Below are 70728 nucleotides of genomic sequence, written 5' to 3'. Positions count from 1 at the left end.
TAACCTGGTGTCACCGGGCAACTCTGACCTAGAGCCTCTGGGACCAACAGTCTTGTCATCTGAAGGGTCCATCAACCATCTGGTCCTTCAGTGGCTTGCTTCTGTTCAGCCAATTCCTTCTGGCTGCAGTTGGTAACCCTCTTTCCTCTGTGGATGGCACAGTGTCTCCATCAAAGGGCCTGGATTAAGGCCAAAAGTTCTGGAACTGTGCCCAAATAGTGTGGTCCAAGGTGACTACCACTGCCCCTGCATATCAGGTCCCATCCTGAACGTAACTGCTCCCATCCGTGAACAGTACCTTATTGTCTGTTACCTCTATGCAGTCATGAATGGGTTCCCTCATCATCATCTGGAAGCAGGCTGACAGGGTTGATGGTCAGAGTCTTATGAATCCAGACACAGGGCTGGTCCAGGAGAAAAGCCTGACCCATCCAGGTTAGCTCCTGATCCAGAGTCCGCTTATCTGCCTCCTTCCTTCACCAGCAATGCTGTGGTGGCCACTGCCTGGGAGCACGCTGGCCACCCTGCTGCCACAGGGTCCAATCTCTTAGACAGATAGGCAACAGGTCTCTTCCAGGGGCCTAGAGTCTGAATGAGAACCCCTTTGGCAATGCCTCTTACCTCACTCACGTAGAGGTGGAAGGGCTCCACGTCGTCCGGCAAGGCTAGGGCAGCTGCTGAGATGAGAGCCTTTTTTAGCTCCTCAAAGATCCGTTGTTCCACTTTGGACCAGTTCAACAGCTGCATTCCCCCAGTACGTGTTCCTTCCGAGGACCACAGTCCTTCTTGATGTCCAAGGAAAACAGGCAATTTGTCCGGTGGCTTCCTGGGCTGATGTACGGGTCCTATTGGCTCTCTCAAGACTAAATAGGGTGCCCCAATGCCCATCAGGAAACTAACAGGCTTGCCTCGCCTAGCTAACCTGCCAGGACATAATCTTTATAATTTTTATAAAAATCTTATCTTCCAAAAATACATAACCATGCCTCAAATTTTAAAGAAAAGACAAGGGAGGAGGGAGCAGGTCCAGTACCTGTTCCCAGGCCTCTCGAAATTTAAAATGCCACATTTTTCCTACAGATACAGATCTATCAGCATTTCTAAGCCTCTCTACTCCCCCCACGCAGAACATCGGTGAAAATTGTCCGAGCAGTCTTGGGGGGTTAAATCATACAAATAATTGTTTTCACATTGTTTTAACACAATTCTAAATAAATTATAAACCTTTGTGATGAAGTCTACTTAAACCTATAAAGTAGATACACATGACTGAAAGTAAAAATGATTCCCAAAGTTTAAACAAAATACAAGATGCAGGTACAAGCCCAAATTCAACAGCAATGGCATATGAGAAAAGCAAAACAAAACAAATCAAATATAAAATTTCATGTTACATTAAACATTACTTCAGAAAAACTGACTTAAAATAATTTTTTAAGTGTAAGCATTACATACTTTTTCATCTGACAAATGAGAATAAATCAACCCTTGAGATTTTCGATCATTACTGCTTATTCTTAACACATATAATACAGTTTAGTCTGCCATATTCTAGGCATCTAGTTACTGCAATTAACTTTTCCTAATTCAATTTATACTTTGAGCTTTTAAAGCTGGCAAGTCAAATATATTTGGCATTTTTTTAGATTAATAACATTACATTTCTAATACATCCTGCTTATTTAAAGTTTCAGCAACAAATCTAATCATACAGTTTTTTCAGATCTCAAATTTTTTTTCTGAAGTTCAAACAAAGCACTAATAATCTCTTTGTAGGAGAGCTAATAGTCTTGCGCTCTCCGGCCTCCCCTAGACCTCTCCACACCAGAGGCAGTTTACTAGGATTTAAGACAATGTCAGTAAGTCATAGGTCAATCACAATTCATACTTAAGTAGCTATATGACTCTGCTTAGTTGATACCAATGACAAGGAAGACTAACCATTGTGGGCTGCTTCACCACCAATCACCTGCTGCTGGAGCAGCATTTCAAATGCAAATGAACACATTCTTTACCTGAAGCCTCTCAGCCATCTGCCTCAAGGCTGGGAATTTCAAAAGCTGCTTACAATGACTTGGGAAACTAGTTTTAATTTATCTCCCGGTTATCTTCACCATTTTTAAATCTCATTCTGGCTCATTCTGTACACAGAAAAGTTTTAAGCACAGCCCAAAACTATGCGCACTCGTTTTGAACTGGCCTTTTCACTTTACTGAGCACAGAGATTCGCCCTTGAGCTCTTCTCCAGTACCCCATGTAGCCAGGGACCAGATGCCTCCATGCCGGCCCAGGCCACCAGAGCCCAGGCCCCCGGAGCGAGGCTGCTGCCACTGCAGCCCCAGCCACGCTACTCAGGCGGCCCCCAGAGAGAAAGCGCGGGTCGCCCCAGCAGCTTCCCAGCTCCACTTCCCCTTCTCCGGGCAGCCAGCAAATTAACCAGGTGCCTGCTCCCCGAGCCAGGCCACCACTGCCCAGCCACGCTCCAGTGCGCAGACTGAGCCCCACGGGAGCACCCCCTCCGACCCAACGCCGGCAGGGGGCCCCCCACCACCACGCCGGCCACACTTCACCGGCTCCATCCTGGGGCGCCATGTCGCCCACAGATACCAAACTCAGACCTGGGAAAGGCTCACTTTCCACAGGTGAGGCAACGGCTCACGCTGCTCACCTCGTCCTGGAGAGGATTCATTCCTCTCCCCATGAGGGTCCCTCTAGGGCCCTCCAGGGAGGTCAGAACGTCTTCTGATCCTCCTGCCCGTGGCCTTCATGGTGCGTCCACCAGGCGTTTTTGGGCACCAATTCCATGAGGGGTTTTACGTCCCTCCAGAGCGCTCACACACCTACCGCGGCCAGTCAGACTCTCCGGATTGGGGTCCCTCATGGTCCTGGGTGGGGATCCCGGACGAGTTCCCCCATATGTTATGCCCAGACTTCGTGATCCCCAAGGACCACCAGGGAGCCAAGTCCGATGCAATAAACAAAAGAGCCTTCACCATGCTAGCATGTGCTCCTCCCACCCACGCCGGCAGCATGGCGGAAGAGAGCGAATTTCTCCCAGTCCAGGGGTTTTGAGGGCTAGGGATAACTCCGCCCTGCGGGGTGGAGTCGGGAGCTCATCCTTGCCCCGCCCTGCCCTCTCACTAAGCATCTCAGATCTGGCTTCCTGGGCAAAGAGGCAAGGCTCCAGGGCACAGTCCGCAGCCACCCCCTGAGTTCAGCTTCATTCTTCTTCACAGGACCCTGTGTAGGTTTCTTTGTTAGTGCTTCCAATCCAAGCTTCTCTCACGGACCTGTGGTGTGGCCAGGCTGGTTCTGGCAAAGGGAGCCATCGAACCTAGGCCAGTTTGCAATCTTAACAGAAGAAAAGGAAATTATACAGGGGTGGGCAAAAATAGGTTTATAGGTTTGAGTATGGGAAACAGAGTTTATTCTGGTATTCTTGTAATAATAATGTATTACAGTAATAAATTATTGTATTATTTTCCATGGGAACAACTGTAAGCCTACTTTTGCCCACCCCTGTAGAGTGTCATTATCTTGTGTATAACTGAAAAGCACCCACACACATATCTAAATGAACGGATGAAGGATAAACTGGTAGTGGAGATGGAAGATAAAGAGGGGAAAAAAGGATAAAATACAACAGAGGCTTGCACAAACAAATGGTGACAATGTTTTATTAGGAGATAGTGTGATGCAATTGGTTAAGTAATGAGTCAATTATAAATGCATTTATCCTTTATGCAACTCCACTTCAGAAAATCTACACTAATATAAGAGAAACATTCAAATTGACCATACCTCCATGATGCCCATTGGCCAATGAGGAGTGGGTATGCAAATTAACCCAACAAAGATGGTGGGTTATTTTGCATACATGGGCACAAGCACGGAGCAGCCAGGCTGGGTGGGACACCTACTATGAGGGGGAGGGCAGAGTGAGCTACAGGAGCAATGCTCCAGTTGGGAGCAACGACTTGCAGTCTCCCAGGTGGCCAGGAGTGAAGCCATGGAAAGGAAAGCCTATTCTTACACAAATCTTTGTGCAAAGGGCCTCTAGTCTATATATATAAAAGCCCAAGTGTCTGGCCAGCTATCCAACCAATAGCTATGATGTGCACCGACCACCAGAGGACAGATGCTCATTGTAGGAGCTGCCATGATGTACACTGGCCATATAAAAAGAAATGGCACTACAGACTGGTGCTGACAAACCAACACTCAGCTTACCCCAAGTGGGACACATGCCCTATCACCACCCCAGAGTGACACCCCACCAAATCATAGCCAATGTTGCCGAAACCCCTTGGTGCAAAATGCAGCCCACAGCCCAGCCCACCCTGGAAAGTGTCACTGTGGGCACTGGGTAATGACATCACATAGCAATGCCTGGCTTCCTTTCCCTAGTGACTAGCCTCCTTGCAGTTTCTTCAGCCCAGTCTCACGATTTGCTTTATAGGCAGGTGCAAACATTTTACACTTTGACCAAATATCTGTGAAGCGTTTTCCCCTGCCTTATCTCATTTGATCCTCACAGAAGTCCTGGAGTAGGCAGATAGGAGACTCGGTAGAATCCTATTTTCTTTTCCTTAGCTGGATAATGGAGATTTATTTATTTATTTATTTATTTATTTATTTATTTATTTATTTTTAAATCAATCTTTACTGTTCATATTATTACAAAGGTTCCTCATTTCTTCCTCCCTCCACTAGGTTCCCACCCCACCTTCTGCCCTTTCCCCACCCCCCATTGTTCTCATCCATAGGTGCACAGTTTATGTTCAGTCTCTTCCTGCATCCACCACTCCGCCCCCTCCCCCCCCCAGTCCCCAGAGAATTGTCAGTCCACTCCCCTCCCGTATCTCTGATTCTATTATAATCAACAGTTAATATTATTCATCAGGTTTTTTAATTTCCTTGGTTTTTTTTAATTAATAAACTTTTATATTTTTAAGAATAAATTTTAAGCCGAAACCGGTTTGGCTCAGTGGATAGAGTGTCGGCCTGCAGACTGAAAGGTCCCGGGTTCGATTCCGGTCAAGGGCATGTACCTTGGTTGTAGGCACATCCTCAGTAGGGGGTGTGCAAGAGGCAGCTGATCGATGATTCTCTCTCATCGATGTATCTAAGTTTCTATCTCTCTCTCTTCCTCTCTCTGTAAAAAATCAATAAAATATATTAAAAAAGAAAAAGAAAAGAATAGATTTTAAAATCTAATAATTTTAAACCTTGTTTTTTCTGCCCTGGGAACTGAGAAGCAAGCTTGTTTACATGTAAACTTGCCCTTAGGCTATCAAAAGGCATAGCCATTCAAATGTAAATAGACACATTGTTTAAAGATAGCTGCTGGCTGCAATTGGATTACCTGTTCTGGGTGGGAAGGGCTTGTCCTCCCCTTTCTCCATTGAAATTAGGGTGTTAGCTTTAAAACTTCTTTTTGGCAAGAGACCTTAAACTTTCAGAACTTTAAATTTTTCAGGTAGTGAATCAATTACTTAGTATTTTCTCAAATCAATAATACCTCCACATGCCCAAGGATACACTTCACACAAAGACACTTCAAAATAGATCAACCAGCCTCATCCAGAACCCACACAAGGCACTCATAGATCAACACCCCAGCGCTATAATAACTCAATACATCCAGATCTAAGCCTTCATCACTTGGTTCAGCAGACCCTCAAGTTTCCCCCAAAGTTTCCAGCCATGTCTGAGAAGCAGCCCTGGGGCATGGGCAGGCAAGGAGAGAACTGTTCCGGGCCTGGCTGCACCGGGCCTGGCCTCTGTTGCTCTGGTCCGTTACACAATCAGCTGCTCCGGGTCTGGCTGCTGCCGCTCCGGGCCTGGATGCTGCTGCTCTGGGCCCGGCTGCTCCATGGCTGGCCGCTCCCAGCCTGGCCACTCTGGGCTTGACTGCTGCTGCACCAGGCCTGGCTGCTCTGGGCCTGGCCGCCCTGGGCTTGGCCACCTGTGCCCCAGGCCTGGATGCCACTGCCCCAGGCCTGGCTGCTCTGGGTCTGGCTGCTGCTGCTCCGGGGCCTGGCTGCTGCTGCTCCGGGGCCTGGCTGCCACTGCCCTGTGCCTGGCCACTCTGGGCCTTGCAGCCGCTGCTCCAACATTCTGTCTTTTTTTTTTTTTTTTTTTTTTTTTTTTTTTTTTTTTTTTTTTTTTCAAACGCATTTATGTTGCAATGCTGGCTGCTGAGTTGAGTTCTGTCTTAATATTCAATTTTTCAAGATCTTCTTTTTATTCTTTCTTAAGTAATTTTACTATCTTTTGCTATAACTTGATTTCTTCACATTCAAAACTTCTTCGGTTTCTTCCTCCTCGTCCTGGAAGCTCAGCAGGCTGGCCTGCGGCGCCCCTTTGTTCTCCACGGCCTTCTGCACGGCTTCAGCCTGCTGCTGGGGTCAGCGCCGCCCAGGAAGCAGCCCCTGGCCTCGGCTCCATGGCCCGCGATCAGCAGTCGAGGGGCCAGTGGCACCTCCCCCCCAGGGGCCCTGTCGCCTGGCTCCTTGCTGGCGCCCAGCTTGCTGGTGCCCGGCAGCAGCTTCCGCTCCTCATCGTGTTCTTCCCAGACTGTAGCTTTTGTCTTCTTCCCACTAGGGCAGTCTAGCATCAGAGTCAACAGACTGTCCCCTGCGCGCAATGTGCGTGACTCCGGGGGCTCTGCCTTTCGCCACTCCCCTGGGAGTCCGCCTCACAGCCCCATCTCCCTGTGTTTGAGCCTGGGTCCCCAGGGTCTGACCTAGAACTGGGGTTCAGCGCTGTCGGTTCTGGGGTTCATCCAAGTCGGGGGCTTTTATTTCCTTCCTGCTAGGGAAAGCCAGCAAGGAATTCAGCCTCCCCCTCCTCTCTGTGCACACGCAGCATGTCTCCATACTTTAGGCTTTTACAGCCTCTCTGATTTTCTTTCTGGTTTTATCTTTCCCTCTTGTTGTAGAATTTTCAGTCAGTCAACGTCCTGTAGCTCTGGGCAATGTCCATTTTATATTTTAGTTGTATTTTATTGAAATTGTTGTGTGCGGCTGTGGTTAGGTGTTTACCTGTGCAGCCATCTTGGATCCTCCTGAAAATGGAGATTTAGAAAGTTTAGGAACTTGATCCAACTGAAAAGAAGGAATGGTAGAACTTGAAAATGACTTCAGATTTTCTCACTGTGCAGAATATAGTCAAACACTGCTGCAGTTAAATATTTTATCCTTTGTTCTCCCTGAGTGATCTACAATAATAATCTGCTTCATGTTGATATTTACTACTGTGTAGCTAATAATTACTTGAAAGAGAAGTTGATGTGCTTCATTGGGCTGGAAAAAGTTTAGCTACATCAGAAAGCTGGTCTAATTAAGCAAGTTTATTCTCTATATATACAAGGCTAAGTTGACTCAAGCATAGGTAATACATATATATTTCTCCCTAGTGCCAACCGCACATGTGTGTTTTGATCTGTCATTGTCGATCCTAAATTTGTTTGACACTGGGACACTAGTTTACTCTATAAATGTGTGTATGTGTGCACACATACACATACACCCCCACTAATGCATGAGCAGTATGTAATTCACAGAGTGAGAATCCAAACCCAGAGCTGTCTTAACCCAAAGTCTGATTATTTCTCTCACGCATGACCTTAGGTAGCTTGACTGGGATGCCAGTCAGGGTGAATGCTACCTGCTGTGGCAGCCAGCTGAGCCTCTGGGTCCTAGTGTGCACCATCTGACAGAATGAAGTACCCATTTCTCCATGATTGTTGTTTCTGGGCTATAGTAACAGAGATCATACATATTCCAAGCATCTTTTCTATTTTGTCCTCAGTTTCAGGATGGAGTTAAACTGGCATCCTGCCTGATAGCAAGGAGAACAAGTAAGGTCAAGTTCACACTGAGTGGCGGAAGGATGACCATCCTAGACGGAAAGTCTTCAATAGCTGATGTAATGGGATGTGAATTAATTAACAAAATAAGTGAATGGTGGGCTGGGAGCAACTCAAAGTTGGAAACCACACCTGGTTCACTGTTAGCTTGGGGTCTGGCTCCGATGCAGCAAATGCTGAGGGTCAAGAACACAGGAGAGGCTGCAAGAATCTGGGGAGGCACTTAATGGTACCGAACTGGCTCACCCCTTGAGTCACTCGCACCCACCATGTCCTCCCGTTATGCCCAGCTTCCACCGGACATCACAGGGCCTTGTTACCTTGTGATTGATAATAACATGCCCTCTTTGCTACACTGAAAGGGAGGTTCAAGGCCAACGGGTCACAGAGCCCTCTTCGAGAGTCATACCAGACTTCCGAAAAGACTGTAATCAATAAGTCCCTGTAGTTTCAGCGGCTTCCAAGTTCTTAACTGAATTCATCATCTCCTTCCTCTCACACCCATTTCTGATCTCCTTCATTTGCAGCCAGCACCTCGGCTTATTTCTTGTTCATGTGGCATCATATGTCACCATGCAAGAGGGAGAACGCGGGCAAACGACCTACATGGGCTCTGGAGGTGACTCAGCTGTTTGGACGAGGAAACTGCAGAGCACGGTCTAGAAGGGAACCACCAGCTCCACAGGCACATCCCTCGGTCTTCGAGGCCCCACCCAGAGCAGGGCCCTGGAGACTCAGGTCTAAGGATGGTACTGCACTTGTCTTAGCTCAAGAAACTCCGGGAATGGACTCTTGGAGAAAAGGATTCTCTCAAAGAAAAAGCTCTTTCAGAAAATCTGAATTTTTAAGAGAGAAAAACCCAGCCTTTTTGCCTATCACCTTCCCTCTCTGATTTCTGGTGCTTTCATTTGGCCAGTGAAGTGATGAGGCTTTTGCTAGTCTCTGAAGACCTGGAAAACCAAATCCAGACCATCTGAGCTCCTCACGTTTAGGTCAAACCTCACCCAGGAGACTTTTCAAGGACAAAGCTACCCATGAGCACCGTTCCCCGAGGGAATAAATGACGTAACCCACTTTCCGCAGCACAGAGGCAATGAAAGGGCCAGCGGGTGGGCCCAGGGACTTCCCCACTTTTCAACTGGGTCCTGGCCTGGGAGTCATTTCCACCCGAGTGACAGCGGGACAGAGAAAGGCACTCAGAGGCCAGGACAGCAGCAACAAGAGCAGAAGCAGTGTCTCAACGCCTCCCACTCACTGGCACTCACTTAGTGGCAAGTGCCAGGCCAAGCATCTCAAATGGATTTTCTCATTCAGTTTTATTAGTGGTCCCATGAGGTAGGTGATTCTGTTTTTCCCATTTTCCATTCATTAATTCATTCCACAGGACATTCATTGAGCAATTTTAATGTTCCAGGCACAGAATCCAGCCTTGAGGACCCAGCAAAAGCCAGACAGGCAAGGTCCTGCCTCTTGGCACTTATAAGCCACTGGGAGGAAACAGATGCAGCCAATAAAAAAATTACAAGAGGGAAAAGATAGCCATAAGTAATGTAAGGAAAATGGAACAGGAAAGTAGGAGAGGGGAAGGAAAGGCAGGGTATGTGGTTGAGGTGGAGTGGCCAGGGGAGCTGCTGCATAGAAGAAGGCGCTTGAGGTGATATGAAGTCAGCCCTAGGTGGCAAGGGAAAGTCAACGCCAGCAGAGGGAGCTGCTGAGGTAAGGCACTGAGGCTGAATGGAGCTTGCCTTGCTGGACAGAAAGAAGGAAGCCATAGAGTACAACAAAAAAAGAAAAAGCCAAAAGAAGGTGCGGTTAGCTGGCAGGAGAACAGAGGAAATGCAATCTGCTTACTCTTACCCAGGTGTGAAATCTCCTCTCAAGTAGATAAGCACGGAAATCAAAAAGAAAAAATTAGAACAAAAGTCCTAGGTGAGGAGGAGGAGGTGGATTAGGAGGAGGAGGAGGAGGTGGATTAGGAGGAGGAGGAGGAGGAGGCGGAGGAGGAGGAGGAGGAGGAGGAGGAGGAGAAGAGGTGGAGCAGGAGGAGGAGGATGGGATTGAGGAGCATAAGGAGAAGAGGAAGAGGAGAAGAAGCAGGAGGAGGAGGAGGAGCAGGAGCAGGAGCAGGAGAAGGAGGAGAAGATGGGGGAGGAGGAGGATAAGAGGAAGAGGCAGCAGCAGCTTGTGCCTCTGGATCAGACCATACTTGAAAACCCCTAGTCTTGTCCTTTCTATCAATAGATTTTTTTATACATGAACATAGTATATGTTGCAGCAACATAACTTTCTTTTTCCAAATATTTTTTGATCTACAATTGCTTAGATATAGCAGGCTAACTGTAAAGTCTGAAAATTACCCTAATTTATTTATCCTGCAATGCACAGCTTTTACCTGCCACCTTAATGCATCCATATTAGATGTTATCTGAACGTATCTTAAAATTGATGTCATTTTACAATTGTCTGACTGGTGGCATTCTTAAGCTGGGTGTGTAAAAAGCTTCCATCATCCATTCTGATAAGATCACAGAAGAGCCAGCGTCCAAGCATATGAGATTAAAGAGAACTTGGCTTTACTTTGGTCAAAGTGTAAAATGTTTGCACCTGCCTATAAAGCAAATCGTGAGCCTGGGCTGAAGAAACTGCAAGGAGGCTAGTCACTTGGAAAAGGAAGTCAGGCACTGCTATGTGATGTCATTACCCAGTGCCCACCGTGACCCTTTCCAGGGTGGGCTGGGCTGTGGGCTACATTTTGCACTATGGGGTTTCGGCAACATTGGCTGTGATTTGGTGGGGTGTCATTCTGGGGTGGTGATAGGGCCTGTGTCCCACCTGGGGGAAGCTGAGTGTTGGTTTGTCAGCACCAGGTCTGTAGTGCCATTTCTTTTTATATGGCCATTGTGCATCATGGCAGCTCCTACAATGAGCATCTGCCCTCTGGTGGTCAGTGCACATCATAGCTATTGGTTGGATAGCTGGCCAGACACTTAGGCTTATATATAGAGAGACTAGAGGCCTGTTGCACAAAGATTTGTGTACGAATAGGTCTTCCTTTCCATGGCTTCACTCCTGGCCTCCTGGGAGCCTGTAAGTCCTTGCTCCCAACTGGAGCATTGCTCCTGTAGCTCCCTCTGCCCTCCCCCTCATAGTAGGTGTCCCACCCCGCCTGGCTGCTCCGTGCCTGTGCCCATGTATCCAAAATAACCCACCATCTTTGTTGGGTTAATTTGCATACCCACTCCTGATTGGCCAATGGTCGTCATGGAGGTATGGTCAATTTGAATGTTTCTCTTATATTAATGTAGATTTTCTGAAGTGGAGTTGCTGAGTCAAAGGATAAATGCATTTATAATTGACTCATTAATTAACCAATTGCACCACACTTTCTCCTCATAAAACACTGTCACCATTTGTTTGTGCAAGCCTCTGTTGCATTTTATCCCTTTCCCCCCCTTTATCTTCCTTCTCCACTACCAGTTTATCCTTCATCTGTTCATTTAGATATATGTGTGCGTGCTTTTAAATTATACACAAGATAATGACACTCTACAGGGGTGGGCAAAAGTAGGTTTACAGTTGTTCCCATGGAAAATAATATAACAATTAATAAGTAATAATACAAAAATAAACTCTGTTTCCCATACTCACAACTAACCTATTTTTGCCCACCCCTGTATAATTTCCTTTTCTTCTGTTGAGATTGCAAACTGGCCTACGTTCGATGCCTCCCTTTGGCAGAACCAGCCTGGCCACACCACAAGTCCGTGAGAGAAGCTTGGATTGGAAGCACTAACAAAGGAACCGACACAGGGTCCTGTGAGGAAGAATGAAGCTTAACTTCGTGGGTGGCTGCGGCCTGTGCCCTGCAGCCTTGCCTCTTTGCTCAGGAAGCCAGAGCTGAGATGCCCAAGTCCAGATACCTTGCCAGGCGAGGAATTGGTAAAGACAATATTACCGTGTTTCCCCGAAAATAAGACATCCTCTGAAAATAAAACCTAGCACATGGAAAGATAAGACATCCCCTGATATATAGCGCAACTTTGGGAGAAAAAATTAATATAAGATACTGTTATTTTCGGGGAAACAGGGTAGTACTGGCTGCTCATCCATTCTTTTATTACTTCCTCCTCCACCGCACCCCAAAATCCCAGGGGTGGCTGATTTCAACCTCAGGATGCTTCTTCCTGCTGGTGTGGCTGCTTTCTGGGTGTTTTATGAGGAAATCCTGACCAGAGCATCTGCCGGGCAGGGTGAGGGGAGAGGGGAGATGCCAAATGGCAATCTTCCAATCTAGGGCTCACCCCTTCTCCTCCGTGCAAATTATTTACCTGCGTGCACACAACCACACCCACCAAAGGAAAGGAAATGTAGTTGATAACATACACCACCTGAAACAGAATTGTCAGAATATCCTCCTTCTTTTGATTCCTCCCCCCACCCCCCAATGTAAAATGCAAATAGCATTCTTAGTGTATAAGCTGTGCAAAACCAGGCAACACAGAGACTTGGCGAACAGGCCATAGTTTGCTCATTCCCGGGTGAGACTATATGGTCTAACATTTGGCAGCTGTCTTAGGCAGAGGAATGCGTTTACTGATGCTCACTTTCTTTTGAATAGGAAATACCATCACGGGACTAAAAATCACATACGAGGAATCTTCCTCTCACGTATCTGTGCCCGCCCCGTTCCCATGCTCGCCCTGCTTTCCCTCCCTAGGCAACCGTTTCAATGAACTTCTTGCGTGTCCTTTAAGGTTTATGGCAATAGCAGCAAATACATGTTCACACTTTCACCCTTTCCTACATAAATGCAACCCCTCTCTCCCCTCCTGCGCTGCCCTTCACCTTGTCCCTTTCCCTCGTTGCCCTCATGGAGATTTCCTGTCTGCCACAGAGACAGAGAGAAGGCCTCCCTCCCAAAACAGACGTATTCCATTTGGAGGTGTCATTGCTAGTTTCAAGCGTCCGCTCTACACGGCTACTTTGGTTATTTCTAATCCAATTCAGAATAATGTGGCAATAAAACAATTTCCCAGGAATTGCTCTGGGTGTGCCTGTGTGCCTTCACAGAGCACATTTCTAGAAGAGGGGTCGCTGAGCCAAAGGACAAACACATTCATGATGTGATGGACACACCGATTGGCCCTCTGTGGGCATTTTGCCCTCCACAGCACCCGTACCCCTCCCCCCACAGCCTTGCCAACAGGGCAGGCTGTCTGGCTTTTGGATTTTTATCTATTCTGATACATACAAATGATATTTCAGTGGAGTTTTATTTTTTTAAATTTTTTATTTATTTATTTTTAAATATATTTTATTGATTTTCCACAGAGAGGAAGGGAGAGGGATAGAGAGCTAGAAACGTCGATAAGAGAGACCAGCTGCCTCTTGCACACCCCCTACTGGGGATGTGCCTGCAACCAATGTACATGCCCTTGACAGGAATCGAACCTGGGACCCTTCAGTCCACAGACTGACGCTGTATCCACTGAGCCAAACTGGTTTAGGCTCAGTGGAGTTTTAATTTGCATTTCTCTTATTGTGAGTGCCCGTGGACACCAGCAGGGCTCCCGCCAGCAAAGGAAGCGTCTTTATGCCGAATTAGAAAAAGGCAGCCCTTCCTGGAGGTGAGTGACAGAGGCACCCACTCTGGGCATGCCTGGGTTAAGGCCCAGCTCCCACCTGCGCCCCCAAGCAGGGACCCACGCCAGCTGTCCTGATGGTGATGGCCTGGGTGGGACTATCCCAGCGGAACCTGGGTGACAGGAGGGCAAGTCCCAAGCCACTCCGCCATTTTTGGGTCTCAGTGCAGAATAAACAGCGCGGGCCTAGGTTATGCTGAATTTCCAGATGGCCGGGACACAGCATGCAACAAGGTGCAACACCCTTCTGGACAGGGCCTGCGGGACTCGCAGCCCGGGAAGCCGCCCAGGGAGGGGGTAATGCCCTGGGTCCACTGCTGGCCAGCAATCCCTGCCCGCCTCCCCCGCTGGCATCGCAGGAGAATATGGCGCGTGGAGATGTGAATGCTGTTCCCTCAGGAGGCCAGCAGGAGCGGCTCTGGCCCCGGGAAGGTGCTGGCACCTTCTCCAATGGCCCAAAGCGGTTGCCAGTGAGACGAGGGGGAAAGGCTCAGGGACGTGGTGCTGGTGGATTTGACTCAGCCCGTCTGACCTGAGTCTGTGTTTATAACCCCAACACTACATTGCCTGTAGTGTTCCCACACCACGGCAGGCACACACACACACACACACACACACACACTCACATGCACACATACGCGTGCACACACACTCACACCCATACTCTTTCTCTCTCTCTCTCTCTCTCTCTCACACACACACACACATACACACTCACATGCACATATACGCGCGCACACACACTCACACCCATACTCTTTCTCTCTCTCTCTCTCTCACACACACACACACACACACACACTCCCATACAGATTCTCACACACATACAAGGCAGGCAGACACACGCACACGCATACACCCACTCACACATATGCACACATACTCACACATACACACATTCACATCCACACTCACATGCACACATTCACACACAAACACTCACACACATTCGCACACACACTCACTCACACACACACACACACACACACACTCACATAGTCACCCATACACACACACACACATACAGATTCTCACACAAGGCATGCAGACACACGCGCACACACATACATACAAACTCACAGATACACACACACAGAACACATGCACACACGCGTGTGCATGCACACATACACTACACACACACACATACACACACACACACACAGTTTGCCAATGAACTAATTGCTTTATTTAGAAGAAACCTGGGCGTGTGGTCGCCACGCTAAGCAGGAAGAGGGACACGGAGGACAGTGGGGATGGGGACACCTCCTGCCCCCAAGGAAGAGGGGAAAGGCACAGGCCACAGGCCTGGGGCTTCCCATTCTGGAAGGAAGGCTTCTCTCTGGGGGTCGAGGGGCTCCTTGGTGGAGGGGTGTTTCCTGAGTTTCTGAGAACTAGCGGGGGGGGGGGGGGGGAGGGGTGAGAGGGAAACTCCGTGTGGGCAGCGAGGCTTCCAGGGTGCGGGACCCTCAGCACCGGTGGTCCTTTCCACTGCAATGCTTGTTGGAATAGAACTGGTACTGTTTCTTGTAGGTTTTCCGGTTTCTCGCAAAACAGGTGGCAGCGGCTTTATCACATTCACACAGCTGCCTGCGACAGGAATCCTGCTTTGCTGAAATCACAAGAAAATAGAGCTGGCTGAGGGTTTGGTAATACCTGATGGCGCCTGTGGGAAAGACACCGCCCCTGTCCTCCAGAGGCGCCTAGTCCGAGGCAAGGAAGACAGAGCTCCTGTCCTCGGAAGCTAGCGCCCAGTCTGAATGGGACACAGCCCCCAGCACTGGGAGACTCCTCCTGACAGCCATTGTCTCTTTCTTCTTCCCAACAGCTGTGTCCAGGTGCTAAGCCACAGCCCCTAGGGCCTAGGAATGGCTTGTGATTGGTGTAAAGCAGTCATGCTCGTCCCCTTTTCCTTTCAGTGATTGGTCTCTGGGAGCACGTGACCTTGTTCTGGCCAATGAGCCCCGGGGGAAGTGTCTCCTGAGGGCTGTGGGAAGGATTAATTTCCTCCCCCAGATAGAGATGCCCAAGGAGGAAAGCCTCATCTGTAGGGAAAGGCCATGATGTTGGAGTGGCACCAGGCATCTTGGCATTTGACTGGTCTGGCAGAGGGCAGTGCCAAGGTCGGGGAGCAGAAGGTGGGGAAAAGGCTGGGTCTCTGACCACACGGTTGAGAAGCTGCCCCACCCTGGCACTGCCCTCTGCCAGACCAGTCAGACTTCCCCATTATCCAAGCCTCTTGGAGTTGGGCATGTCACTTCTCACAACCCAAAGCCTAAAATACATGGCCCTATGGAGAGGTCATGACAGGGAGACATCATTTCTGAGTTGGGGAGAGGCAATACTTTCTCAAAATCTCACCAGTGGGTCTGCTGTCTGGGGGCACTGGGCAAACCCTTTCATTGACCACCCAGCTCTCTCCTCCCCTTCAGAGCCAAACATGCTCCGGATGTCTTGGATTCATGTCCTGCTCGCTTCCGCGCCCCCCTCCCCCCCCCCCCCCCCAAAATCTGGATTTGCTTTCAGACTCCATGGCAACAGCCCAGTGAGGTCCTCAGTGGTCTTCCTGCCTCTAAATCTGAGGAGCCTTGTCAGCCCTTATCCTGGAGACTTGCTTTTAAGTGGCTGCTGTCCATTACTTGACCTTCTCTCTCAGCTTTCCTCTCCTTCTCTAACAAGCCCTCCTCTCTTCTTTCCTGGCCTTTGGACATCAAATGGGTGAGCACATCCCACTCTCAGCTCTCTGCTGTGACTCCTGAACCCATGGCCCGTCCAGACCCTTCCCTGGAGCTGCCCATCCCTACATCCAGCCACCTGCTTCGCTGCTCCCTGGGTGTTCTGGAAGCCTCTTAAACCTGTCTACATAGAAGTCCTCCTCCCTTCATCCACCTGGACCACCTCCGACCGTACACCCACCCAACAGCTCCCTATCCCTCTACCCAATCAGCTCTGCTGATTCCACCTGATAGGTCACTCTCCGCTCTTCCCATCAAGACTGCCATTGTCATATGTCCAATGACAATGGTCTTCTCACTGTTGCCCCGCCCCCATTCCATAGGTCTCCAGTGAACAGCTTCATGCCACTCCTTTGCTCAAAAGCTCCCTACTGCTCTATGACAAAATCTAAATACAGTATGGCCTGGGCTTGGCCTGGCCCCTCCCTGTCCCTTCAGCCTCATCTCTCCTTCAGGCTCACAGAAATGTTCCGGCTCCCTTGGAGCCCTTTGACCGTGCTGTGGGAAGGCCCCCAGCCCTCCTCTCCCCTGGTGCCGGCACAGCCTTAAAGACTCAGCTTGGAGGTCAGGAGCCTTCCTGGACCACAGCCTGTGCTCAGGGCCCTGCCCTTTGGCTAACTTCCTATTGGAGTCTCCCAACTAGTGTTTTCCTTTTCTTTACTTCCCACTCACCCACAAGCTCCCAGAGGCAGGGACACTGTCCCTTTGTATTTCTTCCTCTCTGTTTTTTTATTTATTTATTTTTTTAATCCTCACCTGAGGATATTTTCCCATTGATTTTTAGAGAGAGTGGAAGGGAAGGGGAGAGACACACAGAGAGAGACACGTCAATGTGAAAGAGACACACGGATTGGTTGCCTCCTGTACACACCCAACTGGGGGATGGGGATCCAGCCTGCAACAGAGGTAGGTGCTGCTGGAATTGAACCCACAGCTGGTGCTCTACCCACTGAGCCAAACGGGCCAGGGCATCCCTTTGTATTTCTATCTCTGGTGCTCGGCTCAGTGCCTGGCACAGCAGACACTCAATAAGAGAGACCAAGGAGACAGGGTGAAGTTGTAGGACATTCTTACCGCAGACGATTTGGCCCTTTCGGTAATCAAAGTTGTACTTCAGAAACTTGGTGCCACATTTCTGCCTAATCAGGCGTCTGTAGCAACAGTCATGTGCAGCGCAGCACCTGCGGGAGGAGAGGTGATTGGGGAGGAGAGCTTCCCCACAGCTCCAGGGAGCCCGGTCCCCCGTGGTCTAGCCCCTTGGCCCTGGGCAGAGACCCAATGACCTTGCAATGGTCTAGAGCAGAGTTTCCAACATGCTGGCTGCTTTTCCAGCTGGGGCCTTCTGGGGTTCTGTGACAATGGGCACCAACCCTGCCCTGGCAGCTCCTAGCCCTGCGGGGGCCACGGATGGGCAGAGGGAGGGGAGGGCTGGGATGGCCTCACCGATCCGTTGCATCCTTTGGGGATCCTCGGCCACCGTAGCCACAGTAGCAGCCATAGAAGGCATAATCGGACACAGCATTCTTTCCTGTGGCCAACTGGATCATTTTCTGGAAATCCAGCAAGTTCCCGTGGGTCTGCAGCGGGCCTGGAAGGACATCGCCTGGTGATGGGGCCGGGGGCCCTTTGTCCTCCTTCTCTGTCCCTCCCTGCTCCTCACCCTCCCACTGGGGCCTCTCTCCCACCCACTGAGAGAGAGGACCTGTGGAAATGGAAAGGAAAGCTGGGTCAGTGTTTGCTCTTACCAAAGGCCATGGTCAAGGCCAACAACAGAAGGGTCTTCATGGTGACAGTTTCCTGCATGAGAAATGCAGATGGATTGGCCTAGACTCCTCTCCCAGGTGGTCCCAGCTTTTGCCCTGGCCCTGCTCAGTATCCCTGGAGAAAGGAACTTTCAAGGAAACACACAGACCTGCCCCTCGATCCAGGATGACTACCTTCTCACATATGAGCACACAAGGAGTATGCACACAGGGCCTCCTGACCCTTGCCAGCTCTGTTTGACTGTTTTCACACACATGCAGGCCTCAGACCCAAGGAGACCCCCACAAGGTACGCTCAGATGTCCATGCTCCCCATCAGATTGAGAGTTCCTGGAGGTTGCAACCAGGTCATCCCAACCAACTCGGAGATTCCCAAGGTCATAGGTTGTGCCCCTCTCCCCACCACCCATTATACATAGCTTACTTGTTCCAACCGGATCCAGGGCTTGGGACTTCCATTTATGAAGTCCAGTCTCTAATTTTCTCCCAAAAAAACTAAAGCATAGCACCTTCTCCTTGCAAGACTTTCCAACCCCTTACACATATACACATGCGCAAATGCAGATACAGTCATGCACATATGCATGCATATACACACTCCTGGGCTCACCTGCTAATGCAGACCTTTCATACAATCACTGACATACCCACACAGCACATTTGTGCACATCCCCCCAAATCATGTGCATGAGTGTATGTTCACGTAATCAACATACACATGCATAAATACTCATGGACACATATACACAGCACTCCACTCTTAAAGGCAGCCACTGAGCAGGACACATACCTTTGACAGGGCATGAATTTTGGGGTGTTACCTCTCAGAGAACGCCCGGCGTTGATAGCTCCAAGTGCTGGTCTTGTGTACTCTGAACTCCAGCTCCCCTTAAATAGCTGCCCCCTTGGGAAGGATGGGAGTTGGGTATGCAAACAGGGTGGGAGTGCCTCCAGGAGTGGACTTGAAGTTTGGCATGCCTATAGCCCTGGGCGATCCCCTTTTCTTCCCCTCTTTCGTAAGCAGGACAGAGCTGAGGATGGAAAAACCTTACTTGCTGCTAGCGGATGCCAAATTCTAAACAAATTGTAGAATACTTTGTAATCTTCCCCATGGGCCTCATTCCTGTAACTGGTGCTGGGTGTGAGCACCAGTTGCCTCCCTGGAATCCGGTCAGGGGAGGGCAGGGGCGTCCCTGCTGCAGTTTGCGGCTCATTGCCCGGGAGAATTGCTCCTTTCTTCAACTGAATGTGGCATTTGGCATAGTAATGGGGGCATTTAAAAAGGGGGGGCATTTATTGTTATTTATTCATTCCATCAAATCATTCATTCACCAATCTCTATAAATGCCAGGATCCATGTGAGCTTCTGTGGGGGGTGGGGGTGGAGGGATGAGGACTTGTCTTGCTCCTCTCCTTCCCCACCCCCACCACCCGGGGCCCCAGCAGAGAAAGGGGTGCAGTGAAGCAGATGGTCCCTTCCTATTGATTTGGGCCAGAGCCTCCACCTTCTCCTCTTGCTCCTCCTCCTCCTCCTCCTCCTCCTCCTCCTCCTTCTCCTTTTTCTCCTCTCCTCCCCTCCTGGAAAAAGCCAGAGCCTGCCCTGGAGTTCACCCTAAAGCGCTGCCTCCACCATATCCCAGTCCTCACCTGCTCCGTGACTGCTTCCCAGGTCTATTGTTCTTTCTTCTTCAACTGTCAGGGACAAGTGTGGCTTAAACAGGCAGTATGTATTGCTTTAATTCCTAAAGCAAATATCTTCTTTATTGGCTCCAAGGCATGGGCCTTCGGTAAACACTCCCTGACAGCAGCCCCAAAACAGCCAGCGGCAGAGGTCAGTGCTTATAAACACTCCACCTGGCCTGTTTCCGGTTAGAGCATACGAACAGTGGTACCGAGGGACCTTTCCCAGTCCCTGGTGCTGGGACCAGAGGAGGCAGCAGGTTGGATCCCTGAGTCAGGGCAGGAGAAAACCTGCCCGGGGGAGACCCATAGACCCTCCTGGGACTGAGGGAGAAGAACGTGTTGTTTTCAGTCACTGGTCACTGAGGTTGCTGGTGACTGCAGCAGAGCCTCATCTGTGCTAACAGCCTTCGAGGCAGCGTTCACCTTGGAGATGCAATTTAGTGCAAATGCTAGACCTGTGTGAGGGTGCACTGAGCCCCCCTGGCCAAGTCCTATGTGGAAGCCCTAACTTCCAGTATCTTGGAGGGTAATCTTATTGGAAAACAGGGCCTTTGAAGATGTGTTTGGTTAAGATAAAGCTATTAGGCCGAGTCCACTAGTACTGGTGTCTTTACAAATAGGGGAGATTTGGGCTCAGACACAGGCAGCGAGGACACCATGTGAGGATGGAGGCTGAGATTGGCACACTTCTATAAGCCAAGAAGCGCTGAAGGTGGCGAGAAACCCTGGCGGCCACGGGAGAGGATGGATCAGATTCTCTCTCAGAGCCCTCAGAGGAACCGGCCATGCCTGCACCTTGATCTCAGACTTCTGGCCTCAAGAATGATGAAGCAACACATCCAGCCATTTAAGCCACTCAGTTGGTAGGATTGTGCCTACCAGCCCCATCACCCTCTGGGCAACTCTGTCCACCTGGGATTTTCACTCTCAAAGCTGTTTGCTTTAACCTAAGTCCAGGGCTAGGATAGACCTTCGTCTTTTGTGGAGTACTGCTGTTTTGCAATATGGTCATGTCTACAATAGGCAAACTGCCTCCCCGACAGCCCCAATCCTGGGGGGCCCTGGCACTGCATCCAGGCCACAGCACTCTCAGACTCTGCTTTCAGTCCACCTGGCCGCTCTTGTCACAACCTTTCAGGGTTTCCCCCACAAGAATTCAAAGTCCATGATTTGGTCTCTTGACAGCATCCTTCACCCAAGGACTAATCTAAGCACTTGGAATACACCAGTGGACAAAACAAACACCTGTATTCAAGGTTTGCCTTTTTAGTGGAGAAGGACAAAGAATAAACAAAACACACAAAAATTAAATTATATAGCCAGTCTGTTCGGTTGGGGATAATGTAATGAACAGAAGCAATAGAGATGGAGAAGGAGTGGCAAGAGAGAGTGGGTGCTGGGATTCTTGTCCCAACATTATGAAGGGTTCAGCATTCTGGAGAAAGGAGCTGATGCATAGATGATTAAAAAGGAGTCCAAAAAAACCTAAGATAATTTTGAAAGGCATTGGGTGTGGGGGCCTGAGTCCAGCGCCAGAAGAGAGATGAAATAGGTTCTTGGTAGAGGCTGCCTGGGATTGAGAAATATATGAAATAAAGAGAGCCGACACAGAAATGGATTCAAAGCTGGGTTCCAGGTGGGCCGCTGCCCTTTTCTGCTGGAGAGACAGACAATGACAGAGCCACGCAGCACATTTATTTACTTCCAAAAGAATAAAGGGGGGTTTCCCTGAAAAGCTTAGGATCAAAGGCATTTTGGGTGTGCCCAGGTCCTATTCATTCCCTCATTCCCAGCACACCAATAAAGATTAGAAGTCAGTACTGATAAGTGTCCAGCATTTGGAAGTCCTTTTCATCTATGGAGTGAGAGTCAATACCAGGAATCTGTCGTGCCAATCACCTCCGACTAGCTGACATCAATGTAAAGAATATCCATGTGCATTCCCAGGGGGCCCTCTACAATTGGGGACCAGAGGAGCTTCAGCTAAAGGAACTGAACACTACTCCTTATCTAAAGACCCCATGGTATTTATTAACACAATATGTGCTAAGGCAAGTTGGAGACATACAAAGGGTAAGGTTTCAAAGGGTAAGGTACAGAAGTATTGTCAGTTTGGGGAATAGCCTACAGCTGTTCATGTGTTTGGCCAAAGGAGGCAATAATTTGCAGATTTAAGATACTCTGAGCTGTCTGGCAGCAAGCAATCCTATTCAGGTTTGGAGGAAGTGCCATTTAGCTGGTCCAACAGGTAAAACTATATATGTGGCTCAGCCCTTGTTGAGCCTCCCAAGTTCCATCAACCTTTTGATGGAACTCTTGTAATTATTACATGCTGGAATTGGTTTTGGGCAAGTGGGTGAAGGTGGGTTCAATTTTACATAGGATGGATGTTCTCAGACAAAAAGTGCTTTCAGCATCATCGGTGTTCAGAAACAATTTTTAAACATCATTCATACTTAAAGACTCAGCCTTTTGGCGGTGGTTCTTTTCCATCTCAGGATTATGGCTGAAATTTTTCTATTATTTCTTATTTTATGTATGAGGAAAAATTACTCATTTCTCTCTTTTTAAAAAACACATCACCTTATTTAGAAACACTTACATTTACAGGAAAGTTGCAGTGGCACATTCCTGTATTTTCCGGGAGTTCCAGCTTCCCCAATTGTTTATATCCCACATGTAGCTCTGGTACATGATAAGAATCAGCAAATGGACACTAATAATGCATCTGAAGTCCTTCTTGGAGTGTGAGCAGTTTTCCTACGCATGTCTCTTTTCTGGTCCACAATCCAATCCAGGATGCCACGTTGCTCCTTAGTCTTTCTTTGCTTTTTGTGACTTTTAAACTTTTTGAAGAGCACTGCTTGGGTGTTTCTAGAATGTTCCTCAGTTGGGTTTATCTGGTGTTTTCTCATGACCAGATTGAGGGTATGCGTTTTGGACAAGACTATCACAGAAGTGACAGTGGTCTCTCTCAGGCAAATAGATCAATGGACCATGTGACAGTTGGCCTCCTCTGCCCAAGAGATAAGGACTCTGGAGACAGACCAGACCAGGGGGGAAAAGTTTAAAAAAAATAAAGTCAGTTGTAACTCAGTGCCTGGAATTCCTTTGTAGTAAGATATGCAGACCTCCCTCTAGATCTGGCTAGGAGATTGGCGTCATCAAAACCGAAGCATCCTGCACTCCTGTTTGGAGTCAGAACAGACATTCTGCTTGAGGCAAAACAGGCCAGGTTGTGTAAACCACCTAAGGAACAGCTAAAGATGGCCAGTTCTTTGTCCTGAGGGGCCAATCAGGGAGTGACAGACCAACAGTGGGATGGGAGGGGAAAAAGAGGTATAAGAGGAGGGACTGCCCCTCCATCGGGTTTCTCACCTGGGTGTTTGCTGGCTGCTGAGTCAGCCAAGGTTTGAGCCCGGATTCAAATCTGTAATAAACGCTTGCATGCTTAATCAAATTGGCTCCGGTGGTTCATCTCTTGGGGAACTCGCTTCATAACAGACCATAATATCAATAGATTGTTAGTACTGATGTTCACCTTGATCACTTGATAGATAGGGTGGTGTCTGCCAGGTATCCCCACTGGAAAATTATTGTTTTTCCTTTTGTAATTAGTATGTATCTTATGGGGAGTTATTTTGAAACCATGCAAGTGTTCCATTTTTGTCAAATTCTCCTTATACTTCTGCTCACTGCAACAATTATTACTATTGTTTTTTATTTCTTGCCTTCAACATTAAGAATTTAAATTGTACTGTAGGTAAGAGCTTTTCTTTGTATTTATTTATTCAAATAATTATTTATATTAGTATGTGCTCATTATTTTGGAGTGAGAGTCAATACCATCATTATTTATTTCCTTGCTCAAATTATCCCATCTTGGCCCTGGAGAGCACCTTTTTGCTGACATCTTTTGGCATGCCCTTGCCATCATTTTTTTTCTTAGCATTTCATTATTTTCTGGCATTACAAAATGTTCCAAGCTATCTTGTATTTTAACTTTCCAATCATATATTTCCTCTTGGATCCATGGTTCTTTTCTTTTCTCCAACAGTCAAATTTGGAAACACACACCCACACACTCAAAGTGATAACCAAATCCAAGGCCATCTAGACTTTCTCCTGTTATTGTTCAGGAGTTTTATAGCTTTCTATTTTGCATTTGTGTCTGTGATCCATTTTGAGTTAATTTTTGTGAAGCATGTAAGGTCTGTGTCTAGCTTTGTTGTTATTATTATTATTTTTTTTTTTTGGTAGATGTTCTTTATCAACCTGAGGAAATGCCCTTCTAGTCCTAGTTGGCTGAGAGATTTTTTCATAAATAAGTATTGGGTTTTGTCGAACGCTTTTTCTTCATCTATTGTTATGATCATACGATTTTTCCCTTTTAACATATTGATGGGACCGAAGACATTAATTGATTTTAAAATGTTGAACCAGCTGAAACCGGTTTGGCTCAATGGATAGAGCGTCGGACTGCGGACTGAAAGGTCCCAGGTTCGATTCCGGTTAAGGGCATATACCTTGGTTGCGGGCACATCCCCAGTAGTGGGTGTGCAAGAGGCAGCTGATCGATGGTTCTCTCTCATCGATGTTTCTAACTCTCTATCCCTCTCTCTTCCTCTCTGTAAAAAAAAAAAAAAAAAAAAAAAAAAAAAATGTTGAACCAACCTTGCATGTCTGGAATAAATCCCTCTTGGTTATAAAGGCATAGTCCTTTATATATACTATGAGATGCAATTTGCTAATATTTTTGAGAACCTTTGTCCTTGTGTTCATGAGCGATGTCACTCTGTAGTTTTCTTCTCTTGTAATCTTTCTTTTACAATTTATTTTGGCATCAGAGGTAAGCCAGCCTTGTAGAATGAATTAGGGAGAATTTGCTCTGCTTCTATTTTGTAAAGATTGGTATAACTTTTCCTGAAGCATTTGGTAGAAATCACCAATGAAACCATCTGGACCTGGTGGTTTCTGTTTTGGAAAGTTATTAATTATCAATTTAATTTCTTTCATAAATGTTTACCTATTCCAATGATCTGTGTCTTCTGGTATGAGTTCCTGTGTGAATGAATGGGAGCAGGGGTGAGATGTAAGTCATCCGTTTGCTGGCCGGGTGCTGAGGCGGAGGTGTGATTCTGGTGATGGAAGCTGTGGTGATACCTTCATGGTTTTGGGAGCAGCTTCCTGTTGTGGCAGAAGCTCCTTGGCAGATCAACTCTGTGACTCTGGGGAACTCAGCCTGCATTTTCAGGACTCCCAGTGATTCTGTAGGATTCACTGCCTTAGGCAAACATTTTTATTCTAAATGAGCTAGACCTCCACCCCTGAGTGGCGCCCTAGGGGAAGATGGATGGGGGCATTCTAGACAGAAGAGGCTGTGAGTGCTGTGGCTGGGAATGGAAGGAAGTGAGAAGAGCCAGCTGGATGGAGCACAGAGAATGAAATGCAGGTGGAGAGGTCTGAAGGGCTCAGATTGCTACAGGCCATCTGGCCTTCTTGGCTCAACCTGTGACACTGTGAAGCCATGTTGTTGAATATGAAATATTATTATTATTTTATAAAATGTCTTTATTTATTTATTTATTTATTTATTTATTTAATATATTTTATTGCTTTTTTATAGAGAGGAAGAGAGAGAGGGATAGAGAGTCAGAAACATCGATGAGAGAGAATCACCGATCAGCTGCCTCTTGCACACCCCCTACTGGGGATGTGCCCGCAACCAAGTACATGCCCTTGACCGGAATCGATCCCGGGACCTTTCAGTCCATAGGCCGACTTTCTATCCACTGAGCCAAACCGGTTTCGGCAAAAATGTCTTATTGATTAAAGTATCACATATTTGTCCTCAACTCCCCATTCCAACCCCCCATCCCTCCCCACTCATGCCTCCACCCCTCTATTGTCCTTGACCACTGGTTAGGCTCATATGTGTGCACATAAGTCCTTTGGTTGATTTCTCCCTTTTATCCCCACCCTCCCTTTGAGGTCCAACAGCCTGACCCATGGCTCCTTATCTCTGGGTCTGTTTTTGTTCATCAGTTTAAGTTGTTCACCATTTCCCTCAGATGAGTGAGGTCATATCCTACTGGAAATATAAGAACCAAAAATGAAACAAGCTAAAATCATTATGCTGAAAGGCATATGAATCAGTCTGTATTGATAAGCCCTTATTTTCATCAATTCAGAATGAGAGAGAGAGAGACAGACAGAGAGAGAGAGAGAGAGAGGGGGGGGGGAGAGAGAGAGATTAAGTAGTGGAAGGTTTAGAATAGATGCAGAAAGAACCTCATCTGGGGCATGGTTTTAAGGCTCAGAGGCAATCAGAGGCCAGTGTTGGCATGACCTTCCGGAAGAAGCCAAGAGCCCTTTGGGAGCTGAATAAGCGGGTCTTTCATTGCAGCAGTGGCCTCGTGTAATGACCCTTCATGGGCCGTGCAGCTCCGTGGTTCCGTCCGTCCCTTTGGGTTGGCTGCGCCTCGCCGTTGCTCAGACTCCCTCTAGGACTGGATCCAGGGACACAAATAAAACCACCTTTTCATCTTTTCCAGAGAGCGTACCTCATTCCGTTTTCCACTGAAAAAAATTGGCATCTGAATGGTCATCTCTCATTCGCTCCACCCTGGCCTGCCTGCTGCCTCCTGCCATAAATCTCTCAGCGTTCTGAATGCGGGCTTCTTCCTTCGTGTTTGAAGGGGGTGGGGCCCGAAAGAATCCCTCTTTCCACACGTCTTATGTCAGAGGGCCTCTCCTAGGGATAAGCAGCCGCCGCCCTTCCTTCCCTTGGGAGCGAGCCAGCCTGCTGCTTGTTTATAAGGTGCTGGTGCCTTTGGCTATCGGTCTTTGTATGTACAATCTGCCCACCACACAAGTGGCTCTTTGACGTCCAGGGGCTCTGCAAGCACAGAGCCGGGCCTCTCCCTGCAGATGGAGAGCCCCCCGGGAATGTGGAATGGTCTTCCCAGCCAATCAGAAACTCGCTGCACCTCCTGCTTCTCTGTCAGCCCAGGCCATGCTCCCGGAAGGTGTAAGCCACTTGCCCCTTCGTTGCAAACTGCCTGGGGAGGGCCAGGCCGCAGAAGGTGAGCCCAGAAGCCCTCTGCAGAGGAAAAGCTCTGTGAGCATCACGTCCAGCCCCCCTTCCTCTCCTGAGCTGGAAACTCCGCGGGGCCTGGTTCTGAGCTGACCCGGTGAGACGGTTAGCAGCGGTGCATCTTGCCTCAGCACACAGCTCAGGGCCTGTAGGAGGGCGGGGCTCCATCGTGTGTGCTAAGTGAATACATGAGTGAAGGAGTGGTAAATATGTGGGGACAGGGGCCCATCCCAGACACCCCGTAGGGAGGGCCACAAGATGAATTCTAGGCCCCACCTCTGGGAGGCTCTGAGCTGACGGACTGCTAGATGAGCGGCGTGTCTGGGACGTGACTGGCTCATAACCAGACAGAATGGTGGTCTAATGTCAGGACCTGCAGCTGAGAAGGTCGGGGGAAGGTCCTGGGAAAATCCCGTTCATGGCTTCTGGAGTTGGTGTTTGGTTGAAATCACACACACAGGGGCTCTGGTTTGTGCTGGCTCCTGTTCCGTCATTTCCTCAGTTGGCTTTCTGAACCTACTCAATTGCAGCGAGGTCCTCTCTGGCTACAGGATGGAGCCAAGGCCTTCTGAGGCCGAGCATCCCCGAGGCCACCTGAGGTCAGTGGAGACGGGTCAGAGGTGTGGGAAGAAGGTGTTCCAACTGGGCTTGGCGTCTTGGGGTACCCAGCCTTCCCAGGCGAGGCCCCTGGGCCCAGAACTGGACTTCCCCTTGGCGTTGAGACATGAAGCCTGGCAGCTGAAGGCTGGCGCCTCCTCTCAACGCTGCTCAATGGACCATTGAGGGATGAGCACGGGGTGGGGAGATGCTGTTGGAAACTTGAAACCCCTGCCCTGGGGAAGGAAGGACGGGGCCCTGATTGGGAATGAATGAGCCTAGAATAAAAATAAAGAATGCAGAGTGGGATGAGCGCAATCATAGAATTTGCAGATCAGGAGGCCTAAGCTCAGAGAACTCACAGCAGAGCTGGGACGCCACCCTCCTCCCAGCCTTTGCACCAGGCCCTGGTTCCCTGGGAACATGACGTTTGTACAGTCAACCACCTCCTGCTCACCGTGTTTGCCACTTGGCTTAAAACTCTCCTTCAAGCCAGAAGCACGTCCTTACTGACTCCAAAGAAGCCATTGTCTGGGCAACCCCAGCAGTGACCTCTACAGCCTCAGGGACATACCATGCACTTGGGGAAGAGCCAGCCCACTGCTGTTTTATAAGGTGCCCAGTGCCTGTTGCTTTTAGGATTTGTGCACCCACTCTGTCCACCACACAGGGGCTTGTGAAAACAGAGATATTTGGTTGCCCTTTTAGATGCCATGGAGTGTTATTGACCTCCTTCTTTAAAAAATTCTTACCCGAGGATATTTTTCCATTGATTTTTTTTTTTTTTTTTTTTTTTTTTTTTTTTTTTTTTTTAGAGAGAGAGTGGAAGAGAGAGGGAAAGACAGAGAGAAATATCGATGTAAGAGAAACACATCAATTGGTTGCCTCCAACATGCTCCCTACAGGGCCTGGGTTGGGAGGAGCCTGCAATTGAGGTCTGTGCTGTGATTGGAATCAAACATGGGCCCTTGGATCTTCAGGCTGATGCTCTATCCACTGAGCCGAAGTGGCTCGGGCTGTTAGTAACCCTTTGCTGACTTGCATTCAGACGCATGAACTTCCAATCTCAGTCGACTCATTTAGTTGAGCAAACACGTCCAATGCCTTTGGAAACAGAAAATGAACGTGATTCAGAAAGAAAGGGTAGCCGGAACAGGTTTGGCTCAGTGGATGGAGCGTGGGCTTGTGGACTAAAGGGTCCCGGGTTCGATTCGGGTTAAGGGCATGTGCCTTGGTTGCGGGCACATCCCCAGAGGATGCAAGGGGCAGCTGATGTGTGCAAGGGGCAGCTGATGGATGTTTCTCTCCCATTGATGTTTCTAACTCTCTGTCCCTTTCCCTTCCTCTCTGCAAAAAAAAAAAAAAAAAAAAAAAAAAAAAAGATAAAATATATATAAGAGAAAGAAAGAAAGAAAGAAAGAAAGAAAGAAAGAAAGAAAGGGCAGCGGAAGCATACTTTTTAAAAAGATGGATTAAAAAAATAAACACAAAAAGCACTGATTATCATTATCATGGAATTAGATATTTCTTTCCTCATTTAGATAAGAGATCACAGAAGGTGGGACTGGGAATGTGGTCTTGTGTGTCTGTTTGCACGTCCTGCTACACCGTGAGTCTGGACCACATACCAGCAGCACTGGGATCACCAGGGAATTGTTAGAAATACATTTAAAAAAAATCTCAGGACTCAAACCAGATGTGTGGGTTAGAATCTGCATCTTAACAAGACCCCAGGGTGACTTGTAGGCTCAGGAAGGTTTGAGAAGCACTGCCCTAGAGCGTGAGAGCCCGTCAGAAGGGAAATAGACTCTGAGGCAAGAAAGAGATGAAAACCCTTCCTGTGCTTGCATCGCCATCAAGAATGTAGCTGATCATAGGAAAGCACTTACTGCAACAAGGTTTTGTTTTGTTTTGTTTTGTTTTGTTTTGTTTTGAAATTAATAGGCTTTGGGGTTTTGGGGACAGTTTTATATTTACAGAAGAATTATTCAGAATTCCTGTATATTTCCCTCCCAGTCAGGACTCACACAGTTACCCCTGTTATAAACATCTTGCATTAGTGTGGTATACATTTTGCAATAAATGAATTCCAATTGATGTATTATTATTAACTAAAGCCCATAGTTTACATTAGAAGAGACACTTCGTCTATGGGTTTTGACAAATGATTAATGTCATGTATCTTACGGAATAGTTTCACTGCCTTGAAATTCTCCTGGGCTGCACCTAGTCCTCTGTCTCTCCCTCCCCCCTCCCCCCTCCCCTGACCCCATCCTCCCTCCCCTCTCTCCACACTGCTGGCAAGCAATGATCTTTTTACTGTCTCCATGGTTTAACCTTTTCCAGAATGTCATGCCATTGGAATCACGTAGTATGTAGACATTTCAGATTGGATTCTTTCCCTTAGGACTATGCCTTTAAGGTTCCTCAGGGTCTTTCTGTGGCTCAACAGCTCATGTCTATTTGTCACTGAATGGATGTGCCCCAGTGTGCTCATCTACTCACCTATGGAAGGACAGGTTGGCTGCTTCCACTTTGGGGTGATTATAAATAACACTGCTATAAACATTCAAGTGCAGGTTTTTGTGCATGTGTCACTGCTCACCTCCGTTGAGTAAACATCTAGGAGTCCAATTGCTGGGTGGGATGGTAAGACTCTACTTAGTTTTGTAAGGAACTGCCAGACAGCTTCCAAGGTGGCTGCACCATTTTGCATTCCCAAGGCAGGAGAATTCCTGTTGCTCCCTATCTTCGTCAGCATTTGATGTTGTCGGTGTTCTGGATTTTAGCCACCCAGATAGTGTATAGGGGTTGTTTTCACTTGCAAGTATCTGATGACAAATGGTGTGGAGCATCTTCTCAACTGTTTTTCTTTTGTTTGTTTGTTTTGTTTTACCATCTATGTATCTTCTTTGGCAAGGTGTCTGCTTAAATCTTTTGCCTAATTCCTTATTGCTGAGTTTGAGGGGAGTCCTTTGTGTATTTTGGATACAGGTCCTTTGCCAAAGATGTGCTTTTGCACTTTCTGGTAGTCTGTGGCTTGTGTCTTTCGCACAGCAGAAGTTTTTAACTTTAATAAAGTCCAACTTAACAACCCTGCCCCTGTCCCCCGCCAGATGCCACATCCAGCAGTGTCCTGGTGGTGGCCTCAAACCAGCTACAGGGGGTGTACTCACACAGTGGGAAACTGACAAACTACAAATCAAGGTTTATTATTATTATTATTATTTATTATTATAGTTATAAAACATTTGCCAGCACACCACTGCCTCCTGCTAACCTTCTACTGAATCATGGGTTGGTCCGACTATGACTTTACTAATGACTTCATTTTTGTGCAGCAGAGACATTTTCTGTTTTGTGTACATATATAAAATGTTGGCATTTTATTTTACTTTTGATTTAATTGCTCTAATCTTCTCATTTCTCCACTAGCATAGGAGATAGGGCTATGGTCATTTTTTATCTGAATAAGATAAATTGTTCTTTTCTCAATTGTTACTGGGTTATTTATTTTTAAATAACTTTGATATTAATGATTAGACAAAGTTCTGATTATTGATGCACTACCAAGTATTATTTTTGGAGACATGTAAAACAAATTCATATGTAAAATTAACCATTGCAAATAATTTAACCAAACTAATTTATTAAAGAAGAGGGGTTTTTATAACTTTAGAAAACAGACTTTTGGAATATATCTGAAATCATTCAATGTATAATAATTATATTTTGTGAATTTTTCAGAATTTAAGGAATTTAATGCAATTTGATATGACAATAACCTCCTGTTTTGCTCTATTGCATGCTTAGAAAAGTGCCTGGCATGTAGTAGGCACTCAATAAATATAGGTAGAAATAATAACTCAATTAAGGTGAAAAATTAGACACAAATACCTGCTTTCCCACCTGGAATTAATATTTTACTATAAGTCTTAGCCAATGGAATAAGACAACAAAAAATGACTAGGTATATTGCCGAAACCGGTTTGGCTCAGTGGTAGAGCGTCAGTCTGCGGACTGAAAGGTCCCAGATTCGATTCCGGTCAAGGGCATGTGCATTGGTTGCGGGCACATCCCCAGTAGGGGATGTGCAAGAGGCGGCTGGTTGATGTTTCTTTCTCATCAACGTTTCTGGCTCTCTATCTCTCTCCCTTCCTCCTCTCTGTAAAATATCAATAAAATATATATTTAAAAAAAAATGACTAGGTATAAATAAATGTTACTCAGTCAAGTTCTTGAGCAGTCTGTTAGATCCTTAAGAAACTTCTGAGCTCAGGGCCCAGGTTGGGCGGTTGCTTCATGCTTTGAGATTAGCAGAGGCCTTGGAGCGGATAAGGCTGTGACCTGGATAATTCCGGACTCCAATCTGCCCCACTGGAATTTTCTGGATGACTGCCCAGGCCCCTGTGGCAGGAGCGCCAGCCCCAGGCTCCGGGACTTGGCTGGACTCTTGCATTTGTGAAGGCTGGTCCGTCTGCTCCTCACTGCCTCTGGGCCCATGTTCATGGCTCACTCCCATTTCCGGCTTTAGATTCTGGAGCCTGAGGGTCTGCTGGGATCTGCAGCCTGAGGCCCCAATGTTGGGACCGGAGGCGGAGAGCCCGCAGGGCCAGGGGCTCCAGGCCGCAGGCACCGGAGCTGAGGCCAGGCCAAAGAGGTCAGTCCCGGGCATGGGGGCTGCACAACCAGGGAGGCCAACCAGCTGGAGCTGGAGAGACTGGAGAAGGTGGGATCCGGGAGCGAAGAGGGGTCCCTGGGAGGGCTGGGCAAGGCGCAGACCCCATTACAGGAGAGCCCTCTGGCTACTGCGGTTCTTCACTCATAAGCTGTCCAACCTTGTGAGCTATGTTGTTCTTTTATTTAGTCCTCACCCAACGACATGGTTTTATTGATTAGAGAGAGAGAGATATCGATGCGAGAGAGAAACATCTATAGGTTGCCTCTTGCAGGTGCCCCAAGTGGGATCAAATCCACAACCTGGGTGTGTGCTTTGACCAGGATCGAACACGCCACCTTTTGGTGGACGGGACAACATTCAACCAACTGAGCCACACCAGCCAGGGCAGCTGTGTTGTTCTGAAGAAGGCAAGGCCACACCTGGAGGGAAGGTGGAGGTCACCCAGAAGATCCTCTGGGAACTGGGGGGCAATGCTGGGCAGTCATAAATAGAGTTAGGGTTGGGACTCCTGTTTATGTTGACCTGAGGCCTTGCTGGAATTTCTTTTTCTTTCCTTTTTTTTCCCCACGCTGCAGTGAGGAACATTTATTGAGAATGGCTCATTATAGACAAAATAGATTTGTGTATAAAATCTCTGTGAGGTCCCTTTTGTCCCCACGTGGCTGGAGTGGACAAAGCCACCTGTCCTCGTGGCACTGGGTGCTGTGCTAGGCCCCAGCTGTGGACAGGAGGTCAGTCTGTAGGCAGATGGGCATCTTCTTAGCCCATCTTCATGATTTCTCATTGCACAATGGCACATGGTTCCCATCCCTTCCCCTACCCACCCCCCCAAATTTCTTTTTAATGCAAACCACTGGAAAATATTTGTCATTGGGAATAGAAATAGTCAATATCTATTTAATATTTCTTAACCTTTTCTGAGCATCCGCCATATACCAAACACTTTGGGACATATAGAAAGAAATAGAGAAATGGGAAGATGCCATTCCTGGCCCCAATCGGGAGACCTCCCCCCCGCCCCCCACCTCCGCGCCTCCTTTCCTCCTTCCCTTCCTCTCCAGCCCTCCTCTCCTTCCACTTACAGGTTGCACCCCTCCCCCTAGAAGTCAGAGAGGCTTTGGACTAAGCATACGTGGCCTTGGGAGTCAAACTGATCAGGTTCAACCCAGAGTTTTGCTACTTGCCGGCGCGTGATGTGGGCGAACCATTTATTTTCTTTTGAGCTAAGTGTCCTAATGGCAAACTGAGAGCAATGCCTATCTCACAGGGTCCCTGAAAGGATAGAACTTAAGATGGGATCTGTGCTTCATAAGCATTAGCTATTTCAATTAGTCGTTCAACACACTTTATTCTCTTTTTCTGGAGATTGCATGGCTGCGAAACGAAAAGGGCTTGTGTGGGGCTTCTTCCAGGAATTCCTTGAGGGGGGAGGGTGATGGATCAGGCGAGGCAGGAGAGGGCGGCAGTGGGGCCAGGTCACGAGGGCCCGTGTGCCTGTGGGGCAGACCGGTACCTCTGACTTTGGCAGCATGGGGGATGTGCTATCACAGAGAACTGACCCAGAAACACAAAGGAAACTGGTACAGGCAGTTAAACAGACCATGAGCAGAGCTAGGACAATGGGCCAGGGATGGAAACTCACCAGGGCAGAAAGCCCTGGATGCCCAGCAAGGGGCCGAACTGGGAACACAAGATCCTTGTCCCCAGGGTAACCTTTCCTCCCCTAGCACATCACTGGTCCTGCAGTTGGGACCGCCTGACCTTTACCTTCCTAAAGATAATATCTAGGCCTCAGTTGTATCTCAGCTCCAGGCCCAGAAAAGCAGCAACACCAGACAAATGTCCTCATGGCTACGTTGACTTACAGCCACCAACCAATCAGCAGAGACCACTGACCTTTGGAAAGCTGATGAATATTCTGTTGAAACCCTCCCTGAGACCTCCCCTAAGATTCCCACCGGCAAGAGAGGGATATAAATACCCTCAACACACATGGCCTGATGTGCACTGTCCACCAGGGGGGCACACTGGCACCATTCCCTCCCCCCTTCTTCCCTTTAAGGGACCCTATGAGACTTGCGACCAGGGGAGCCGCGGGCAGCGGCTGCTCATCCTGGGCTAACCCCCTGACCCTGTCTCCTGGGCCCCCTTTTCTCTGACCTCACAGTGAGCCAGAACGGACCAGCCTGGGCTCGCCTGTTGCTTCTTCTGCGTCCCTCCTTGTCTCTCTGTCCTAAGTGTGTGTTTGCTGCGGTCAGTACATTCTTGCTTGCTTTGCTGCATGTTGGATCATGATTGAAATTTTCCCTTCAAGAAGATAAGAAGTGAGGCCTTGCTGTCTTGCCAGCAGCATATTTGGGACCGCAACCTGGACGGTTCTCATTGTGACTCGGACTGTTTCATCCCAGGTAAGCCAGTGGTCCTCGCCACCTTGGCTTGAAGGACATGACTCACTGTGCTCTCTTTCCTTCCCCCCCCTCCCCGGCCATGGGGTTCTCTCTCTTGGTGTGTGCATTACCTCACTGTGCGGGCACGGGATGAGCGTTTAAGTTTGACTCAGTGGATAGAGCGTCGGCCTGCGGACTCAAGGGTCCCAGGTTCGATTCTGGTCAAGGACATGTACCTTGTTGTGAGAGCATCCCCAGTAGGGGGTGTGCAAGAGGCAGCTCATGATGTTTCTAATTCTCTTCCTCTCTGTAAGAAATCAATAAAATATATTAAAAATAAATAAAAATAAAAGCCATTAGAGCACTCGCCACTAGGAGACCTCTGTGCAGGATGAGTTGGTCACGGGCCAGGGAAGTTTGCATGAGGCACCCTGCCCACTGCCAGGCAACCTCCATGCACCCAGGAGCTCTGAAAAGCCACTCGAGGCTTTCCCCGCGCTTTTCCGGGGCTTTTCGGGGCAGGCTGCTAGTTCCAACGGAGAGGGAGCCTTGCCTTTCGGCTGGAAGGGCGTCTCTCCTTCCCTTTCTCTTCCTTCCTTTGTGTCTGGAGTGAAATGCAGCCTGACGTTCTTTGAGCTTTTTTTGAAATCCTCAAGGTGGAGCTAAAGAGTAAGGAGTGAGAAGAACTGCGGCTACTGATAGGGGTCTAGGTGAGCAAGGACAGGAGAAGTGAGTGGCTGGTTTTGAACTTTAGCTCTTCCATTGGAATGGCTTTTTGAGGGTCTGGACGAAATCTGTTACCTTCCAAATGAGAGTTGAACTCCAGAGCTGAGGGGCAATCCTCCCTCGGGCTTGAATCGCAGGTATTCCTAGGTGACTAAGAATCCCTGCAGAGTTTTAGAGGGTGTATCCCACCATGTTCAGGAGCTCCACAGGGAACCCCAACTCATCTGAAATAAATGATTTGACTGGTCTGGGGAGGGCCCATGCAGGTTGGTGACCTAGTGCTCCGAGTCCTCGCAGCCGTGTTAGACCACTGGGGTGGGCAAGAGTGGCACACAGGAGGGTTCAAGCTGACTCGGGAAACGAAAGCCCCTCGGCCCTCAACCCACAAGCAGGATACTTATTGTCCTACTACACAAAATCCCTGGAAATTTGTGCAGACCCTACCACCTCAAAATAAAACTAAAATCAACGTGGGAAATTGTGCCTCCAAGGCTAGCCACTCCCAGCCGCAGCCCCCATGAATATGTGAACAGGAAGACTTTACTCACAAGTACTTTCAGAAACGGGACACGTGAACTAGAAGTGACATCAACCTCAGATGGTCAACATGTAGTGCTTGGTGCCTCCGTTAATGTTTGCACACAAAGCAGGGAAAGCCGGCTCTAACACGGACGAATGGGAAGCTTATCTTATTGGAAAGTGGGGGCTTCGGCAGAGGCACAGGTAATGGCGCCAGGAGAGAAGAACCGGAAAGGTGGGTCTTCAGTGAGAGGGGAAACCGATCATATACATTCCTTAAACTAGAACAAGAATGAGGGAATCCGCCTCCTGGGCCCTGATGGGTTTGGGAAGGAATTTAATTGAACTGTTAGAGAGTATAGTATTGGTCTTCTCCAATGAATATACCTACTGCTTTCTGGGAGCAAAACAACAGAAAGATGGAGTGGGGTCTGCTGGGAAGCTCCCGCAGGAGAAGTCGGCTTTTATTGAGGGAATCCAGGCCACCTTGAGAAGGCTACAGAGAACGGACATGGGAACGGGACAGAAGAGAGCCCCTGGCCGGGAGGTGGCAAGCCTTTCTGCACACGGGTAGTCATCTCCACTGCGTCCCCCACTTTTTTCTGTGAGTTTCAGAAATGAATGAAAGACAACAAGAAGTCAGATCCTGCCTAGCTGGTTTTTCTCCAGTGGTTAGAGCACCAGCCCGCAGATTGAAGGATCTCAGGTTTGATTCTGGTCAAGGGCATGTACCTCGATCCCTAGCACCAGTCAGGGTGTATACAGCAGGCAACCATATTGATGTTCCTCTCTCTCTTTCTCTCCCGTTCCCTTCCATTCTCTCTCTCTCTCTCCTCTCTCTCTCTCTCTCTCTCTCTCTCTCTCTCTCTCTCTCTCTCTCAAAAAAAAAAAACAAAAAAAAAAAAAACAGGCAATGGGAAAAATATCCTCAGGTAAAGATTAACAAAGGAACAAAAAAGGTCAGATCCTTAACCCTGACGTCAGGCACTGCCCTGAGGAATGGGGAAAGATTAGAGCCGCACTGGCAGGCTCAGTTGCTGAAGACTAGGGTGTGCACCTACACCCCAGCAGCGAGGGTCGGAGAGGAAGGAGACACATTAGTGAGTTCAGGGATGTGGTCTCTCGCATGAGACTGGGGGCAAGCAAGCGGGGCAAAGGCTGGCTGAGTCTGGAAACCAGGGAACGAAGTGGGGATGCTCTCCTTTGAGTCCACCATAGGCCGGGGGTGCGGGGGTGGGGAGGGAGAGTCAGGGATGCCGGCTCTCCTCTATTCTCTTCCAGATGGAAAACCAACCCTCCATTGCTCAGGAACCTCCCCTAGAATGCATCCTCAAAAACTGGGCCACGTTTGACCCCCTAACTCTAAAGATAAAGAGATTAATCTTCTTTTCTTCGACGTCTTCTTTTTTTACTCCTCACCTGAGGATATTTTCCCCTTGATTTTTAGAGAGAGTGGAAGGGAGGGGGAGATTCACACACAGAGAAACATGAGAGATAACAATTGGTTACCGCCTGCATGTACCCCAACCAGGGCCAGGGATGGAGCCTGCAACCAAGGTACATGCCCTTGAACGAAATTGAAACTGGAACCTTTTGGTCCAAGGGCCCACATTCCACCCATTGAGCCAAACTGGCAAACGCTAGATTAGTCTTTAACAATACAGCATGGTCCCAAGACAGTTCATGCCCCGTGGGGTCCCTCAGCCTGGCCTGCATCTTTTCGCAATCTGGGACCCTTTGGGGGATGTTGGACTGTGGGTTTTGGCCCGACCCCTGAAGGCCAGGCTGAAGGACCCCATCCATGCACAAATGTGTGCACTCGGCCTCTAGTATGCATATAAGATTTTTGGTTAATCTCTTTCTACCCTCCCGCCTCCTCCCTTCCCTCTGAGATTCATCAGTCTGTTCCATGTTTCCATGCCTGTGCATTGAGCATCTGCCCCCTGGTGGTCAGTGTGTGTCATAGCTACCAGTCAAATAGTCTAACGGTTCAATGGTCATTTAGGCTTTTATATATATATATATATATATTCTCCAGCTAGATCTTTTCTACTGTCATCAGGGAAAATGGACTGAATTCCGTACCTCCAAACCTTTATGACCTTAGGGAACAACCTAGAACTTTGTAAGACTTACAGCTAGACCAGTTTTGCTGGTTCCAGGGAAATGGACAGCAGTCCCATATACCCAAGTCTTTATGGCTCTCAGATATGATCCTAAACTATGTACTGACTGTAGACTATGTCTCTCTATAATTGCTACAAAGTCTGAAAGAAAAATATACCCAAATGAAAAAAAGAAATATTCCAAAACCCAGTGAACGGATTTATCAACTGTTTGTCAACATTTGGGTGAGAACCCAACTCTTGAGATATTAAAAATCACAGTCCTGCCCTAACCAGTGTGGCTCGGTGGATAGAGTGTTGGCCTGCGGACTCAAGGGTCCCAGATTCGATTCCAGTCAAGGGCATGTACCTTGGTTGCGGGCACATCCCCAGTGGGGAGTGTGCAGGAGGCAGCTGGTCAATGTTTCTCTCTCATAGATGTTTCTAGCTCTCTATCCCTCTCCCTTCCTCTCTGTAAAAAAATCAATAAAATATGTTTTGTTTTTTAAAAATAAGTCACAGTCCTTGTTTCATAAACAAAGTCTTTACAGGGCCAGAGGTATGACTTCAGAAACAATTCAAAGTCCACCAAATCTTATCTGGACCATCTTTTAAAATACAAGTTTCTAAAAGGTAATCCTTATTGCAAGGAAAAAAGAAAACTTAGTCATCTGAGCAGATCAAATTAACTTATTTCAGCTAATAAATCCTAATCACTAGACAGGTCTTAAGTTCACCTACTTTTGGCCTTTTATTACAAAAAAAAAGTTAGAAAATAGAATTGGAGTTATTAATACATGTGTTATACTTTGCTAGGTATGTCTCTCAAAGGTATGAATGTGTTTGCCAGTAAAACAGCTTACATTTCTAGAAGTCATAAAATGTGCCGAAACTGGTTTGGCTCAGTGGATAGAGTGTCGGTCTGCGGACTGAAAAGTCTCAGGTTCGATTCCAGTCAAGGGCATGTACTTTGGTTGCAGGACACATCCCCAGAAGGGGGTGTGCAAGAGGCAGCCGATCGATGTTTTTAGCTCTCTCCCTTCCTCACTGTAAAAAAATCAATAAAAAATATATTTAAAAAAAACTGTACAGTAGAAGTCATAAAATGTATTTGCCTACCTAAACAATGCTAGTCACTTGCTTTTACTTGTTACTAAAAATATTAAAATTTCCAAAAGTTAATAGTTAAAACTAAGTAAAAACAAAAACAAAAAAAACCCTGTATGGTTGGTAGTAGAAGATTTATATAAATTTATATATAATATAAAAATTTATATAAAATATAAAAATGCATTTTTGAAGACAAGATTTGAAATTGAGTTGTTCTAAAGCTGGTTATTTCTGAATGGGTAAAAAGATTTAAAATTTCCCCCCTTCTCCAGGCTTCTTAAAAGTTACCAAACACAAATGAAAAAAAATCTTATTACTTCTCTATAAAATTACTAATTCAAGTTATGTGTATGGTAATATGTGTTCATCTATATATTAAATGTGGTGTGCTATGATGAAATACTTATTGGCCTAAAGAAATTAAATATTTATACAAATTAAGCAAGAGTCTGTGGTCTGGACAAAATATTTAATATTAAAACCAGTTTAAATTTGATTAATATCTTTTAAAGTTATTACCCGGTTAGTTTTACCTAAAATATGTGTTAGTTTTATCCAGGTTTACAAAAAAATTATGTTATGAACTCTAAGTTAAGTTTATTTGACAACCTTCCCAAAGTTTGAATTTTAAAATAGTGTTTTTCATTACAACAAAGGTTAGCACAGATGCTAAATACAGTTTACATTAAGAAGTACTAAGATAGCCCTAGCCAGCTTGGCTCAGTCAATAGAGGGTGAGCCTGTAGATTGAAGGGTCCCAGGTTCAATTCTGTCCAAAGGCTCATGCCTGGGTTGCGGGCTCAAACCTTAGTACTTTGATAAATTATATCCTCATAAACAATATTATAACATTTATATTCTTCTCCCTACATAATCCCCCCCAGGATTGAGCAATTCTTAGTGAGTGAATGTTATTATTTTTATGGCAATATCTTTGCATGAAGTCAATAAGACCCGTTTCCAATTCTGATTTTATTAACCAAGGCCTGGACTGGAGTGTCATGTCTGAGAGAGGCATGCCTGGACTCTGAAAGCCTTAAGAAATGAAGACTGACTTTAAAGCTAAAAAACGGGTTGGAGAAATAGCCTGGTACCTTGCTTGGTCAGTGGTTCATGGCGGTCTTTCCTGTTAAGGAACGAAGGTTGCTTTCCTAAAAGATGGCAAGAAAAAAACCTCCAGACATTTTGGAGACCTCAGGAACATGAGGAATTCACCCGAACGTATAGGTATTGCAGGGAAGGCCCAATGGCTTCTGTCTAAAGCTCAATCTGAAAATTCCTTATAAAATCCCAGCAAAGCAAATTTATTTTTTTTCCATTTTTTTTATTAAGGTTTTATATGTGTACATACCTTACCACCCCCCCCTCCCACTCCCATACATGCCCTCCCTCCCCAGAGTTTTTCGTCCATTGGTTATGCTTATATGCATGTATACAAGTCCTTCGGTTGATCTCTTATCTCCTCCAGATCTCCCTCCCCTCCCCACTTGAGATATATTCCTAGGAGCGTGAATTTTAACTATATTTACTTAAATATATCCTATATAATAAAGCTTAATGTGCAAATTGATCAAACGACCAGTCGCTCTGACATGCACTGACCACCAGGGGGTAGACGCTTAATGCAGGAACTGCCCCCTGGTGGTCAGTGCGCTCCCACAGTGGGAGAGCTGCTCAGCCAGAGCCGGGCTCACAGCTAGTGAGCGCAGAGGCAGTGGCAGGAGCCTCTCACCTCCTCGGCAGCCTCTCCTGCCTTCGCAGCAGCGCTTAGGATGTCCGCCTGCCCTTTGGGGATCGGGCCTAAGCCGTCAGTCAGACATCCCCTGAGGGCTCCCGGACTGTGAGAGGGCTGGGCTGAGGGACCTTCCCCCACAAGTGCATGAATTTTGTGCAGGGAGCCTCTAGTAACTTATATAATTTATTATATTAATTACAGTAAACTTATTAAAATTCAAATATCTGCCTGATATTCAAATACTCACCTAATATTTAAATTTGATAATAATGCAGATTATATTTGACGTGCCAGCTGGGGCAGTGGGGTGAGTATGGAAGCTAGAGCCGAGAGGTCATGCATTCACTCAGCAAACCTCACTGAGCACTGGGGGGAGGCGGGGGGGCCGGGAACCCAATAGAGCAGTGTTTCCCAACCTTCTCTCATGATGAGAATCACCTGGTGGAGTTGTTAAAACCAGATTCCTGAATCCCAACTAAGAAGTGCTAAACTAGAATTTTAGGGAACATATAGGTAAAATTGTATACTTAACTAGTGCTCTAACGCAGATGTTATATACAGAGCACTAAGTTAGGTATGCAATTTTACCTATATGTTCTCAAAAATTCTAGTTTAGCACTTCTTAGTTGGGATTCAGGAATCTGTGTTTTAACAACTCCACCAGGTGATTCTCATCATGAGAGAAGGTTGGGAAACACTGTAATAGAGAAATGCGAAAAGGGAATAGAGAAGGCTGGTCAACCTTAATTGCTCTGAATGGTCAGAGCTAATCGCTCATTGTTTAGTGGAGACATTGGTAGTTAAAGCAACCTCCACCAGTTAATCATGTAAATTCTTGCTGATTGTCTATTATTGGAATTTCCTGCCTGAAGGATAGGGGTGTATCTCATAACCTTGATCAAAGGGATAGCAGAGCCGGAGCAGTGGCAGTTCTTCCCCTAGAGGTGGACTCCTGCCTGCCCCCCCCATTTTCCCAAATTAATTCTTTTCTAGTCTCTCTTCATTTTGCGTGCGGCCTTCTCCAGAACTTGAACCCTGAACAGGAACCCTGAACCACGCGGGACGTGGAGGGGGCTCCCACAGAGCACCTGCTCTGTGCCAGATGCGGAGGGTGCAGAAATGAAGCAGACACAGGACCTGCTCCAAGGAGCTCTGTGTTAGTGGACACTCACAAACACAACAGTAATACTATTTAGATATAACCGTTCCGTTTCACCGAGCACCGGCTAGGTGCCAGGCACGGCGCTGAGCCCCTCAGCCTGCCTCATCTCATGGAGTTACCAACATCACCAAAGGAAGCAGGTTTATCATTGTCCTGCCTTACAGAGGATTAAGCTGAGGCCTGAGGAGGTCGGGTGGCACAGGCAGTCAGAGGGGACACCCAGCTTTGAACCCACTTCTGTCTGACTTGAAGCTCAGGCTCCTGGACCCAACACTGTGCTCTCTCCCCATGCCTACGTTCCATCACTTGTTCACCCGGTGTTATTGTTGAGTCAGAGCGAGTGCCAGACGCTGCTCAGCCAACAAAAGCTCCTGGAATCTGCGGGGAAATCAGACCCAAATCCCTGACCTCAGATGAGCTCACCCCAGGAGAGATGAAGGGAGTGGGGGCGGGGGGCGGGCAGACTTCCTTGAAAACACCAGCCTTTGGGGGCCCACAGAGACGGGAGCTGAGTGGCAGGGACACTGATGACAGGGCGGCCCCTCAGAAGCCAGAGGGAGAGTTTGGAGAGGAGGAGACGGTCAGCGGGATGGCGTGCCTGAGAGCCTGAGGCGGTGAAGTCCAGGCTTGGGCAACACCAGGCTTTGGGGGACCCCTGAGAGCCAGCTGGGGGACACAGCTGGAGCCAGGCAGCTGAGGGTTCGGAAGGGAGAAGGCGATGAGCAAGTGGAGGCTTCTCGGCCCAGAAACTGGGCGTTTGGAGGAAACAGAAACTGGAGAGAGGTCAGCGGAGGTAAGGGCTGTTTTCCCTTTTCTGGCTGCCTCCCGTCTGGGCAGGGTGGCCGCTCCTGTGTGCCTGCAGGCCGAGCGGGGACGGCGGAAAAGAGAAACAAACACACAGAAGGAGGAGTTCCCCCAGTGCGGCTGCTCAGGGACACGCTGTGTATTTATTTACGTGAGGGATGCCTCTCCCCATGTCCCCAGCCAGAGAGGCAGCTCTTGTTCACGGCGGTCCCCAGCAGAGCCTGGCACGGGCAGACTCCCCGTGGGCACTCTCTGTGTTAAACTGAATTCACAGGGTTCCTGACTGGTGTGTGTGGGGGGTGTCCCCAGGAAGAAACGGGGTCATGCGGGCCCAAAGGAGGGGCTTTGGGGACAGGAGGGCGGGCACACCCACGTCTTCTCAGTGTGTGCATGTGGGGGTCAGGATGGGGAGCACGGATCAAAAGAAGTGGGGGATGGGGGGTGATGACAGCTACCCATGTCCTTGTGAGAACACTGCTCTGCATTTGTGCACGTTTTGGCCACTTCTCTGTCACAAATGCATTAAATCATGTAATCCCAATCACTCTCAGGGAAGAGAAATTCAATCCGCCCTGAGGTGAGGTAGCTGAGGGGGAAGCTGGGACTTGAACCCAGGACTTGGAGCTTCAAGGTGACCCCAAGAGAGCCTGTGGTGTGAATCCCTGAGCGGCTCACCTCCCCACCCGGCCTTCCTTCTCTGAGGGCATTCCTCTCCCTGAGCCTGCCAGGCGCTCATCATTGTCACAGGTCCCGGGACAGACAGACAGGTGTGGGACTTGCCCGGGTCGCACAGCTGCTGAGCGGGGGCACTCCAGCTTGCATGTCTCTCACTGCAAGGTGGTGGTTTCTCCTTCTCAGAGGGAAGAAATGTGGCGATTCGGTAGAGAGTTGGGTGCAAAAGAGAGGTGCCAGCCATGCCTGGCAAACATTTCACTGTGACTGCAGAGCGGGGCTTTCTCAGGCTCCCGAACAGGACAGAGAGCTGGGGTTGGCAGGTGGGGGGCAGAGTCGGAGGGGGTGCCCCCAGCTGCCTGGCTGTCCCTGGGATGAGGCCCAGAGAGCCTGAATGAAACTTGAGCAGGAGCGTGGGCAGGAGGCCTCGACAGAGACCTGGCGTGGCCCGGGGGAGGGGGGCGGCAGGCCCAGAGGGGGATTCCAGATCCCCGGGCCCTGATGGCGAAGGGACCTGGACCGTGGGTGGCCCCAGCTAGACGGAACTCAATGTCCCTCCTGCAAGCCGCCCAGGCCCCTGACGAGCTTCCGGAAAGAGCTGCTTCTGAAGCTGGGGAGGAAAGGTCCCCAGGGTCTTGGGGGAGATGAAGGCTTCCTCCCAGAGCTGGCAGGGGGCAGGCAGGCGGGCAGGCCCTTAAAACCGGGCAGGCCCAACCCCGGCCTCTCCTCCAGGCCTGGCCCGAGGACAGAGAGAAGTCTCACCGGTGAGGAGGTGAGGAGTCTCCTTCTGGGGTGCCTTCCCTGCGGGTGGAGGGGGCGGGCACGGAGAGGGGCTGGGAGAGGGACTGGCCCTCCACTGCTTCCCGCTCCAAGGGCAAGGAGGTCTCAGGTCCTCCTCCCCCCTCCCCCCCTCCCGACAGTGGGGCGGGGGCTGCCGTCCTTTCCTGGGGAAGACACACGGATGGGGGCCTGGGAGCTCGGAGTGGGGTGGGGGGAGGGGGCTGCTGCACGTGGACTGGAGGGCCCGGCTGGGCAGTGGCCGGCCCCGCCCCGCCCCCACGCTGCCATGTTGTCAGGCTGCCCGTCTCCACGCTCTTCACCTCTCATCACCGCAGCCGCCGCTGCACTCCAGCATTCTTCCTGGCTCACTCCTTCCCTGCTGTGGTCACTCCGTAAAAATAGCCACCCACATCCTCCTCCTGCGGCTGCATTGAGGTCCATCTTCCCCGCCCTCCCCACCCCCGGCGGCTGGTCAGTGCCTCTGCCACCTTCTCAGTGCAGCTTGGCCTGGTTCAGGCCCCTTTGCCCGGGGCCTCGTGCTCACACCGGCAGCCGGGTCAAAGGAGTTCTAAAATGTGCTGGGAGGCACTGCATTTAGATCAGGACACGCACCACTTCAAAGATGGCTTGTCACTCAGTTACCAAGAGAAGGGGACACGCCACAGCATGCAGGGCCACTGGGGAGGCACCGGGTCGACCACGAGGCAAGATGAGCGAAAGCATGGTCCAGAGTCGTCATTGTGTTGTTGTTGTTGTTGTTTTTTATTTATTTATTTATTTATTTATTTATTTATTTATTTATTTATAAGAAAGGGCAATTTAGGATGACTATAATAATAAAAGCATAATATGCTAATTAGACTGGATGTCCTTCCTGATGAAGCCGAGGCTGCAAGGGAAGCCCGGGTCCTGGGTGCCAGAGGGAAGCCAGCACCGGCAGCGGGGGAAGGAAGGCCGCCTCTTGCAGGAATTTCGTGCACCGGGCCTCTGGTCTTGAATAATTTTAAGGGACTCCCAGCAGTCCCTCCGGCCTCAGGTGACTCCGGGCAGAGGAAATAGCGGCTGGGAGCAAGAGTGTTAAATAAAGGGGGTTGGGCAAGGAGGTTTAGGATTGGTTGGCTTACATATGAGTGAATGGTGGGCAGCCTCCTGACTCTCTCTAGGAATTAGCTGGTCCTGGGGGGGCTGTCTCTTCCCAGCCCAGCAAGGCCCCCAGATGTCAAAGCATCGTGAGGTGGAGGAAGGGAACAAGTGGCTCCCTCCCAGGGGCTGCTCGGGGGCAGCGGGGCCGAGTAGAGGAGTTGCATCCCATTCCTGAGCTGAATCCTTGGGCAACTCACTTCCCCTCCCTGAGCCTGGGTTTCCTTGTCTGTAAAAACCGACAACTGGCACTCTCCCCTTCAACAAATGGCTGTTGGAGGGACAGACACCGTGCCGGCAGGTCTAACATTGTCACCTGCCAGGGCCATTGGCGGATTGAGACAGCGGACAGGGCTTGGCACATTGTAGGTGCCCAGGACATGGCAGTTGCCCCCTTCCTCCAGTCACAGCTCCAGGAAGCAGCGGAGAAAGATTGCCGTGGAAGGATAGGGTCTAGGGCCATGGCCTTGGCTATGTAGAGCCCTCAAGGCAGAGGCAATGGGTGGACAGAACTGTCAGGAACGTTCTTGGAATTCAGAGGAGCTGCTGGACAAAGGATGGCAGGGAGCGGGCATCCCAGTAGCCAGGAGCCCTGGGAGTTGGAGGTGGCATTTTGGAGCCAGGCCTTGGGAGGGGACAGGGCTTGGGGCACAGCACTGGCCGGAAAGACCACTGAACTCAGGACTCAGGGACAGCAGGGCACTGAAGGGGAAATCATGGCAGACTACTGGCCAGCTGGGGAGCTGGGAATGAACAAGGGTTTGGGATCCAGAGAAGGAGGGAAAGCAGGCAGCCGTCAGTCAAGGGTCTTCTGAGGCGCCCAGTTAGAATCAGACATGGGCGTAAGACACATGGAATTTCCTCTGCCTTCTGGGTGTGAGCTCTTTGGACTCCAGGCCAGGGACTCCTGTGTCTGGGGGGAGAGAAGCTGGGGCCTCTGGGCTCCATGGCTCAAAGGAGAGCCCCTCCCTCTGGGGAGGGGGGCTGTGCAGTACATTGAGGGGCACACTCGTGTACCCCCGTGCTTCCGGAGTGGCCCTGCATGCTGTGGCGTGTTCCTCTTCATCTTAGCATGTGCTTCTCCATTGGCAAAAGGCCGACAATGATACCTACCCTTCGGAGCGCTCCTGAGCGCCCAGGGTCAACTTATGGTAGGCCCCGTGCCTGGGCCCAACACATTGTTCCAATGTTAAATTCTTTTGATATTGAAGAAAAATAAATGAAGAATAAGAATAATGAATCCAGCATGGATTGTGTTTATTTTTATAGCAACTTGACTGTAAAATAAATTTTTAAAAAGCACTTTTTTTTTTCCTTTTTGAGGAAGGGAACTATGGAGACAAAAATGCTTGGGACACACAAAAGCCCCAAGGAGGCCTGAGAGCCACGTCCCATAGGGGTGCTCTTGCTTCATTCCCGAGGCCCTGCTTCAGGCTGGGCGCTGTCCGCAGGGCTGGGAGAGGGGTGAGCCCTCCCAGCTTCTGTCCTCAGATCACCAGCGCAGAGCCGTCTTTGAACAGATCCTCAAGCCCCCAGATAAAAGGACGACAGGACTTCACGCCATCCGTGTCCCGTGCCCACGGGCCCTGCACCAGTCTCCTTGCTGGGGGATGCTTTCCTCCTGCCAGACCCTGACATCCTTCACCAGGGCCCTGTCCGGGTGTGCCAATTCCTGCCCCTAACTTGTGCCATCTAATCTCCATCCATTTAAGAATCCCACCTCTTCCTCTGGTTACTGTTAGCCATTTTCTGCAGAAGGGGCAATTGAGCCGGGGGCATCTGTGGTGGACAGTTCTCTCTCGTCTCTGTTGGGGACAATATGCCCCTCTGCCCCCAGGGACCCCTTAGATCAACTCCTTGAGGTGTTTGCCTCATCTTTTCTCACTAGGGCTGCCTGTTTATTGACCGGCGGGAGAGGGTAGGGCTTGGTGGGAAGCCAGGGGCAGGGTTTGAATGGGCTGTGGGGACATCTCCCGATAAGCATGTCACGGGATGTTTTCTTTTCTAGAACTTCAGAGATGAAGGGGATCCTCACGCTGGCTTGGCTCGTGGCTTGCAGTAAGTGCTGGCCCCCTGACCTTTGAACTGGTGACCTTCTACCCTCCAGGAACAACGGGGTAGTGGCAAGGAGACTAGTCTTTGAGGCTGTAGAGATTTAGCTTTGTGTCTGGGCTCTGCATGGACTGTTTAGATGTCAGCAGAAGTCTTTGCCTCTCCCAGACTCTGTTTTCTCAGTCATGACAGCAGGTCTGGGGCAGGATCTAGCCGGTAATGAGTAAGGGCTGTGCTCTAGGGACACCACGTGGTTTGTAAATGCAGGAGGCAGATTTTTAATTTTTTTAAATTTTTTTGGTTTGTTTGATGCAAAACAAAACAAAATAAAATGGGGGATAAAGCACAGCAAAAGAAGAAACAAGCACCACCCACCCCAGGCCTCAGGCCTGTCCAGGTTTTGTGTGCAGCCCACCTGCTGCCACCTCCCAGTGTGCTGTGTGACCACTGCACAGCATGGGGGTCAGTCTCTGTCCTGAGGTTCTCCTGCAGCCCCTGACAGGCTGCCCTGCTCTTTGATGTCTCTGAATCCCTGGAGACTGCAGGAGGAGTGTGAGGCCTCGAGCCTCTGGCTCACTGTGTACCCCTGCACAGCCACCGTTTCCCTGTAGGCCTCAGTTTCCTAATCTTCACAATGAGGGAGCTGGCTTCAGTGAGCTCCAAGGGTTCCACCCTGCTTAAAGATTCTTATGTTCTAAACTAGAGGCCCAGTGCATGAAATTTGTGCACTGGGGGGGGGGGTCTCTCAGCCTGGATTGTGAGAGGGCACAGGCCAGGCCAAGGGACCCCACTGGTATACTATTGGGGCCAAGGAGGGATGCAGGGGGTTGGCCATCTAGAGAGGGACTGTGAGAGGGCTCCAAGGTGTGTCCAGCTTGTCTCGTTCAATCCTGATCAGCTGGACCCCAGCAGCAAGCTGACCTACTGTTTGGACTTTCTGCCCCCTGGTAGTCAGTGCACATCATAGCAAGCAGTTGAGTGGCCTTAGCATATCATTAGTATATTACATTTGGATTGGTTAAATGGCTGACTGGCCGACCGGACACTTAGCATATTAAGCTTTTATTATATAGGATGGTGTTAGTGGGAGGAGAAAGGTGTGTATTGTTAGGCGATAAAGGAAGAGCCCATTAGCCAGCTTCATACAGACAACCGTATTATAATACTTATACCTCTTATTTCTTGGCCACTTAGTATATGTCTGCCATTGTGTTCAAAATTTATATCCTTTACCTTAGTTTAACCCTCATGACAACTCCAAGAGGCAGGCATTCATTTTAGGAAAAAGGAACGCGAAGTCCGAGAGGTACGTGGCCTCTGCAACATCTACTGTGAGTCAGCAGCAGGAAGTCCAGCCATGTAACCACTTCTCTATGCTGCTTGTCCTCGCCTCCTTGTCCCTCTCCCACTGATGGGGAGGAGGAAAAAGAGACACCTGGGCCCCTCTCAGCCCCGGGGTGGGAGGAAGGCAGGAGCATGCTGGGAAAACTGGGCTGTCTTTCAGGTGTGCCCGCTGTGTCAGGCGGCTTGCTAGAACTGAAGTCCATGATTGAGAAGGTGACGGGGAAGAACGCCCTGACGAACTATGGCTTCTATGGCTGCTACTGTGGCTGGGGCGGTCGAGGGACCCCCAAGGATATTACTGACTGGTGAGCTGATGATCATGACTGCGCTTCATGCTCCAGGCTCTGCACCCCCATTACCTCCTCTCATTCCATGTCCTTTCTGGAATCAAAGCACCGTTTCATAGATAAGAAAACTGAGTGTCAGAGAGGTGAACTGACTTGCCCATGCTAATGTCTAGTAACTCTCCAAATCTCAGTGACCTAATGTATCAGATGGTCTATTGCTACGTAACAACCATCCTAAAATGTAGTGGCTTAAAGCAACGATGACCCTTGATTTGTTAAGAATCTGCCATTTGGGCAGGGCTTGGTGGGGTGGCTTGTCTCTGTGCCACCCAGCTTCAGCTTGGGCACCTTGACTGAGGCTGGATGAGTCATTATCCAGATGGTGCACTCCGATAGCTGGCACATGGTCGCTGGCTGCTGGCTGGCAGCTCAGTTGGGGCTGGGGTTGGGGGCCCTCGGTTCCTCTCACCCAGGCCTGTCCCAGATTGTTTGGACGTCCTCACAGCACGGTGATGCTTGGGTTCTAAGAGTGAGTGATCCAAGACACAAGAGTATAGCATTTTTATGACTAAGCCTCAGGAATTTCATGCTGGTCCTTCTTTTTGGCTGAGGCAATCATAATAGCTTTAAGAGGGAGGGCACCCAGTTTCCACATCTTGATTGGGAAGTGTAGAAGTTCCAGAACAGGGGGGGATGAGAGAGATTGCTCTTTGGAAAATGCCACCTGCAGGGTTAACAATTCTAAGACTACTAGACATGTATGAGGGAGTGAGGCAATTCAGGGAATGGATGGCAGATGGTTGGAGCCGAGATCCTCACAGGAAGCTAGAATGACCTATGTGGTGGTGGATTACAGTTGGAGACTTCAATATGAGCTCCAGTTTAGCTTAATACAGATGTAGATGGTTACATATAGAAATATGTACACATGTGTATATACATGGGGTTAATATAGATACACAAATATATATATATATATAAAATCAGCTGAGAGGACCTATAAGAAACAACCTCTTAGTAGCAATAAGCAACTCCTAGTGTCCAGATCTGGTTTCTATTATTATTCTCCCAGGAACCAAGGCTCCTTAGAGAAATGGCTGATGCTAAGGACTAGTGCAGGAAATATATAGGATGATCTGTATATATTTTTTATTTTTATTAATATATTTTTATTGATTTTTTTTTTTTTTTTTTTTTTTTTTACAGAGAGGAAGGGAAAGGGATGAGAGTTAGAAACATCGATCAGCTGCCTCCTGCACACCCCCTACTAGGGATGTGCCTGCAACCAAGGTACATGCCCCAGACTAGAATTGAACCTGGGACCCTTCAGTCCACAGGCTGACACTCTATCCACTGAGTCAAACAGGTTTCGGCATCCTGGAGCTTTTTATACTATAAATCAGGAAGTAAAGAAATGCTCAAATAAAACAAACCCCACCCCAAACAAATGCCAAAGAGCACAGAACCAACCCAAAGAGCTCCCAATGGCCAAGGATGGGACCATTTGAGCAAAAAAAGAAACATATAATATGAGACAAATGTCAGAAAAATCCCAAAAGTAGGGCATTCTGCAAAATACTTGACCAGTACTCCTCAAAACTGTCAAGGTCATCGAAAACAAGGAAAGAGTGAGAAACTCCCCATGGTCAAGAGGAGTCTAAAGAGACTTGACAACTCAATGTCATGTGGGGTCCCAGAGGGGATCCTGGAACATAGAAAGGACCTTACATAAAAACTAAGGAGATCTGAAAAAGCCATGAACATTTTACAATTAATGAATCAATAATTATATATTACTAGAGGCTCAGTGCACAAAATTCATGCACTGGTAGGGTCCCTAGTAGCTGACAGCTGCTGGCCACGGACGCCCTCCCTTCCCTTGGCTCGCTCTGACCCCTGATTGAACTCTAAGACAACTCATGGTGGAGGGGACAATTTGTATACTATGCCTTTATTATATAAGCTTATTTAGTAATTAGTTAATATTGTTTTGTTTCTTCTAACATATGTATCATATTTAAAAAATTAAATTAATTTTTAAAATTTAATTGTTTAAGGTATTACAAATAGTAGTACATATGTCTCTTTCTTTTTTTCCCCCCACTGACCTCCCCCTGGCCTCCCTTCCTCAGCCCACATCCCCCCCCCACCCCCCCCCGCCTTGCCCTCGTCACCCTGTCCCCAGTGTCTTGCATCTGTTGTTTATGCTTATATGCATGCATACAAGTCCTTCCGGTTGATCTCTTAGCCCCCTCAACACTCCCCTACCTTCCCGCTGTAGTTTGACAGTCTGTTCGATGCTTCTTTGCCTCTGTCTATTTTTGTCCAACACACATGTATCATATTAATATAAGATGTTACTAATAGAAGAAACTGAATGTGGGGTAAATGGGAATACTATGTATAATGTTCTCAACGTTTCTGTAAGTAAAAAAATTAATGCAACCTGTTACACCTAGCATAGTGGACGTTTATTTTTTGATCTTATAACAGTTCAATCAAACATGTTGATTTTGGGACCCAGGTCCCTTCCATCTTATGGCTCTGCTATTCCTGATGGTCTCAGAGTCCTAGGCTGGATCACCTTCATTCAGCTGAGGTGGAGGAAGAGAATGGAGGATAACATGTGAGGTTTTTATGGGTAGGTCTGAAAGCAGTGTACGTCACTTCTGCTCACATTCCTCTGGCTGGAACCTAGTCATGTGACTACTTGCATCTGCAAGTAGTCACATGACTAGGTTGGGAAATGTAGTTTCACCATGAGCTTAGGAGAAAAAAACAGGTCAGTGAGCTGTTAGCCAATGGCAGGCGCCCTAGAGGAAGGGCATATTCTTATTAAGTTCTATCTCTGCCAGACCACACCCACCAATGTGGCCACTGCTTAAATGGTATGCCCCTTCCACTCAGGATGGAAGTGTGTTGCATTGACAGGTGCTGTTGGATACATGACCGCTGTTATGGGCTGCTGGAGGAGAAAGGCTGTTACATCCGGACACAGTCCTACCAATACAGTGTCTCACGGGGCCTGGTCACCTGTGGTAAGGCTGGGGCTTCCCATTCAGGCCACTGGAAGAGCTTGGGTCTCTGCTGGCTCTGAGTTCAGCTGCCCCTAGAGGTCAGCCAGGCTATATCTTGGGGGGCAGAGGGAGGGGAGAGAGCTGGGGGTAAGAGGAACAATAATATTGCAGCTTTATCTGATGCCCTAGATTGAGTATTCAATAGGTGCCAAACGTTTGCCTCCTTCCTTTTTTACTAGCTCCCTGAAAATACCCTGTGAGTAGGTTCAGTCTCCCCATTTTACAGATGAGGAAAGGGAAACACAAAGGCTTGCCAGTACACACAGCTAGAGTTGGGATTCAAGTTCAGGTCCATCCGAGTTCAAAGTTAAGTCTGAATGTGGTGTCTCTGTGAAAAGTGGGGTTCCTCCAGGGCAGGAGCTGTCTCCGCCATCAGACTGAGGGAACGTGTGTCCTTGCTGAGACTGGAGCTTCCGGGCAGGAGTTGTGTCCCGAGGCTGAAGCCTCACCCCGGACAGCTGGGCCTTTCCCATCAGAGGACGTATTCCCCTGGTATAGACTGCGTGCTCCCTCAGAGCAGGAAGCAGACAGAGCATCTGCTCAGTCTAGAAGCAAGTCCTGACTGAAGCAAGCCTGGGAGTTCGTGTCCGTACAGGGAATGGTCCTCATTCTGTCTTTGGCGTCCTGTTTGCAGAAACGGGGGCCCCCTGCCAGATGAAGCTCTGCTCCTGTGACCGGAAGCTCGTCTACTGCCTGAAGAGAAACCTAAAGAGCTACAACCCTAGTTACCAATACTATCCCAACATCTTCTGCACCTAGCGGCCCTCCGTGAGCGCCTCCAGACCAGGACTTTGCCCCCTTCCCCTGCCACACAGGACTCACCGGTTCTGCTGGGCTCCTGAGAGGGCTGCCAGGTCTTGCTCCTGGTTCTTTCCTGATGGTCCACTGGGCTTGGAGGAGCCCCAGAGCCGTTCCTCACCCTCCAGAGAATCCCCAGAGAGTGACTGGTCATAGGACTTGACAAGGTCAAGGTCCCTGGCTCACTCCAAACGCCAGGCTGGTCGTCCTGGCCTCTGAAGATAGTGCCCCATCTCCAGGAAGAAGACTTTCCTGGGATGCACTTCCTCTCCAGTTCCTGCCACCCTCTAGAGCAGTGTTTTTCAACCTTTTTTGGGCAAAGGCACACTTGTTTGATGAAAAAAATCATGAGGCACACCACCATTAGAAAATGTTAAAAAATTTAACTCTGTGCCTATATTGACTATATATAAAGTAATTCTCTTGAATAGGAATCAAATAAACACAAAGAAAGTATTTTATAATTACTTTATTATGAAATATTAAGTAAACAAAATAGTGAAAAATTATAAAATTCTTGTCTTGTCTGCACCTACGGCACACTAGGCAACATCTCGCGGCACACTAGTGTGCCGCGGAACAGCGGTTGAAAAATGCTGCTCTAGAGAACCTTACTCAACGAGAAGCTAAATTGACTCCATAAACCTGCCACGTGTTCATTAAATAGCATTTCTCCTGACGACTAATAAAAGCCACGCAGGCATGTCCCTCTGCTGCGGGAGGGCCTCTGCCTCTCTCCCTGCCTCTGGGCCACTACACGCAGAGTTCGCCGCATTCTCTCAGAGACAGAAGGTGCGGATCAGGAACTAGTAGAAGGTTTTCTGAGATGAGTGTCAAGCAGTCTTTGGGGCTCACCTTCTCAAATCTTGGGGGAAGCCAAGCATTGGGTCTCATTTTTCCCTGGGAACCCTGGAGCCAAGCATTGGGTCTCATTTTTCCTTGAGGGGGTGGAGAGAAGGTGATTGACAGTTATGCCAGCCTGGGCTTCCAGGCCTGAGAGGGCCATGTTCAAGTCCCGGCTACATGGATGTGAGAGAGAAACATCAATAGGCTGCCTCCTGCCCTACCCGGTTTGGCTCAGTCGATAGAGCGTTGGCCTGAGGACTGAAGGGTCCCAGGATCGATTTCGGTTAAGGGCATGTACCTTGGTTGCGGGCACATCCCCAGTAGGAGGTGTGCAGGAGGCAGCTGATCGATGTTTCTCTCTCATCAATGTTTCTGACTCTCTATCCCGCTCCCTTCCTCTCTGTAAAAAATCAATAAAATATATATATATTTAAAAATAGGCTGCCTCCTGCACACACCCCAACTGGGCATGTGCCCCAACCAAAATCGAACTGGCCACCTTTTGGTGCACAGACTGATGCTCAACCAACTGAGCCACACTGGCCAGGCTCTGATACTGTCTTTAAAAAAAAAAAAGAAACCGTAATGTTTGTTGCGATGTAAATTGGGAAGCTTAGAAGCCACCTTCGTGCTGACGCAGAGATGCTGAGATTCTGGGATTTCACAGAGAGAACGTTTTCTTACATAGGGTTCAGTTATGGGGTTTATTTTTACCAAGTAAGAACATTAAGAAGCCCAACTGATCTAGTATTTGTAAATGAATACTGAGACAGCAGGAAGAAAGGACGTATTTTAAAACAAAGGAAAGTCCCGCTGAAGAAAAGACCTTTGGCTTCTTTCCACCCACAAACCCCAAAATAGCCACATGATAAATGGGATCTATATTTAAAAAGCGCCAATGTTCAACATTTTCAAAATAAAATTTGATTTTTTGATTGCCCTAAATGTGCTGGTGTTTCAGAAAAGTGTGATATGGTCTCATGCCTATATTTGACAACATCATACAGAAAATGGGGCTCACGTGTCCAATTTGCTCATAATTTTTTTTTGTTTTGTTTTTGCATCAAAGCCACTTCCTGACTCCATTTTTAAACAGGGATAGGGGGAAATGGGGAGCTTCGCTCTTGATGCCATTTCTCTTCAATCGCAGTGTTCTGGATGATGAAGGAGAGACTCAGCCCAGGCTCCTCCCTCCCCTCAGGGCCAGGGGCAGGCAAGGTGGTGTCCTGCTGGTAAGTTCTGCAGGAAGGGGCTGTAAACAGGCCTTCTCCCTGGGGCATCCCAGCTCAGACTTGCAGGATTCAGACACGTGCCCACAGGTATCTGTGGGCCAGGGATGCTGTGAGGTTTTGAAAGCAACATTACAAGATGACGTGGGTTCGAGCTGGCAGGGTCCATGGAGAACCTTCTTTTACCTACCAGGACACTGAGGCTCAGAGAGGTTAGGAGACTTTCCCGAAGTCACACAGCACATCAACAACAGATGCTGGTCCTAAACCACTGTCTTCAACTCCAGCCCACACAGGAGGGAAATGGAACCCGGAGTGGTTCAGGGAATCAGCCACATTGGGGCTTCTCAGGAGCACCCCTGAATTCCACCCGAGAACCAGCTCCCTTCCTTCTCTGCTCTCACTGCCTCCTGGGAGTCTGTCCTGGGCTGGTGAGTCTGGCTGGGGCTCTGGGCTTCATCTTCAGGGGAGGGGACCCCACTGAGTTCCTCCAGGCCCACTGCCCTGGACCCGCCCTCAGGGCTGTGAACAGCTCGGGCAGAAATGATGAAAGCCACGTGATGGCTGAAACTGGGGAAGAGCCGGTCTCCTTGGCTGTTGTATTGGACTCTGTCTTAGCTGGCCAGAGAGACAGCAGGAAGGTCATCTCTCTCAAAGCGGCATAGCCCTCTTTTTAACGGAGATGCTGAGATGTACAGGTTGGACCACACATGCCTCCACGGGTTGGGCTTTATGTAAAGGTAGTTAGACAACACAGACACAGACATTCAGCAGCAGGCTGCCTAGGAAATACGGGTCGTTGACTGGCGTTTGGAACTGATCCTGCCAGGTGGCCTCCTTAGCTTCTCTTGTTGGAGACCTGGATGTGGTGAGAGGCTGAGGGGGAGGGAGGGTCCCAGGTTGCCCTCAGGGGTTCCACAGTTCAGCTGGCCCTGCCACGTAGGCTGTAAGACCTCAGGCAGCAGCACCAGCACAAAAAGAAATAGCCTCGCCTGTTTGGTGTGGCTCAGCAGTTGAACATCGACCTATGAACCAGGAGGTCACTGTTTGATTCCCAGTCAGGACACATGCCCGGGTTGCAGGCTCGATTCCCTGTGAGGGTTGTGAAGGAGGCAGCCAATCAATGATTCTCTCTCATCATCGATGTTTCTCTCTCTTTCTCTCCCTCTCCCTTCCTTTCTGAAATCAATTTTAAAAATATTTTTTAAAAAGAAAGAAAGAGCTTAAACCAGTTTGGCTCAGTGGATAGAACATCAGCCTGTGGACTGAAAGGTCCCAGGTTCAATTCCGGTCAAGGGCATGCACCTTGGTGGCAGGCACATCCCCAGTAGGAGCTGTGCAGGAGGCAGATGATTGATGTTTCTCTCATCATAGATGTTTCTAATTCTCTATCTCTCTCCCTTCCTCTCTGAAAAAAATCAATAAAATATATTTTTAAAAAATCAATAAGATATATTTAAGAAGAAAGCAAGAAAGCAAGCAAGCAAGAAAGAAAGTGCCTCACGTAGACTCTTTTACTGGCTCCCACAGTCCTGGAAAGTAAAATCACTGTAATAAAAAATCCCTTATTTTATACATTGGCATCCCCTAGTAGTTCTGCTGCTCTGACCACACCATGGTTGGCACAGCAGGCTCCCCAGTGCCCAACAGCATGCTTGCCACATAGCAGGTGCTCAACACGTGTTCGTTGAGTGACTGAGTGACTGAATGAACAAATGAATAGTCTCTGCCCATAAAGACTTCACAGACCCACCTGGGAACAGGAACTGAGGGGCTGAGCAGGAAATACAGGGGTCATGGTATTTTGACTTTTCTGGTGGGGCAGTCTGGGCAAGCGCTGGGCTCACCATTTGGCCTCCCAGTCTTGGATGTCTCCCTGGTCTAGGCTTGAGCTGGATGAAGGGATGGGCACCCCAACAGACTGCCATGCGAGGCCATATTCTCAGGGGACCAAAGGAGACAACTCAGTGCCCTAAGACTTCCTCCATGTCTTGTTCCTGAAGATGAGGTTTTAGCCATTGCATGTGCCCAGATGCTGCTCAAACACAAGGACAGCTCTGGTCGCCTTGCAGATCTGCTTCTGCACTTGCTTCGGGACTCGTACCAGCCTGGGAAGGAAACTGGAGCGCTCATGTCTGCTTAGCCAGAGAGACCATCCCACACACACATCACCCAGTTAGCAAGAGCCTCCCCCAGGAACCTCAACAATCCTGCCCCCTTCTAGAAACCTCCTCAGCTGTCAAATGAGCTAATAACACCTTCCTCCCTAGGTTGTTGGAAATATTTGATGGTACTGTGCACACAAACGACCCACTGTAGTGGCTGGCACACAGTAGGCACACAATAAATGGTACCAGCTATGGGAGAGAACCACCAAACCGAAGCCCAAGGGTTTTGACTCCAAACCGTTGGCCCCAAACATAAGCCCTGAGGGCCAAGGTCAGTGTCCAGGACAGAAGGTGACCCCTCTTCTCCTACTCTTCCCAGGCTGCCCGTGAAGCACTTACCACACTGGATGTGGCCAGGGGTGACCCTGGGGTTGTAGTGGGCCTATCTGGGAAGCATTGGGGAGCTCTGAGGAGGGAGCTGCGGCAGCTGTGGGGAGACCCAACCCAACCCAAGGGTAAGCAGGTGTTGCAGCCCGTTCAGAGGTCTCGCCCTGCTGCACCTCCAGCCTTTGTCTGTGCGGTGGGTGCCCTGAGCCTGGAATGCCCATCCAACTACCCTTCCCTGCCCCACCCCTTCCGCTAGCTAATCCCTCCTGTCCACCAAGGCCAGGCTCAAATGCTACCTTCAGGTGACACCTGTTCCAGGTGATGCCTTCCCCAGCAGAGGTCATCATTCTTCTCTGGGATTCTAGATAGTAGCAGTCATTCATTCACTGAAACAACCACCATCAGTCCTTCAACACACATTGATGGAGCACCTGGTTGGGTCCTAGGGATATGGGGCTTGAACAATAACCATAAGATATAAATTTCTTCCTCAACAAGCTCCGTCTAGGGAAGGAGATAGACACAGCAGACAAGCACTCCACAGCATGCTGAGGATGGATGTCTGATAAAGGAGTTATGAGTTGAACCAGGAGGCTACTGTCCAACTAGGATGAAGGAGGGCTGCCACTGTGGGCCAGGCTCCCCCACAGATTCTCCTGGGGTCTGTCTGGACCGCTGTACTCCATCTCCATCACAGAGAGCTCAGAGGACCGGATGTGCTGCACATAAAGGTCTGGATCACACAACTCAGACCCCATTTGTCAATACAGGGGGACCTCAGGACCCAGGACAGAGAGCATAACTTCCCAGTGTCGCCTTCATTCTCCACTGGGACCGAAAGGGTTAGGGATTTAGTCCCAGGAGAGGGGGAGAGCTCTGCACAGGTGGAACTGGGTGCACCCTAAAGGTCCCCTAGGGACTGCCTTTGAACGGGCTGCTTTGGAACTACCTGTTGTTAAACACAAACCCCCAGGCCCATAGGAACCTCTGGTCTGGGGGCCAGGAATCTGTTTGTTTTTAACCCTTACACGAGGATATGTTTTTATTGATTTTTTTTTTTTTTAAAGAGAGAGAGGGAGGGAAACATCAATGTTGATCAGTTGCCTCCAGTACTTGCCCCAACTGAAGATAGGACCCACAACCTAGGTATGTGCCCTGACTAGGAATTGAACCCACAACCCTTTGGTATGCCAGACAGCGCTCCAACCCACTGAGCAACCAGGCCAGGGCCGGAAATCCGTATTTGTAAATAAGCTCTGTGGGCAATGCAGACAGCTGTTAGGCGTGGGGCCATTGAGAGGCTATATGCATCACAAAAGGTTAGCAAAGCTTACTTATACTCATGCTAGAGGCGTGGCTCATGAAATTCGTGCATGGGTATGGTCTCTAGGCCTGGCCTGAAATCAGGGCTGTCTTCCCCAGCTGCCTGCAGCTGGCCCTGCACCCTCCCCCCCGCCCCACCATCACCCACCCACCCCCAGTTCCCTGCTCACCATCAGGTGATCAGAGCCTGATGGCAGGGAAAGGGACTGAGATGTGAGCCATTCCCACCTGCTCGCCAGCCCTGTACCCCCTGTGGGTTGCCCTCTGTGTGTGAGGCAATTGGTGGGGTGTGGGCTTTGGCCTGGCACCGCCCACATCCCCCACCACCCACCCCCAGTTACCTATTCGTCATTGGTTGATTGAAGCCTGGTGCTGGGGAAAGGTTCCTAAACATGGTCAGTGCGCCTCAGAGTGACTGGTGGAGCAGCCATTCTGGTTATTCCTCCGTTAGGGTCAATTTGTATACTACCCTTTTATTATAGGATAGAGGCCTGGTGCACGGGTGGGGGCTGGCCAGCCTGCCCTGATGGGGACCTGGGATCAGGGTGGGAGTCCCCGCTGGGGGGGCGGGGCCAGTTGGGGGAAAGGGCCGCAGGTGATTGCAGGCTGCCACGCCCTGATTGGGGTGATGGTCCCCACTGGGGTGAGGGGAGGTCTGCCGGGCTAGGGGCCATGGGTGGTTTGCCAGCCACACCCCGGATCAGGATGGGGTCCCTGTTGGGGTGTAGGGCCAGCAGGGGAGAGGGGCCATGGTTGTTCTGGTCTCTGTTCATTCTGGTCTTTCTGCCATTTCGGTCGCTGGGCTTTTATTATATAGGATATCCGCTGGTACAGCCCAATGACGTCCACAGGGACTGGGCCAACCTTTGGTCATGGCTCTCATTTTACAGATTTCTATATTTGGGACAGTGCACCGGGGGGAGGGGGTAAAAGGAGGTGTGTCCTCCTGATAAATACAAAATTATACATCCCCATTCCATCCACCTAGCAGAGGCACCTTTTGTAACTTCCTCTTTTAATTCAAAATGTATTTAGAACATTTTTTTTTTTTTACATTTTATGATAGAGCATTTTCTTAAAAATGTGTTACTCAGCTGTCTGCTTTTTAAACCAAGCACAGCCTTTGTAACTGACAAAATGTCCTTGACCAGACTTCAGTCAGGGCCTTTGAGCTCCTTTTTTTTTTTTTTTTTACTGGGCCCTCGTTGGGTCTTATCCTCCAGAACAAGAATCTTGTTCAGCCAGTTTCTGGAGAATCCCCCACCCTGGATATCTGGTCAAATTCCTCATCCTCACCATTCCCAGGTGATGTCTGCTCACCTGGCCTGCCTTCACAGGAATCCTGTGGAGTGAGTTAACATGAACCCCCCCGGACCCATGACACTTCCTCTTAGTAATTTTTTATTCACCCTGCTGTATTTGGAAATAAGCCCCATCTCAGACTGAGGTCTCTTTCCCCGTTGCAATTATTCCCGGTTAAAAATCTGCTTTTCCCACTTAAGCTACTGTCCAGCTCTGTTATTTTTTTTTAATTATTATTATTTTTTAATTCATTTTATTTTAGACAACCTACATGACATGTTTTTTGTTTTTTTTCTTAAAAACAATGCTGCCGCTCCAAATAAATCAAGATCAAAATAAATGAAGAGCTCCAGATAACATCAGTCCCATTTGTCCTAGTCTTGGTGTGTGGATGGAAAGCAGCAGCCAGATGACAGGTGATAGAGGCAAACTGCCCAATTTGTTAACATTTTTCCATTTCTAAAGCATCCTTAAAGACAACCATGTATGGGGTCACACCGTCCTCACGGTCGTCCAGCAGAGCAACCATGCCATCTGGATTCATGTTCTCACCAACAAAGAACGGGCAGTTTTTGAAATTGGCAAGGACGGGCTGGATTTGTTCTGCAGTCCGTGTCATAAAAGGCTCTACTCTTTCTGCTCTCTGTTCTTCAAGCTTCCCTTGAATTGCTACCATGTCATCTTTTTAAAAAAATATATATATATTTTATTGATTTTTTTACAGAGAGGAAGAGAGATGGATAGAGAGTTAGAAACATTGATGAGAGAGAATCATCGATCAGCTGCCTCTTGCACACCCCCTACTGGGGATGTGCCCGCAACCAATGTACATGCCCTTGACGAGAATCGAACCTGGGACCTTTCAGTCCACAGACTAGATGAAGATTAGTCTGCAGACGTCAATTACCACTCTCGCTGCTTTTAAATAATCTATTGATATCAGAGACTTATTTTGAAAGCAAGAATAGCCTTATGTTATCTTTTTTAAAAGCATGTTTTTATTGATTTCAGAGAGAGGAAGGCAGAGGGAGAAAGAGAGAAGCATCAGTGATGACAGAGAATCATAGATCAGCTATCCCCTGCATGCCATCCACTGGGGATCATACCCCAACAGGGACTTGAACCATGACGTTCTAGCTCACAGGTCAATACTCCATCACTGAGCCACACCCGCCAGGCTACTTTCGGTATCTTTGATTAAAAAGGAGAGGACAGCAGACAGCAATTTTGTGTTTCAATGGAAAACTAAAGTACACCCTGCGGGTTCCCCAATGTCTGGCTACAAGTCTCCAAATTAACGTTTCTCATTATTCTCCTGCCTTCATGACCTTTGGCCTCACTGAGCACTAAAACCGCCCTTTTCAGATGTCCAACAAACAGAAGCTGGACGATTTTCAAAAATATATATTTTAGTGATTTTTTTACAGAGAGGAAGGGAGAGCGATAGAGAGTTAGAAACATCGATCAGCTGCCTCCTGCACACTCCCTACTGGGGATGTGTCTGCAATCAAAGTACATGCCTTTGACTGAAATCGAACCTGGGACCCTTGAGTCTGCAGGCTGATGCTCTATCCACTGAGCCAAATCGATTAGGGCGAAGCTGGATGATTTGATGTAAACTTCAGAGAAATCTCCACAAAAGATCATGAAGGAGCAACTTTCATGCCTGCTGTGTGGGCCACTCAGAGAGTTCAGTGGAACACCCCATGCCACTGACAATGACCTTGAAACTGCAAAGCAGGAGACGTGTTGGATCACCGCTGCTGTCCTCCCTCCGTCACCTAAAGACGCTCACAGCTCAGCAGCTAGAAAGCTCAGTGGGCCGCCCTCTGGGTTTCCAGCTACTAAAGTCTGTTTTTCTTTTGTTTTTATAGATATTCTCCCTTTAACGGACTGGCTGCTCCACTACAACCACGTCTCCACGCGTTGTCTGGCTGATCCTTCCTGAGCAAAAGGTGACCAAGTGAGAAATGGACTAAAATTGTCAGAGGAAAGAATGTCCCTTCTTTCCTCGAACAAGACGGGGGCTGACAGGGACTCTTTCCTTGACCAAACTTGACTCAGACTCCTCCAGGCCTATTTTTGACTAGGCCTCATCCTCAAGAGCAAGAATCCTGTCCTGTTGGTTCAGCCTGAACCCCCACCCTGGCTATCTCATCGCCATCGATATCTGATCAAGTTCTTCACCCCCACCCTCCCAGGTGTCTGATCACCTATCTGCCTTCCACAGGAATCCTGTTGAGTTGGTTTAGCCAGAATCCCCTCTGCCCCTGATACATCCTCTCAGTAGTTTTCCATCCACAGACCTCTTGCCTTCTCTGTGGCCCTAACACCGCCCCTCCCCCCCATCCCTGCTGTATTGGGAATTGAGCCCAGTTCCACATGAGGTCTCCTTTCCTCTACCGCAGTCGTTCCTGGTTAGAAGCTGCCTTTACTGCTTTAACTACTGTCCGGCTCTCCTTTGATCTTACCCTTTCTGGAAGTTTCCCGACCATTGTGTTAATTCCTCTGCACTGACCTTCCCAGTCGTCCCATTGCTATTCCAGCAAGCAGCCGGGGAGAAAGTGAGATACATCATATGGAAGTAACGTCACATCTCACACTCACCGATCCAGCATTTTCAGAATGCCAGGGCCTGGGAGTCAGCCAACGACTCATTTATCAAGTCTGAGAACCCCTGATTGAAAAAATCCAAAACGGTTTCGTGGCCATGTCTAAAACTCCGTGAGTCATCCGTTCTGAACGGCTGACTTAAAACCCCGGAATGTCGCCCAATTGCCTCTCTACACCGAAGTGAGTCAGCTGCTGGACGCCGATATCACTCAGGTTTCAAACGAATGGGCTGGCTGTAAACCTCGAGCCTGCTATTATCTCCCGTGAGGATCCCTTTATCTGAGACACGGGTGCTGTCAGGTCGAGCATCCGGTCCAAGTTCGTACATGCTGCAGCTTGCAGACTTCCTTCCTCTGTAGAACACTCCAATCCTCATAGCTTATGCTTTTCCAAGTGTTTTTATACCCATGACCCACAACAGCCTCAGCACATCCCATGTTGCAGAGTGGGAAAATGAGACAGAAAAGCATCTTGCTTAAGATTAAGGTCACACACACACACACACACGTGTTAGTGGCTCGGGGACCTGAACTAGGTTCGCAGGCCCTGAAGTTTGGGGCCGTCTCCCCAGCCAAGCTGGTTCCAGCAGCGTCAGAGCTTCTCGTGGGAACGGGGACATCCTGAGGACGGGGACTGGGACTCCTGTATGACCTGCACTGCCTGGCCGGGAGCCTGGCTCCTGGAGCAGATCCCGATGTGGACAGCGACCTCCCATGGTTTCACTGCTTCTCACAGTAACCCCCGAGGGAAGCACTACGAACTCCCCGTCCTGTGTGTGAAGAGACGGGGCACAGAGAAGTCAAGGAGTTTGCCCCAGGAACCACAGCAGCGCAAAAGGGTGCCAACCCCAGAGCCCACCTCTTTGCCCAGGAAAGCGTGCTGAATCAATGTGGCCGCCCTGCTTCAGATGACGCCCAGGCAAGGTTTCAGTTCAGACCGGGGCAGGCCTGCCTGCAGCCCCAGGAGGGGACAGGAACTGGTCAGTGGCATCCACAGGCTGCCCCCAGCCCTGCAGGCCACAGTCGAGGCAGCTGAGGCAGGGCCCCTTCCCCGTGGCCTGCCGGCATTGGTGAGGGTGAGCCTGCCAGGGAAGGAAGGAAACACAGTGATGCTGGCAAGGCTGCTGACATTCATTTACCAACCAGACAGTCCCGCCAGCTGCCCCGGGACCCGAGGGCTAGTCTCTACCCGCCAAGCTGCCCTTCAACACCTTGTGAAGGTGGTGTTAGAACCCCGTGTTATAGTAAAGAAGCTGGGCTCAGAGAGGCTCGATAACCTGTTCCCAAGATCCCTCCCCCAGGACTCGGGAGAGCCCAGAGCGAGCGGGCAGCCCTGGTGTGCGGGACCCTGAGCCACACGCCTGACTGCTCTTAGAGCGTTCCTCTCACCAGCCTTTCCTGGGGCTCATTTCCCTCAGAGTCAAGAAGAATATTCTTGCCGAAACCGGTTTTGCTCAGTGGATAGAGCATCGGCCTGCAAACTGAAAGGTCCCAGGTTTGATTCCGGTCAAGGGCATGTACCTTGGTTGCGGGCACATCCCCAGTAGGGAGAGTGCAGGAGGCAGCTGATCTATGATTCTCTCTCATCGATGTTTCTAACTCTCTATCCCTCTCTCTTCCTCTCTGTGAAAAATCAATAATGTATATTTAAAGAAGAAGAAGAAGAAGAAGAAGAAGAAGAAGAAGAAGAAGAAGAAGAAGAAGAGGAAGAAGAAGAAGAGGAAGAAGAAGAAGAGGAAGAAGAAGAGGAAGAAGAAGAAGAAGATACTTATCTTTGTTTTTTTAAATCCTCCCCCGAGGACATTTTTATTGATTTTTAGAGAGAGAGGAAGGAAGATTGAGAAAGAGAGAGAGAGGGAGGAAGAAGAGAAAACAAACATGGATGTGAAAAACCTTGATTGATTGCCTCCCACACGCACCTGACACCTAGGCGTGTATGGGATGACGCTGCTACCGATGAAACCACCCTGGCCGGCCTCCACAGGAGCTCAGCTCGCTTTGCTTATTTTCCATAGGACATGCGCGGTGCCACTCGGGCACTTGGGTGTTATGGGGAATTGCGGGCCAGAGTTGCTGCGGAAAACCTTTCACTACACGCTTTTCAGTGTGGGGAAGGCGGGCCTGGGAATTGAACTGGCAAAAGAGATTATCAGGAGACAGGGCACGCGATATTTACTAATATTTACACGCCCGGGAGTTCACAGGCAAGACGTGAAACTCAAAGAAGTGGTCCGGCTCGGGCTTATCTACGTTCTGAGCAAAGGAAAGGGGTTTAGACCCCAAGGGACAATTAATTGGGGGAAATGACTAGGAAATATTGGAGGAAGCCAGTGGAAGATAAAGGCTATATTAGTAAAGCCTGTTTATGCAAATTCATCTTGGGGTTGACGCCCTATCTTTGAAGATAAGAGCTGTTCTCCTCTCCCTGGTACGAGGGCAGGGACAGGGGTGTGGGCGCCTTCTTCAAAGGGGAACTTAGGCCCTTTTAGGCGATAAGGGGAGAACAGAGAACCTTGGGTGTCTGTCAATTCTCAGTTGCCTTTGGCTCAGGCTCATTCTTATGCCAACATGGCATATCTTGGGGTGGCACATTCAAGTCCCTTTAGAGGCCACGGGGCAAAGGAGTGACAAGGGGTCTAGTGTGGGGTCTCCTGGCTGTCAGCCCACAGCTCCTTAACTGCCCTGCTCCGCTGCCCGCCGTGTTTTCACTCCTCAAGAGCAGATCTATGTTCTCTTCCTCCTCTCCCTGGTGAGGGACTTCCCAGAGAAGAATCCATGTCACATGACTCACGGGGCACCTGAGGACGATATCAGGGTGAAGGTGGTGTCAGCATGGAGCCGGCTGTCCTGAGCATCTCTGGAGTGCTTGTTAGTTCACCCAACTGTTTTTTATAAAAATATTTTTTTTATTGATTTCAGAGAGGAAGGGAGAGGGAGAGAGAGATAGAAATATCAATTATGAGAGAGAATCATTGATTGGTTGCCTCCTGCACGCCCCCTACTGGGGATCAAGCCCACAATATGGACTCAAACCCAGGACGCTTCCACCTGCTGATGCTCTATCCACTGAGCCAAACCAATTAGGGCTACAACCTGCATTTTAAACAGGTTCCCCCAGGGATTCATGGGAGGGCGGCTCGGGATGCAGGCTTCCCCTCCAGAGCTGGGCCTCTGCTGCTTCTGGATGAGTGAGTGGCCTCGGGAGTGTTTCTCACAGGGCCTGCTTCCTCATCTGTAATGAGGTGTCAGGGGAAACGGATGTAAGGTTCTTAGCTTAGAGAACTGTGCCTTCCCATCTCCCTCTTAGGAAACCAGGTGGATTCTTCCTCTTCCTTCTGAGATGAGCTTCCGGCACCTGGGCTGCTCAGGGCCAGGGAGGGGCACTTCCCGCAGGCCGTCTGCCCAGCTGAGACCAGTGCCAGCTCCTCTCAGTCTGGATCCTTGAGGGGAGCGGGTAGTCTGGACTTTGACTTGCCTCAGCCCAGCCTAGCTCCTAGAGGGGACTCCAGAGGAGAGTGACCTTCAACCCACTTCCCAGGCCTCCTGGGAGTAGGGCAGTGTTCTTGGGAGGGGTGGCTGATTTGTGATTGTCTTGAGGGAGGGGCTGGGAGGCGATAAAATGTGTTCCCTTTCCAATCTGCACACCTACCCTTTCCACTCTCCCAAACTTCTCACCAACCGTAAGTACTCATCAAGAAAGAGGTGAGGGCTGCCCAGCGGGTGTGGCTCAGTGGTTAAGCATTGATCTATAAACTAGGAGGTCAGGGTTCAATTCCAGGTTAGGGCATATGCCCAAGCTTCCAGCTCAATCCCCAAGAGGTGGAGTGCAGGAGGCAGCCAATCTATGATTCTCTCTCATCATTGATGTTTCTATCTCTCTACCTCTCCCTTACTCTCTGAAATCAATAAAAACTTAAAAAAAAAAAAAAAAAAAAAAAGGAAACAAATGAAAGAGGTGAGGGTTTGGTAAAAAAAAAAAATCCCACTCATGGAATTCATAAACAACCCCAAGAGGTAGGTGTGATCACCCCTGTTTATGGATCACAAATTGAGAATCACAGAAGTAGAGTCACTAATCCAAAGTCACACAGGTGAGAAATAGCTCAGCTGAGAGAAATAAAATGAGCTTTCCTATCAATTTTCATTCATTCATTCAGTCATTCATTCATTCAACAGATATTTTACATGTCTCCAGCTTTGTTCTGGATGCTGGGTGTGTTGTGGTCCCTGCATGCGGAGTGTTTGTATTCTAGGTGAGTGCTGGAGTGAGATAAATTGAATAAGGGATGAAGAAAACCACCAGGAAGTATAAACCAGAGAATTAGAATTAAGGCAGAGAGACAGGGAGTAAGTAAGGGTGATGGTGGTTTGGGGGGAGGGGAGAGGCGATGTTTCCAGTTGGGAGCACAAGGACATGTTCCTGAGGGAGTAGCTGTCAGCCGGACTCTCTTGCAAAGAGCTCTGTGAAGTACCTTCCCCTGGAGGCTCCAGGGTGGGCAAGCCTTGGCCAGGAACCCAAGGCAGAGAGTGAACTGGGAGGAATCCCTCCGCCTGCCTTCTCAGCTTCAAGTTTTCACAAACTGTTTTAAAATCTCTTCTTTATTTTAAGTGAAAGAAATAAAACAAACAAACAAAGAAATCCAGAGCATCCTAAGCTAGAGAGAGCCAGTCAGTCCCTGACTCTGAGTTGTCCAGACTGCCCCAGGGTCAGGCTGGCTCTCAGAGGACCTCAGTGGTGAGAGAGGATGCAGGGACCCCAAGTGTAAATGTTCTCCTTGACCCTCCAGGGACACTGAAATGTGGGGGAAGGGATAGGACCCTCCGCCGCAACAGCACGTGGCAGTGAGGGGAGGTTGTGTGGGGAGTGAGATCCAGCTGGAAAAACAGGCAGAGGTGTGGAGAGGCATCAGCCTGGGCCGGGCCCCCGCACCCTAGAGGTGAGACCCTGAATCCGGGCGACCTGTGCATTGGGTCAGCCAATGGTGGGAAGGGACTCTGTGTGGGAGAAAGTGCCCCAAATGTGAGGGCTCTACGTGAGCATTATTGTTATTGTCAGTAAGATTATTACTCACTAGCCCTTTACCCAGGTTTCCAGCCTCACCACACCCAACCTCACCTCCTGGTCCCTGGGCGTGACTATTCTCCCCTTAAAGGGGCACCCAGGGCTGAGTCACCAATTGTCCTAGTAAAGAGTGTGGGAGGTAGGCTGGTGAGGCAGGGCTCTGGAGCCAGAGAGATTTGGGTTCAAGTCCCAGCCCTGCTACTTATCAGCAAGTGACTCATCCTAAAGTTTCAGTTTCTGCAGCTGGAAAGTGCAGGTGCCCCAAGGGAGTGGAGAGGAGCCGGTAAGTGGGCAGCACAGGTGTTCAGTGTCCCTTCTGCCCCTCCCACGGGTGCCCCTTTGCAGAAACTGACCTCAGAGGGACAGGAAGCTCAATGAATGCATCCTTCTGTCTGTCTCCTACATCCAGGGGGCCATGAGAGAGAGGGACAGAGGTGTCTGTGAGTCTTCTCCAATCCCAGTGATGGGGACCCGGCCCAGAAGGAGAGCTCACAGGTGGGAGGAGCTTGCCTTACTCCAGGCACTCAGTTCTGGTTGCCCTGAGACCCCATCTCTCCTCTTGGTTCCATGTCTTTATCAACCTGGCATTCATTCATTCATTCAACAAATATCTACTTTGTGACCACCAGGCCCTTCTCTAGGTTTTTAGCTCACAGAGGGAAGCTATTACAGAAACAGTCCTGCTCCTGACCCATCTCTAGGATAGCCCACCCAACACCAACCCTATCAATAATCTCAGCAGCCCCCATCTTAGCAGCTACGCATCCCATAGAGACATTGACCCTGACCTGTCTGAGAGGTAAATAAATCCTGAGGAATCCAAATCAACTTGTGTAATCACTGGGGCCACGTGGTTTCAGGTGGCTGGTCCTGAGTGGGAGGGCTGCTGGGTGGTGGTGGTAGAGCTAATTAAAAAGAGACACAGAAGAGACAGCATCTTCTCTGCTGGATGTTGACATGTCCTGGCTCGAGGTCTGGATCACAGCTGTCGCCTTGGAGCCAGGAGGAGCCACCTGGAAGCCAACCTAACCAACACAGAGAGGGTGGCCAGCCGGGAGCCGGAGAGAAACCAGGTGCGGATAACATCATCAAGCCATTAAAGAGCCACCTTCCCCCTGGACGTACTGTCATGTGAGCTCATAAATGCCCTCATTGTTGAAGCCCATTGAGTCACCGTTTTCTGCTGGAAGCTTCCTGATTAGTATAAACAGGGCGAGGTGCAAGGGGGCAGAGTGGGAAGGGGCTGGGTGGCATCCTGGCTCTGCCTTTTGCTGGTTGTGGAACCTCCGGAGGTTCCTGTCCCCATCCTGAGCATCAGGTTGTTCAATTTTAAAAGAGGGATAAATGCCCATTCCTGCCAACATTGACATTGTCAAAGCCACAGAGCCCGGAATATGGGAGCTCTGATGGACCATGGAATCGCCAGCTCTAGACCTTGGACAAAGTGGACATCATGCATGAGGATCTAGTGAACAGCTGCACAGTCATACAGAGGAAGAGAGGAGTTGGGTGGAAAGAGGGGAACATTGATGAACTATTCTCCTCCTGATTTGCTAGTAGCTTGGGGGAAGGGTGGGACTGCAGATGTGGTTATACCCAGTAGCCACAGCAACAGCAACAATGCAACTAACATTTAAAGAGGAGTTACCAAAAAATAAATAAAAAGGAGTCATGAACTCTGCTAAGAGCTCAGGCATTCATCCTGTTGAAAACATTAACCTCATCTGATTTTTCTCCTTAATTTGATTTATACTTCACACACAAGGAAAGCAAGATCCCTCCTGGAAGGTCACATGGCTAGCCAGCGGTAGAACTAGAACTTGAACTTGGGACCCATAGTTCTCATTCCTATTATACTGCCTCATATGAGGCTCTGAGCCTCACATAGAAGGAAAACTTTGTGGCCACTACTTCTCATCTGTGTGCCACAGGCTGGAGGTTGTGGGTGGCTCCAGGTGCCTCAGTCCTGCTGCTGGAGACATGGCTACTTACACATGAGTGACAGATTGTGGATCCTTATATGAAAAAGCTATCCATCAATCATCCTTCCATCCATCCATGCACCATCCATCCATCCATCAATCTACCATCCATCCATCCAATCATTCATCATTCATCATCTATCCATCATCCATCCATCCATCCATCCATCCATCCATCCATCCATCTATCCATCCAAACTCAGTTTCCCTAGAAGCCAAGCCTGAGACGAGGGTTCTTGGGCAGGCAGGGGATTTATTGAGGGGATTCTTTCAGGAGAAACCTGTAAGGGAACAAAGGAAACAGGAAAGGCCAGTGGACAAAGCAAGCAAAAGGTGGTTCCAGAAGTCTCTCCTCAGCCTGGTGCCAGGAGGAGCTCTGGGCATGCACCGTACCACCCAGGGGGTCCCACACAGACGGGGTGGGAAATTATACATTCCCGGGTATTATACTCCCTATGCATTGATTAGAGGTGGGTGATGTGGAGGGAAGGGGGATAGGCAAGGTAGTTCGCAGCAGACGCAGTCAGGCCTTAAGAGGCAGATGTGAACACGTCACAGCCAACATCTGGCTTAGCTGGGAGTAGGTGAACTGGGCCAGAAGGGGATCTGAAGCGGAGCACTTACATCTGCCACAATCTCCATTTGACCTGTTAGCATGAACGGAACACTATTACATAGAGGAACAAAGGACACAAAGAGGTGAGAGACATGGCCTCCGTCCTCCGGGAGCTCCAGTCTAGCTGGAAGAGATCAGAGAAGTCCAGACGGTGATAAGTCAATTCAGGATACAGCTTGTTAAATTGCAGACCCAGAAAGAGCTCGGAGGAGGGAGTGGGGCCTGGGAGCAGGAGGCATCAGCCAGGGGAGACTTCTGTAGGAAGCAACCCTTGGAGCCCGAGGAGCCTGGGGAGGGCTTAGCCACTGGAGACGGCAGGTGGAACGTTTCTGCCAAAAGCCCACCTGAGCAGAGGCCTGGGGGCAGGGGAGGAGGGTCCTGGAGGACACGTCCAGCTTCGTCCAGCCCTTCCCCCAAGAGGCATTTACAGAGCCCCTTCTTGGCCCTGCGTTGGGTACCAGGGATGCAGTGAGTCATGGACCCCGCCCACCAG

At 49.0% G+C, this 70728-nt stretch overlaps 3 protein-coding genes across 7 annotated transcripts in view; 1 reads left to right on the top strand and 2 right to left on the bottom strand.

The window, feature by feature from the left end:
- Positions 1-14689: 14689 nt before the first annotated feature.
- LOC311618009 (phospholipase A2, membrane associated-like) lies at positions 14690-53055 on the bottom strand (the record flags this gene model as incomplete). Of its 5 annotated transcripts, XM_084875172.1 has the most annotated exons (6): positions 14690-15127; positions 17325-17431; positions 17694-17838; positions 17996-18047; positions 19661-19705; positions 52793-52897. In XM_084875172.1, the coding sequence occupies 4 exons, from the start codon at positions 18033-18035 to the stop codon at positions 14985-14987; spliced, it is 435 nt and encodes a 144-aa protein (XP_084731298.1). In that variant the 3' UTR covers positions 14690-14984. The 5 variants fall into 5 exon arrangements, with proteins under 5 accessions (XP_084731298.1, XP_084731296.1, XP_084731297.1 ...); XM_084875170.1 differs by lacking the exon at positions 19661-19705 and having other exon boundaries at positions 52793-53055; XM_084875171.1 differs by lacking the exons at positions 19661-19705; positions 52793-52897 and adding an exon at positions 18804-19454.
- On the top strand, positions 42291-52798 carry PLA2G5 (phospholipase A2 group V). Its single transcript, XM_084875187.1, has 5 exons — positions 42291-42607; positions 47219-47268; positions 48767-48911; positions 51825-51931; positions 52605-52798. The coding sequence occupies exons 2-5, from the start codon at positions 47229-47231 to the stop codon at positions 52727-52729; spliced, it is 417 nt and encodes a 138-aa protein (XP_084731313.1). The 5' UTR covers positions 42291-42607; positions 47219-47228; the 3' UTR covers positions 52730-52798.
- Positions 53056-69863: 16808 nt separating the features above from the next.
- PLA2G2D (phospholipase A2 group IID) overlaps positions 69864-70728 on the bottom strand; it is a 5528-nt gene continuing 4663 nt past the window's right edge. Inside the window, exon 4 of the mRNA XM_084875182.1 lies at positions 69864-70728. This exon is cut by the window's right edge and continues 714 nt beyond it. The gene's annotated coding sequence lies outside the window, so the exon portion shown is untranslated.

The sequence above is a fragment of the Pipistrellus hanaki genome, assembly GCF_964339955.1.
Source record: "Pipistrellus hanaki genome assembly, chromosome: 2".
Taxonomy (NCBI): domain Eukaryota; kingdom Metazoa; phylum Chordata; class Mammalia; order Chiroptera; family Vespertilionidae; genus Pipistrellus; species Pipistrellus hanaki.
This window is presented reverse-complemented; position numbering and strand designations above follow the sequence as displayed.

Excerpts from the sequence above, each read along its gene's own strand:
- PLA2G5 (XM_084875187.1), top strand. The coding sequence starts at position 47,229 with ATGAAGGGGATCCTCACGCTGGCTTGGCTCGTGGCTTGCA. Across the intron at positions 47,269-48,766 it reads GGCTTGGCTCGTGGCTTGCA|GTGTGCCCGCTGTGTCAGGC; the intron begins GTAAGTGCTGGC and ends GCTGTCTTTCAG. Across the intron at positions 51,932-52,604 it reads ACGGGGCCTGGTCACCTGTG|AAACGGGGGCCCCCTGCCAG; the intron begins GTAAGGCTGGGG and ends TCCTGTTTGCAG.